Below are 72,089 nucleotides of genomic sequence, written 5' to 3'. Positions count from 1 at the left end.
AAAATATGATTATTCATATGGACTACTTGCTTATATTAAAAAATAAGTAATAGAAAAATAACCTCCAAAGTAATAATATGGTCACTTTTAGGGGAAGAAAAAAACCAGAATGGATGGAACAGGGGTGGAAGTAAAACCTCTGTTAGTCCATATTATCATAGAACTGTGTAACTGTTTAACATGATTGCAATACAAATTTAAATGTAAAAATTCCTGAAAAGATTAAAAATGACTACAACAAGTAAACCTAACTTTATATCATCTGGAAGAATAATCAGAAAGAGAACATACCTTAAAACACTGTACTTTGACTGGATATCCATGGTATATTATATTCAAAGGATAAAAAGCAAATAAACTTTATGTAATATTATTAATTTTAATGGTAATATTCTTTTATTTATTTATTTTGAGACAGGATCTTGCCCTGTCACCCAGTCTTGAGTGAAGTGACGTGATCCTGGCTCACTGCAGCCTTGATATCTTGGGTTCAAGCAATCCTCCCACTTCAGCCTCCCAATTATCTGGGAATACAGGTTTGTGCCACCACCTCTGGTTAATTGTTGTGGTTTTTGTAGAGGTAGGGGTCCCACTATGTTGCCCAGGCTTGTCTTGAACTTCTGGTGTCAAGTGATTCTCTTGCTTCGGCCTCCCAAAGTGCTGAGATTACAGTTATATTTTAGTTTTGAACTTATAGGCATATTTTAAAATAAAGAAAAATAATTGTATTAATAACATTGCAAACTATATATATTTTTCATGTTAAAAAGATAAAATTATAAAACAGGGAAGTTAAGTAAATTTCTATAACTTTAAAACATTGGTATTAGTTAAAATTTATCTTTATTGTGTGTGTATGTATTTTTTCCCCCTGCTTTGTCACTAGAAAACAAGCTGTAAAAACTATAGCAATGAGCATTCCTAGCATCCAGATTGTGGTCTTTACATATAATTTGCCACTAAAAAGTGCCAAGGTTCAAGGTTGCTTGGAGAAATGACTGACTCTGGGGTTGAGCTAGGGGATGTCCAAACAAGGACTGAACATTTGTTATACCAGGAAGAAAGGAAGCCCTCAAAGATTATTAAACAAACATATGCCAAAAGGATAAGGAGCCAATTTGAAAGTGCTCCCGTTGGCCTAAAATCAAACCATTTGAATGCCAAAATAAATTATGATTAAAATTGATAGAAATAGACACATATGGAAATATATTTAAACTCCCCAATGCAATTATTATCAAAATCTCAGCTGACATTTTTTTGCAGAAACTTGCAAACTAATTCTAATATCTGACTTCATCAGAGATAAAAACCTTTTGTGCTTCAAATGACATCATCAAAAAAGTGAAAAGAAAAACTACCCCCAACTGGAAGAAAATACTTGAAAATCATGCATCTGATAAAGAATTATTATCTAGAATATACAAAGAACTTTTATAACAATAATACAGAGACAACCAAATTATGAAAATGGGAAAATATTTTAATAGACATTTCTCCATAGAAGGTTTATTAATTGGTAATAAGTGTTTAAAATGACCTTAAACACCATTAGTCATTTGGAAGGTAAATTAAAACCACAAAGAGATACCACTTCTACCCAGTGAAGTGCCTATAATAATAAGTCAGGCAATAATAAGTGTTAGCATGGATGCAGACAAATTGGGAACTTAACCAATTGCTGGTGGGAATGTAAAATGAGCAGCCACTTTGAAAAAAAGTCTTTGGTAGATCCTGAAAATATTAAACATAGAGTTGCTATATGACCCAGGAATATCACAACTAGTTATGTGCTCAAAATAAATGAAAATATATGTCAACACAATAACTTGTATGTGGATGGTGACAGTAGCATTATTTATAATAGCCACAAAGCAGAAACAGTCAAATTGACAATCAACAGAAGAATGAATGAAAAAATACTGTATATTTATATAATATAATATTATTTGTCAATAAAAAGGAATGAAGTACTAATACAAGCTATAATATAGTTAAACATCAAAAACATTATGCTAAGTGAAAAATGCAAGTTGCAAAAGACCATCCATTGCATAATATCATTTATATGAAATGTCCAGAATAGGCAAATCTATAGAGACAGAAAGTTAATTAGTCATAGCCTAGGCTGAGGGTAGGGGGAGGGAGAATGGGGAATGAGTGCTAATGAGTAAAGGTTTCTTTCTGAAATTATGAAAGTTCTAGAGTTAGATTACACAGTTGAACAACTCTGTAAATACACTGGAATATATTGAACTGTGTACTTTAAAATATGTATTTCCCATACCAGTCAGAATGGCTATTATTAAAAAGTCAAAAAACAACAGATGCTGGTGAAGTTGTTAAGAAAAAGGAAAACTTTTACACTGTTGGTAGGAGAGTAAATTAGTTCAACCATTGTGGAAGACAGTGTGGCAATTCCTCAAAGACATGGAGGTAGGAATACCATTCAACCCAGCAATCCCGTTTTTGGGTATATACCCCTAAATTATACATTGTTCTATTATAAAGACACATGCATGCGTATGTTCATTGCAGTGTTCTTCACAATAGCAAGTACATGGAGTCAGCCTAAATACCCATCAATGATAGACTCAATAAAGAAAATGTGGTACATGTGCACCATGGAATACTATGCATCCACAAAAAGGAATGAGATTATGTTCTTTGCAGCAACATGGATGGGGCTAGAGGCCATTATTCTTAGCAAACCAATGCAGGAACAGAAAACCAAATACCTCATGTTCTCACTTATAAGTGGGAGCTAAAGGATGAGAACATATAGACACATGGTGGCGAATAACACATACTGGGGCCCATTGGAGGGCAGGGATGAGAGGAAGGAGAGGATCAGGAAGAATAGCTGATTAATGGTTGGCTTAATAACTGGGTGATAGGATGATCTCTGCAGCAAACCACCATGGCACACGTCTTTCCCATGTGACAAACCTGTACATCCTGCACATGTACCCCTGAACTTAGAAGCTGGAAAAATATATCTATGAGCTGATAATAATTCCTAAAACACACCCCCAAACACACACACACAAAATTAGTTACCATCAGTAGTTGCTAAGGTGCCAGTTTACCATTCTGAAAATTTATAAAACAAATAATAAAAAATTACATTTGTGAAATTTTGTATTTAGTCTAAGCAATATTTACTGGCAATAGTATTTCAGTGAGCTGTAACTTGAAAATATTTTATACCAAGCCTAAAATATTTAAGAAGTTGTAGGTTATAAATTTGACAGTGTTCTTCACAGTACATACAGTTAAAAAACAAGTCAATAAAATTTGTTTTATTTATGATATGGATTCTAATATTGCAAATAATATTTATTTTGTTTTCTTCATAAGTTTCTTTCCTTCTCTGAACTTTCCTCTTTGGTTTATTCAGTTTATACTTCATGAATTCAATCACTCTTAGGAAATAGTAGACCTGCTGAAAAAAAAATTTCAGTGCTAACTAGAGACCAATTTATTTACACACACATGTGCACAAACAATTCATGGAACAGTTTATTTCCCTATAAATAGCATTAATTTTCAACCTGAAGTTTTCAGCAAGATGCTTTCTAATGGACATGAAAGTCAATCCACACCAACAACATGACATTATGTAATTAATATAGATATATATTAGATGGAAGCAAAAATAAATTTCAATCCAGAAAACTGAAAAAATGATAATCTTAATGAATGATGTTGAATAAAAATGAACAAGAATTAACCCTCTATAGACCTTCTTTTAAGTTTTGCTGAGAGATATTATAGCTTTAACAATATATGTTTTTGCAAGACAGTGTGTGTATGTGTATATGTAAATATGTATGTATGATGTATGTATATATTTGTCTGTGTCTCTGTGTGCGTGTGTGTGTGTGTGTGTGTACATGTTAAGCTGTATTTCAGGCCTCTATTTGACTTTCAGAACCAATCCTAAAATATGCACCCTGAAGCTGCAAAAACTCAGTTTCCATTTTGTTGCTACAGGAAAACAGCACAAGGGAAGTACTGGCAAGAAGTGAAACTGGTCAGTGCATCTGCCATCCGTGGGTGCTGTCTTGGTGAGTCTCGTCAGTCCTCTCCGCCTTGTGCACTGATGCTGAAGACTCCCCCTGACCAGATCCTAGTCATTTGCCAGGCTCTCTCTGTCATGAGGAGTTACACTGGCAACTGATCCTCATGCTCACCCTGCTGTCAAAGCATTCCAATTTTTAATCGCTACATGACTTGTCACATTGAATATGAACCACATGCTTACAATGCAGTCTCTCTAATAATGAGAATGCCAAAAAAAAAAAAAAAATGGAGAACTCTGGGCAGGTCTCCTGTCACTGTTGACATTCTAAAACTAAGTTTGAGAAAGCTCCTCAACTGAAAATTGTGTTTGCACCTTGAGAAATTAAATTATTAATTTACACAATAGCGCATTATGTTGTCAAAAGCATGTGTCTGCACTTATTGAATGTTTCTCTGGTTCTGGCTAAACCTCATAGACCATATTTCCACTATGGAAAAGAATCCATCTCCCATGATCAGGAAAGAAAGCAGCCAAACTTCAGTCCCAGATCTGTACACCACACCTGTCATTTCCTTACCTACTGGGAGATGGTCTCATCCTGGCTATATTTAGTTGGAAACGTTAAGGCATATTTTAAGAATTCTTCCTGAATTCTGAATGATGAATTTTATTTTTCAGAGAATGTTACCTGAATCACAGTGTCAGTTATTTCTTCCCTAGATTTTGAGATTTGGTAGTTCCACAGGATTGAGAGTTAAGATGAAAATGGAAGACAATTTTTTTGTTAATTAAAAATTGAAATGAGTTTACTTGCATTTATGTTTAGATATTGATCCTATGTTTTGAATGTGTTTAAAAGAGATGTGCCAAATACTATTATTTACTGGATTCTGACAAGGTTTTTCTGTACAGATGAAAGCCACATCAGCCAAAAGACACATTAGGTTCTGTGGACAGAATCTAATATGTATGTATTGTAATTATAGACAGTCAATTTTAATTCAACAGCATGTCCTAAGTATTATACTGAAATCAGGTAAAATAGTCTTGTAGACCCTATGTGGAGTGAATACCTTTGTAATAAGACATTTCTTTTTTTTTTTTTTTTTTTGAGTTTACTCATTATTTATTCAGTAGTCTGGTGGATTTCTTTCTTTTTTTATTATTATACTTTAAGTTCTGGGATACAGGTGCAGAATGTGGAGGTTTGTTACATAGGTATATATGTGCCATTATGGTTTGGTGCACCCATCAACCCGTCATTTACATTAGGTGTTTCTCCTAATGCTATCCCTCCCTTTGCCGCCCACCCCGACAGGCCCCAGTGTGTGATGTGCCCTTCCCTGTATCCATGTGTTCTTATTGTTCAACTCCCACTTATGAGAACATGCAGTGTTTGGTTTTCTGTTCCTGTGTTAGTTTGCTGAGAATGATGGTTTCCAGCTTCATCCATGTCCCTGCAAAGGACATGAACTCATCCTTTTTTATGGTTGCATACTATTCCATGGTGTATATGTGCCACATTTTCTTTAGCCAATCTATCATCGATGGGCATTTGGGTCAGTTCCAAGTCTTTACTATTGTGAATAGTTCTGCATTAAACATAGGTGTGCATATGTCTTTATAGTAGAATGATTTATAATCCTTGGGACATACACCTAGTAATGGGATTACTGGGTCAAATGGTATTTCTGGTTCTAGATCCTTGAGGAATTGCCACACTGTCTTCCACAACGGTTGAACTAATTTACACTCCCACCAACAGTGTAAAAGTGTAAAAGTGTTCCTATTTCTCCACATCCTCTCCAGCATCTGTTGTCTCCTTTTTTTTTTTTTTTTTTTTCCAGACCGAGTCTCACTCTGTCACCCAGGCTGGAGTGCAGTGGTGCAATCTTGGCTCACTGCAACCTCCTCTTCCATGGTTTAAGCGATTCTCCTGCCTCAGCCTCCTGAGTAGCTGGGATTACAGGCGCACACCACCACACTTGGCTATTTTTTTTTTTTTTTTCAATAGAGATGGGATTTCACCATGTTGGTCAGGCTGGTTTCGAACTCCTAACCTTGTGATCTGCATGCCTCAGCCTCCCAAAGTGTTGGGATTACAGGCATGAGCCACTGTGCCCAGACGTTTCTGACTTTAATGATCGCCATTCTATCTGGCATGAGATAGTACACAATTGTGGTTTTGATTTGCATTTCTCTAATGACCAGTGATGATGAGCTTTTTTTCATATGTTTGTTGGCCACGTAAGTGTCTTTTAAGAAGTGTCTGTTCATATCCTCTGTTCATATCCACTTTTTGATGGGGTTGTTTGTCTTTTTCCTGTAAATTTGTTTAAATTCCTTGTAGATTCTGGACATTAGCTATTTGTCAGATGGAGAGACTGCAAAAATTTTCTCCAACTCTGTAGGTTGCTGTTCACTTTGACGACAGATTTTTTTGCTGTGCAGAAGCTCTTTAGTTTAATTAGATCCCATTTGTCAATTTTGACTTTTGTTGCCATTGCTTTTGGTGTTTTAGTCGTGAAGTCTTTGCCCATGCTTGTGTCCTGAATGGTATTGCCTACGTTTTCTTCTAGGGATCTTATGGTTTTAGGCCTTACTTTTGAGTCCTTAATCCATCTTGAGTTAATTTTTGTATACGGTGTAAGGAAAGGGTTCAGTTTCAGTTTTCTGCATGTGGCTAGCCAGTTTTCCTGACACCATTTATTAAATTTCCGACACCATTTATTAAATATTAAACCTGACAAAAACACTATTGATTGTTTTTGTCAGGTTTGTCAAAGATGAGATATTTGTAGATGTGTAGTATTATTTCAGAGGTCTCTATTCTGTTCCATTGGTCTATATATCTGTTTTGGTACCAGAACCATGCTGTTTTGGATACTGTGTCCTTGTAGTATAGTTTGAAGTGAGGTAGTTTGATGCATCCAGCTTTGTTCTTTTTGCTTAAGAATGTCTTGGCTATACAGGCCCTTTTTTGGTTCCATATGAAATTTAAAGTAGTTTTTTCTAATTCTGTGAAGAAAGTCAGTGGTAGCTTGATGGGGATTATACTGAATCTATAAATTACTTTGGGCAGTATATCCATTTTCACGATATTGATTCTTCCTATCCATGAGCATGGAATGTGTTTCCATTTGTTTGTGTCCTCTCTTATTTCCTTGAACAGTGGTTGGTAGCTCTCCTTGAAGAGGTCCTTCACATCCCTTTCCTGGATTCCTAGGTATTTTATTCTCTTTGTAGCAATTGTGAATGGGAATTCACTCATGATTTGACTCTCTGTTTGTCTATCATTGGTGTATAGGATTGCTTGTAATTTTTGCACATTGATTTTTGTATCTTGAGACTTTGCTGAATTTGCTTATCAGTTTAAGGAGTTTTGGGACTGAGACCATGGGGTTTTCTAAATATACAATCATGTCATCTGCAAACAGAGACAATTTTAGTCCCTCTTTTTCTATTTGAATACCCTTTATTTATTTCTCTTGCCCGATTGCCTGGCCAGAACTTCCAATACTGTGTTGAATGGCTGTGGTGAGAGAGGGCATTTTTCTCTTTCGCCCGTTTTCAACGGGAATACTTCCATCTTTTGCCCATTCAGTATGATAATGGCTGTGGGTTTGTCAAAAATAGATCTTAATATTTTGAGATATGTTCCATCAGTACCTGGTTTACTGAGAGTTTTTAGCATGAAGGAGTGTTGAATTTTATCAAAGGTCTTTTCTACATGTATTGAGATACTCATGTGGTTTTTGTCATTGGTTGTTTACGTGATGGATTATGTTTATTGGTTTGCCTATGTTGAACCAGCCTTGCATCCCAGTGATGAAGCCAACTTGATTGTGGTGGATGAGCTTTTGATGTGCTGCTGGATTCAGTTTGCCAGTACTTTACTGAGGATTTTTACACTGATGTTCATCAGGGATTTTGGTCTGAAATTTTCTTTTTTTGTTGTGTCTTTGCCAGGTTTTGGTATTAGGATGATGTTGGTCTCATAAAATGAGTTAAAGAGGAGTCCCGCTTTTTCTATTGTTTAGAATAGTTTCACGAGGAATGGTACCAGCTCCTCTTTGTACCTCTGGTAGAATTCAGCTGTGAATCTTTCTGGTCCTGGGCATTTTTTGCTTGGTAGGCTATTAATTACTGCCTCAATGTCAGAACTTGTTTTTGGTCTACTCAGGGATTAGACTTCTTCCTGGTTTATCCTTGAGAAGGTGTATGTGTCCAGGAATTTATGCATTTCTTCTAGATTTTCTAGTTTATTTGCATAGAGGTGATTATAGTATTCTCTGATGGTAGTTTGTATTTCTGTGGGGTCAGTGGTGATATCCCCTTTATCATTTTTTTAATGTGTCTGTTTGATTCTTCTCTCTTTTCTCCTCTATTATTCTGGGTAGTGGTCTATAGATTTTGTTAATCATTTCAAAAAACTGGCTCCTGGATTCATTGATTTTTTGAAGAGTTTTTCGTGCCTCTATCTCCTTCAGTTGTACTCCGATCTTAGTTATTTTGTGTCTTCTGCTAGCTTTTGAATTTGTTTGCTCTTGCTTCTGTAGTTCTGTAATTATGATATTAGATCTTTCCCACTTTCTCATGTTGGCATTTAGTGCTATAAATTTCCCTCTAAACACTGCTTTAGCTATGTCCCAGAGATTCTGGTATATTGTACCTTTGTTGTCATTTGGGTTCAAAGAACATATTTATTTCCCCCTTAATTTTGTTGTTTACCCCGTAGTCATTCAGGAGCAGGTTGTTCAGTTTCCATGTAGTTGTGTGGTTTTGAGTGAGTTTCTTAATCCTGAGTTCTAACTTGATTGCACTGTGGTCTGAAAGACTGTTATGACTTCTGTTCTTTTGCATTTGCTGAGGAGTATTTTACTTCCAATTACGTGGTCAGTTTTAGAATAAGTGCCATGTGGTGCTGAGAATAATTTATATTCTGTTGATTTGGGATGGAGAGTTCTGTAAATCTCTATTATCAGGGGAACCCACTCCAATATTTCAATGTAGGTTCTTTCTATTTTCCATAAGTGTCAGTCACTGGAAAAATAAAGAGAAAGGGTACAAAGAGAGGAATTTTACAGCTGGGCCGCCGGGGGTGACATCACATATCAGGAGGACTGTGATGCCCACCTGAGTCTCAAAACCAGCAGGTTTTTATTAAGGATTTCAAAAGAGTGGGGGATTTACAAACAGGGAGTATATCACAAAGATCATGTGCTTCAAAGGACAAAAAGCAGAACAAAGATCACATGCTTCTGAGGAAACAGGACAAAGGGCAAAAAGGCAGACCTCCTGATAAGGATCTGTATTCAGCGGTGCACGTATTGTTTTGATAAACATCTTAACAGAAAACAGGGAGAGCAGAGAACCAGTCTGACCAAAAATTTACCAGGATGGAGTTTCCCAATCCTAGTAAGCCTGAGGGTATTGCAGGAGAACAGGGTGTATCTCAGTTCAACTGCATAGGAGAGACATTCCCAGAGCAGCCATTTACAGACTTCCCCCTAGGAATGAATTCCTTTCCCAGAGTATTAATACCAATATTCCTTGCTAGAAAAATAATTTAGTGATATCTTCCCTACTTGCACATCCATTTACAGGCTCTATGCAAGAAGAAAAATATGGCTCTTTTTGCCTGACCCTACAGGCAGTCAGACCTTATGGTTGTCTTCCCTTGTGGCTAAAAATCACAGTTATTCTGTTCTTTTTCAAGGTGCACTGATTTCATATTGTTCAAACGCACATGTTGTACTTCAATTTGTACAGTTAACACAATTATCACAGTGATCCTGAGGTAACATACATACTCAGCTTACAAAGATAACAGGATTAAGAGATTAAAGACAGGTATAAGAAATTATAAAAGTATTAGTTGGGAACTGATAAATGTCCATGAAATTTTCACAATTCATGTTCCTCTGCTGGGGCTCCAGCCAGTCACTCTGTTCAGGGTCCCTGACTTCCCACAACAGTCTGTTAGGTCTGCATGTGGGAAGTCATGCAGGGCTGAGTTCAAGTCCTGACTGTCCTTGTGAATTTTCTATCTCGTGGATCTATCTAATGTTGATGGTGGGGTGTTAAAGTCTCCCACTATTATTGTGTGGGATTCTAAGTCTCTTTGTAGGTCTTTAGGAACTTGCTTTATTAATCTGGGTGCTCCTGTATTGGGTGAGTATATATTTAGGATAGTTAGCTCTTCTTGTTGCATTGATCCCTTTACCATTATGTAATGCCCTTATCTGTCTTTTATGATCTTTGTTGGTTTAAAGTGTGTTTTATGAGAGATTAAGATTGTAACCCCTGCTTTTTTTTTGGCTTTCCATTTGCTTAGTAAATATTCCTCCATCCTTTTATTTTGAGCCTATGTGTGTCTTTGCATGTGATATGGGTCTTCTGAATATAGCACACCAATGAGTCTTAACTCTTTATCCAATTTGCCAGTCTGTGTCTTTAAATTGGGGCATTTACCCCATTTACATTTAAGGTTAATATTGTATGTGTGAGTCTGATCCTGTCATTATGATGCTAGCTGGTTATTTTGCCCATTAGTTGATGCAGTTTCTTCATAGTGTCGATGGTCTTTACAATTTGGTATGTTTTCACAGTGGCTGGCACCCATTTTTCCTTTCCATATTTAGTGCTTCCTTCAAGAGTTCTTGTATGGCAGACCTGGTGGTGACAAAATCCCTTAGCATTTGCTTGCCTGTGAAGGATTTTATTTCTCCTTCACTTATGAAGCTTAGTCTGGCTGGATATGAAATTCTGGGTTGAAAATTCTTTTCTTTAAGAATAATGAATATTGGCCCCCACTCTTCCGGCTTGTAAGGTTTTTGTAGAGGGCTCTGATGTTAGTCTGATGGGCTTCCCTTTGTGAGAAATCGGACCTTTTTCTCTGGCTGCCCTTAATATTTTTTCCTTCATTTCAACCTTGGTGAATCTGGTGATTATGTGCCTTGGGGTTGATCTTCTGGAGGAGTATCTTAGTAGTGTTCTCTGTATTTCCTGAATTTGAATGTTGGCCTGTCTTGCTGGGTTGGGGAAGTTCTCCTGCATAAAACCCTGGAGTGTGTTTTCCAACTTGGTTCCATTCTCCCCATCACTTTAAAGTACACTAATCAAACATAGGTTTAGTCTTTTCACATAGTCTAATTCTTTTTTTGCTAATCTTGTCTTCATGCTTTATTTCATTAAGTTGATTTTCAGTCTCTGATATCCTTTCCTCCACTTGATTGATTTGGCTATTGATAATTGTGTATGCTTCAAGAAGTTCTTGTGCTGTGCTTTTCAGCTCCATCAGGTCGTTTATGTTCTTCTCTAAACTGATTATTCTGGTTAGCATTTCCTGTAAGCTTTTATAAAGGTTCTTAGCTTCTTTGCACTGGGTTAGAACATGCTCCTTTAGCTTAGAGGAGTTTGTTATTTACTCACCTTCTGAATCCTACTTCTGTCAATTCATCAAACTCATTCTCCATCAAGTTTTTTTTCCCTTGCTGGCGAGGAGTTGTGACCCTTTGGAATGGAAGAAGCATTTTGATTTTTGGAATTTTCAGTCTTTTCATGCTGGCTTTTCCTCATCTTCATGGATTTAACTATTTTTGATCTTTGATGTTGATGACCTTTGGCTGGGGTTTTGCATGGAAGTCTTTTATGTTGATGCTGATATTATTCCTTTCTGTTTGTTAGTTTTCCTTCTAACAGTCAGGCTTCTCTTCCACAGGTCTGCTGGAGTTTGCAGGAGGTCCGCTCCAGACCCCATTTGCCTGGGTATCACCAGCAGAGGTTTCAGAACAGCAAAGATTGCTACCTGTTTTTTCCTCTGGAAGCTTCGTCCCTGAAGGGCACCCACCAGATGGCAGCCAGAGCTCTCCTGTGTAAGGGGAAGTGTCTACCAGTCAGGAGGCATGGAGGTCAGGGACCCACTTGGGGAAGCAGTTTGTCCCTTAGCAGAGCTTGAGCACTGTGTTGGAAGATCCACTGCTCTCTTCAGAGCCAAGAGACAGGAACGTTTAAGTCTGCTGAAGCTGTGCCCACAGCTGCCCTTTCCCCCAGGTGCTCTGTCCCAGGGAGATGGGAGTTTTATCTGTTAGCTCCTGACTGGGGCTGCTGCATTTCTTTCAGAGATGCTCTACCCAGAGAGGAGGAATCTAGAGAGGCAGGCTGGCTACAGCAGCTTTGCTGAGCTGCAGTGGTTTAAACCCAGTTTGAACTTCCTGGCAGTTCTGTTTACACTGTGAGGGGAAAACCGCCTACTCAAGCCTCAGTAATGGTGGACGCCGCTCCCACCATCAAGCTCAAGCATCCCAGGTCTACCACAGACTGCTCTGCTGGCAGTGAGAATTTCAAGCCAGTGGATCTTAGCTTGCTGGGTTCTGTAGAAGTGGGATCCGCTAAGCAAGACCACTTGGCTGCCTGGCTTTAGCCCCCTTTCCAGGGGAAGGAGCAGTTCTATCTCACTGGCTTTCCAGGTGCCACTGGAGTATGGGAAAAAAAAAAAAAAAAAAACTCCTGCAGCTACCTAGGTGTCTACCCAAATGGCCGCCCAGTTTTGTGCTTGAAACCCAGGGCCCTGGTGTTGTAGGCACCCGAGGGAGTATCCTGGTCTGTGGGTTGTGAAAACCTTGGGAAAAACGTAGTATCTGGGCCGGATAGCACAATCGCTCATGGCATAGTACTTCACAGCTTTTGTTGACTAGGGAAGGAAATTCCCCAACCCCTTGTGCTTCCCAGGTGAGGTGACACCCCATCCTGCTTCTGCATGACCTCTGTGGGCTGTGCCCACTGTCTAACCAGTTCCAGTGAGATGAGCTGGGTACCTCAGTTGGAAGTGCAGAAATCAACCACCTTCTGCATTGGTCTGGCTGGGAGCTGCAGACCAGAGTTGTTCCTATTCAGCCGTCTTGCCCTGGACCTGTCTAGTGGATTTCTACTGCTTGTGTTGTGGGACGTTTGTTCATTCACAGAGGTAAACAGCACTCCACCTTTCCTTGATGAAGCCTCTGCTCTGTCGGTGTGTATAAGGTAGGCCTGGTAATAAGACATATCTGTATTTGGCTTAATTAATAAAAAACAATCAATTTCCATCCTAGTTTCTCAGAATATTTTTTTTTCAGAATATTCATTTGGCTGTTTTCTTAGGTCTTCGTTTTCTGAGTACCAACATTCAGGAAAAAGTTGTGATGAGTTAATTTATGGTTCTGTTCTTAAAACAGCAACCCATCAAGAACTCTATTATGGGAAGTGCAGGCTAAATAGTCAAGTCCTGGAGAAAGCACAAAATGCATAATATTTCTTATTGCCAGATCTTCTGCATTGTTGCTAAGTGTCACTGTCCCTTAAACTAAAAAATGTTTTAATGATTTATGGAATCCAGACTTCCATTAATCTCCTTTGGAACTGCCAAGCATGTCTCATCTGAATACAAAAGCTCAGCTCTTCATTTATCTTTTGTAAAGAAAACCAAGAACAAATTCTACTTACTACTTCCTTTCTACTTGCTGTAAGCCAGTCCTGAACCAAGAAATGTCTTGAAAGGAAAATGAAAGCACATTTTAAAAAACACTAAAATCCATTTACAACCTAAAAGTTTACTGAATAGAAGTATTTACAAGATCTTTATCTTGTTTACGGATGCAGGACTACAGCTACTCTCCTAGACCTGGGCTGCGTGGAGGTATCATTATGTGTTATTAGTCTTTATGTTCACAGTAAGAGTACAATTCTTAGTCATAAATAAAGTAGACACAATCTACATGTTTTATACTTCTTACAAAGTTAAAAACTAGTTTCTTTTAAGAAAATGGAGAGTCCTCCTCCCTAAAAATTATTATCCATAGCTTTCTAATTACATATATTGAAAGAATCATATCCCTTGAGTTTTTATTATTTAATTTTTCTATTATTTTTTATCTATTATTTATTAATTCTGTTATTTTTATTCTTTGTTGAAAACACTGGAATTGAATACTACATAACATTCTGACCCTTAAATTTCCTACCCATTACGTTAGTACAAATCTTACAAATTTATAAGACCTAGTCAGCTTATCAAGAGAGAGTGGAAATATCCCATGCCTAGTGAACCAAGAACCTAGAATACTTCTCGTTTAAACTGAACTCTGCAATTGATACCCTTGAAGTTGCATTTTTTTTCTTTTTAATTCAATTCAAAGTACACACCAATAAAAAATAGAGTTTGGTAGGATTACACTGACCATCCCAATTTTGGTTAAGTATGACCATTAAAATCTTATTTGCATTTGAATTAATTACCCATTTTTCTCCACTTTGGTAATAAAACAAATAAACTAATTGAAGTATCACACAATTGATCTACACTACCTACCTCAACCATTTTTATGTTTACTACAAAAATTCAAATACTAGATTTGGTAGTGATATATTGAAGGATCTAAATTATATCCATTGTAGTTTCCATTTTTTTGACTTTCAGCATGATTTTCCCATTTACCTTGAAGAGTTTCCTGTTCTGTACAAACCTTTCTATGTACTTTGGAGGCAAAGTTCTTCCCTGAGACAGTGCCGATTTTTTGCATTGATGATCACTTAAGAGGATCCTGCATGAATTGCCTTGCATCGTCTGCAGATCTTATTTTCTTTACATCACGTGGAACAACTCATTTAACTCATCCTTGAAAATGATGAGCATAGCTATAACCATGTTTAAATGTATTTGAATGTAGTTGTAAAACTCTTTAAAATTTCAACTAAATTTTAAGTGAGAGGTGTATCCACAAAATGTCCAAAGTATGCTAGCTAGAAATATAAGGTCTTTTTTTCCTCATTCTTTTATATAATGACATTTGACATACTTTCAATGCAATTTTACTTTTAGTTCTAGATAACATGAGGGTGCCATAACCATTTCATAGGTTATATGCTATTGAAGAGAAATGTTTATAATATATTGATAGGGCTGCTAGATTTAGCAATAAAAAAATAGGACATTACTCAAATTTGAATTTCAGGTGAATAATGAAATTTTAAAACTTAGTTGAGAGGTACTTTCCTAAACATTATTCATTGTGTAGCTTAAATTCACATTTGACTTAGTGTCCTGTACTTTATCTGGCAATCCTATTTGTTGATCTTGATGAAGAATCTGTTAAAAATTTATAATAAAAATACTTCTAGAAATAAGAAGTTACCACAATAGGAACATTTGCTTACATGATAAACTATTATGTATGTCAGATATACTGAAGGTGAAATAATATCTGTCAAAAGTAGATTATGCACAGAGTAAAAGCACAATTTGGGGTACATTTAATCTCTATTTCATTGTCATAAAAGCGTTCATTTATTGACTACCTATGATATTTCAGGAACTAGCTATACTAATTCTAAGTGTAACCAAGGCAGCCAAAGTCACTATGAAGTTGGCGAGGAAGCTCTGACACTTAAAAAAAAGATACAACCATAAAAGGGATGACCTTATTTAGAAATTGTATATAAAGATCCCTGCATATAAAGGCTACCAGAAGAAGACAAGTCTATAAAGAGGCTGAACATTCCCCACCCAAATAAACCAGAGTCCCTTGGAAAAATGGCTGACTTCAAGGCAAGGGCAGATGGAAGATGAGCCTGAAGTATCTGTGATACCAGAAAGAAGTACTGAAAAATTAATGTGGAAATGTCACAAGGATACAGGAGACAACTTGAAGGAAATATCTCATAACACATTAAATACAACTAGATTTCATGAGTTCCTATTGTTAATAACAAACAAATAGATAGGGAGAGAAGAGAAATTTGTTCCTTGCAGTGAAGTTCTGAGTAATAAATATAGAAAGAATGATGGAGTTTGAAATCGCATTTGCAACCATCATTGTAAAAATGGTTAAGGAAAGAAATGGATGGTAAATGAAGGATGGGCAGGGAGGTTAAATGAGGTTGAGAATACTCACATAATATTAAAAATCTCCCACAAATTACTTATTACAGTTGATCTTTATTATTCACAGATTCTATACTTGCAAATTCACCTTCCTGTTAAAAGTTATCTGTGGTTGGGTGCAGTGGCTCACGCCTGTAATCTCAGCACTTTGGGAGGCCGAGGTGGGTGGATCATTTGAGGTCAAGATTGCTTGATCAGCCTGGCCAACATGGTGAAACCCTGTCTCTACTAAAAATGCAAAATAGTAATAATAATAACAATAACAACAATAAGCTGGGCATGGTGGTGTGGACCTGTAATCCCAGCTGTTGGGGAGGCTGAGGCACGAAAATTGCTTGAACTGAGGAGGCAGAGGTTCCAGTGAGCCAAGATTGTGCCACTGACCTTTAGCCTGGGTGACAGAGTGAGACTCTGCCTCCCCCAAAAAAGTTATTTGTAACCCCTAAAACAATATTCATGGCTGTTGGAATTCCTTATGATATGCAAAAGCAGTGAAAAATTTGAATTGCCTAATGTACATATTTTCATTTGAGGTGGAACCGAGGTGGTTCTGTCTTATTTCAGCTCTCTTACTGTAAATAAACACTCTGTGGTTTAGTTATTGTCAGGTGTTTTGCATTTTTCTGCTTTTAGGGAGTTATTTTGCTGTTCAAAATGTCCCCAAAATGTAGTGATGAAGTCTGTTTGTTGTGTTCCTAAGTGTGAGGCGGTCATGATGTGCCTTACGGTCAAAATACAAGTGTTAGATAAACGTTCAGGCATGAGTTACAAAGCTATTGGTTGTGAGTTTAATGTTAATTAATAGTCTATATTAAACAAGGTATCTTTAAACAAAAACACATACAGAACAAAGTTATGTATTGATTGGCTGATGGAAATATTGTGATTAGAGGCTTGCAATAAACTGACCTTGATTTCCTCTGGGAGCAGTGCTTCAGTATTTGCTAGTTCAGTATTCACAGCAACTATATAGAACATAACTACCATGAATTATGACACTTGAGTGTAATTACAAAAGGATAAATAATAAATACACTTTGGAGAAGTTGGACACAGCTTTAACTAAGTGATCTAAATTAATGTCATTAATAAGAGAAAAGTGAACATTATGATCCACCAGATTTGACACCCTGAAAAGCATATAACCTTCTTTATGTAGGAATCCAGCCTCCAAAAATTAAAAGTTGAATTTAATAGTGAGGGAATACCAGAGAACACAAATTAAAGGACATTATGTAAAGCATTTATCTTATTCTTTAAAAATGTCAATGGAATGAAAACCAAAGGAAGACTGAGGAACTGGTCCAGATTAATAGACTAAAAGAGATGTACAATGAAATGTATTGGGCAATACTGTACCAGGAGATCCTTTCCTAGAAAAATATGCTATAAAAGATATTAGGAAAATGTACTGTATTAGATTGCAATCTAATATAAATATTAATTATCATGAATGGGTAATTGTACTGTGAATATGGAAGAGAACATTCTTGTTCTTAAGAAATACACATGGAAGTGTCATGGGGTAAAGAGGAACAATGTACATAACCTAGGCTCAAAATTTCAGAAAAAAGTTAGCAAGTCTATATATACATCTATAGCTATATCTGCCTGTCTGATTTATCTGTCTGTTGGTCTATCTGGAAAGAGAGAAAAAGACAAATGTGCATGCAAAATGAGCAAAACATAGTAAATATGTGAATCCGGGCAAACGGAAGTATTGGTATTATTCTTGTGACTTTCGTGTGTTTGAAATTATTTCAAAATATAAAGTTTTATTTAAAAAACAGGAGGAGGAAGTTGAGGAGGATATGCAATCAAAAGTGGCCATAGAAGTTGTCAGCCGTGTCAAATGCCACAGAGGTAAGTAAGGTTTTGGATTTAGATTAGACTTTGCAACAAGTTACTGGTGATGCCAGTTTTTTGTTTGTTTGTTTGTTTGTTTTTATATATATATATACTTTAAGTTCTAGGGTACATGTGCATAACGTGCAGGTTTGTTACATATGCACACTTGTGCCATGTTGGTGTGCTGCACCCATCAACTCGTCAGCACCCATCAACTCATCATTTACATCAGGTATAACTCCCAATGCAATCCCTCTTCCCTCCCCACTCCCCATGATAGGCCCCAGTGTGTGATGTTCCCCTACCCGGGTCCAAGTGATCTCATTGTTCAGTTCCCACCTATGAGTGAGAACATGCGGTGTTTGGTTTTCTGTTCTTGTGATAGCTGCATCCATGTCCCTACAAAGGACACAAACTCATTCTTTTTTATGGCTGCATAGTATTCCATGGTGTATATGTGCCACATTTTCTTAATCCAGACTGTCACTGATGGACATTTGGGTTGACTCCAAGTCTTTGCTATTGTGAATAGTGCCGCAATAAACATACATGTTCATGTGTCTTTATAGAAGCATGATTTATAATCCTTTGGGTATATACCCAGTAATGGGATGGCTGGGTCATATGGTACTTCTATATCTAGATCCTTGAGGAATCGCCATACTGTTTTCCATAATGGTTGAACTAGTTTACAATCTCACCAAAGTGTAAAAGTGCTCCTATTTCTCCACATCCTCTCCAGCACCTGTTGTATCCTGACTTTTTAATGATTGCCATTCTAACTGGTGTGAGATGATATCTCATTGTGGTTTTGATTTGCATTCCTCTGATGACCAGTGATGATGAGCATTTTTTCATGTGTCTGTTAGCTGTATACATGCCTTCTTTTGAGAAATGTCTGTTCATATCCTTTGCCCACTTTTTGATGGGGTTGTTTGTTTTTTTTCTTGTAAATTTGTTTGAGTTCTTTGTAGGTTCTGGATATTAGCCCTTTGTCAGATGAGTAGATTGCAAAAATTTTCTCCCATTCTGTAGGTTGCCTGTTCACTCTGATGGTAATTTCTTTTGCGGTGCAGAAGCTCTTTAGTTTAATTAGATCCCATTTGTCAATTTTGGCTTTTGTTGCCAGTGATACCAATTTTAATGGCTTTGTAAGGATGGAAGCCTGATTGTCATGGGTGTGAATGAAGTGGTATGTGGAAATATAGATACCAAATTCCATAATTTTAACCTTAAAGGAAAGGAGAAAAATATGGTACAAAATGAAATAAGAAAGGGAGTTGTGCTATTTTTGTTTGTTTGTTTTTGTTTTTGTTTTTGTTTTTGAGACAGACTCTCACTCTGTTGCCCAGGCTGAATCGCAGTAGCTAAGTCTTGGCTCATTGGCAACCTCAGCCTCCTGGGTTTAGGCAATTCTCCTGACTCAGCCTCCAGAGTAACTGGGACGACAGGAGTGTGCCACTACACCTGGCTAATTTTTGTATTTTTAGTAGAGATGTGGTTTTGCCATGTTGGCCAGGCTGGTCTCAAACTCCTGGCCTCAGGTGATCCACCCGCCTTGGCCTCCCAAAGTATTGGGAATACAGGCATGAGCCACCACATCCAGCCTATTTATTTGTTTTTAAATTGGAGAGATGTGAGCATTTTAAATTTTTAAAAGCTCACATGCTGATGGCGACCCGTCTTTGTCTGGTGAGAGAGAGAAGGAAGAATTGAAGACAAATGGCAAGGAAGTAATGATTGAGAAAAGGAGAGATCAAATAGAAAGGAGAGAAGGAATAGAAAGCACAGGTAACATAAAGAGGACAATTTTGAATTCAACTTATTTAACTGGAAAATGGATCTTTTAAAAAATATTGAAATGGTATTATTGACATCTTTTGGATTTTCTTAAGAAAAGTTCTGTCAAGTTAAGAAATCTTTTGCATTACATTAAAGGAAGTATATTTGAGTAGAGAACATGTTTAAAGCTAAAGGTGCTATAGGATGTTTCCAAATCTGGCAAAAGCAGTGATTTATCTTTAATATTGGGATATCTCAAAAATAAAGGAATATTAATTATAATCTGTGACGTTTAATACTGAGAGTCAATTCGATTGGATTGAGGGATATACATTATTAATCCTGGGTGTGTCTGTGAAGGTGTTGCCAAAAGAGATTAACATTTGAGTCAGTGGAATGGGGAAGGCAGATCCACCCTTAATCTGGTGGGCACAATCTAATCAGCTTCCAGTGAATACAAAGCAGGCAGAAAAACGTGAAAAAGAGAGATGGACCTAACTTCCCAGCTTACATCTTCCTCCCAAGTTGGATCCTTCCTGCCTTCGAACATAAGACTTCAAGTTCTTCAGTTATGGGACTCAGACTGACTCTCCTTGCTCCTCAGCTTGCAGACAGCCTATTGTGGGAGCTTGCTGATTGTGTAAGTTAATAATAAATTCATATATATATATATATGTATGTGTATATATTTGAGTATATATGGAATATATATGTGTATATGTATGTATATATATTTGAGTATATATGGAATATATATGTATATATGTATGTATATATGAGTATATATGGATATATACACATATATATTCATTTGTGTGTGTATGTATATATACATATACATATATATATACACACACACACATATATACACACACACACACACTTATATATATATTCTATTAGTTCTGTCCCTCTAGAGAACTTTGACTGATACAGATTTTGGCAACAGGAATGGAGTCTGGAGGAACATAACATTAAGGATGGAGTTATTTTGTTGGTTTTGGGGTTTCTGGAGTCACCTGCTTAATATGATTAAACCCCAAAATGGTAAGGACTCTACTTCTAATAGTATGGAGAACACTGATCATCCTTGGTGGAGACTGTTTAGAGAATTATACAAAATTAATGCATTTGACACTCTTGATTCACCACTCATGAGAGGCAGGGGCTTTAGTGACTCTATACATAATACCTTTGACCATATGTGGAAAACCAAGGAACATAATGAAGCTGATTGGTTGCTCTTAAGTTCAGTGGACAAAGTGATGAAAGAAAATAATGAAATCAGGGATTCTGTCTCTCCTGGTTTCAGCAGCAGATACTGAACCTCAAATCTGCTAGGATTTTCTTGAGGATTTCTACAATCTGTAGGATTTCTACAGTCTTATCTCCTGTAGAGAAAGAGCTGAAATTGTGGAAAAGCAGACACAAGCTTTTATCATGCAAGTGGTTGACCTGCAATGAAAAGTGCATGCACAGCTTTGGCAGGTGTCTACTGTTAAAGTGAGGGCATTGATTAGAAAAGAATGGGACCCTGCAACTTGGAATGGGAATGTGTGTGGGGGGGGAGGACCCCGATGAAGATGGGGATACTGAGGTTTTAAACTCAGATGAAACTTTTTTTTTTTTTTTTTTTTTTTTTTTGGTCAGAATGAACAGCTTCCCCATCCCCAGTAGTGGCCACATCCCCTACTTGACCCATGCTGCCATCACCCTTTCCATCTCTGTCTGAGGAGATAAACGCTGCACTGCCTGGGATTATCAACAGTGATGGCCTCCCCTGAGGCAGTTGCCAGGCAAGATAATATTGATTCTCCTCTACCCCAAACACCTCTGTTGCTTCTAGACCTATAACAAGACTAAAGTCCCAGCAGGTCCCTAGAGGTGAGGTTGAGACTGTGACCCATGATGAGGTGCACTACACTCAAAAAGAACTGTCTGAGTTCTCTAATATATAAACAGCAATCTGGAGAACAGGCATGGGAATGGATATTAAGGGTATAGGATAGTGGTAGAAGGAACATGGAGTTGAATCAGGCTGAATTTATTGATTTGGACCCACTAAGTAGGGACTTGGACTCTGCATTTAATGTTGCAGCTTGGAGAGATAAAAAAGGTTCTAATAGTTAATTTGCTTGGTGAGCCAAAATATGGATTAAAAATGGCCCACCACGAGTGAGTTGGAAATGCCTCATCTCCATTGGTTTAGGTAGAGGAAGGGATCCAAAGACTTAGGGAGATTGGGCTGGTGGGGTGGATTAGTAACTTTAGACCTATTCATCCCAGCTGGGAGGGTCCAGAAGATATACCCTTGACCAATGCCTTGCAAAATAGATTTGTGAGGGCAGCACCTGTATCTTGGAAGAGCCCTGTAATGGTTCTTTTCTGTATGTCAGATTTAACAGTGGGAACTGCAGTCACTCAGCTACAAAATTTAAATACAACAGGAACAATTGGATCCCGAAGTGGCAGGGTCCAAGTGGCAGCACTCAACCATCAAAGACAAGGTGGGCATAGTGACCATAATGGACAGCAGAGGCAAAGTGGCAATCAGAATAGTCGGACTCATGTAGAGCTCTGGCACTGACTTATTAATCACAGTGTTCCTAGAAGTGAAATTGATAGGAAGCCTACTGCATTCCCACTTAAATTATACAAAGAGAAAACTTCTAGATTGAATGGACAAAAGACTAATTTGAATTATAAAAACAGAGAATCACAGCCTCTCAATCAATTTCCAGACTTGACCCAGTTTACAGACGCAGAACCCCTTGAATGAAGGGGAAGCCAGGTCCCCTTGAGGAAGGACCTCATTACATTACTGACAGTTTATGCAATGAATCTTTCTCCCATCCATCCCCAGGGAAACCTCTGGCCTTTTACCAGGGTAACTGTGCACTGGGAAAAGGGAAATGACCAAACATTTTGGGGACTACTGGACACTAGTTCTGTGCTGACATTGATTCCAGGGGACCCAAAATGTCATTCTTATCCTCCAGTTAAAGTAAGGGTTTATGGCGGCAGGCAATTAATGGCGTTTTAGTTCAGATCTGACTTACAGTGGGTCCAGTGGGTCTCCGGACTCATCCTGTGGTCAAAATGCATAATTGGCGTGGCATGCTTAGCAGCTGGCAGAACCCCCACATTGGCTCCCTGACTGGTAGGGTGAAGGCTATTATGGTGGGAAAGGCCAAATGAAAGCTATTAGAGCTGCCTCTACCTAGAAAAGCAGTAAATCAAAAACAATATCTCATCCCTGAAGGGATTGCAGAGATTAGTATTACCATCAAGGACTTGAAAGACACAGGGGTGGTGATCCCCATCACATTCTCTTTCAACTCTCTCATTTGCCTGTGCAGAAGACAGATGGATCTTGGAGAATGACAGTGGATTATTATAAGCTTAACACAGTGGTGACTCCAATTTCAGCTTCTGTATCATATGTGGTTTCATTGCTTGAACAAATTGGCACATGGTAATTTGTTCTGGTATTACCAGAACATACCATACTGGTACTGGTATGCAGCCACTGACTTGGCAAATGCCTTTTTCTCCATTCCTGTCCATAAGGCCAGCCTGAAGCAATTGTCTTGCAGTTGGCAAGGATAGCAATATACATTTACTGTCTTACTTCAGGGGTATATCAACTCTCCAGCTTTGTGTCATAATCTTATTCACTAAGACCTTGATTGCTTTTTGCTTCTGCAAGATATCACACTGGTCCATTACATTGATGACATTATGCTGATTGGATCCAGAAAGCAAGAAGTACCAAACAAACTGAACTTATTGGTTAGACATTTGCGCTCCAGTGAATGGGAAATAAATCCAACTAAATTTCAGGGTACTTCTACCTCAGTGAAATGCCTAGGGGTCTGTGGTATGGGGCCTCTCAAGATATTCCTTCTAAGGTGAAGAATAAGTTGCTGCATTTGACCCTTCCTACAACCAAGAAAGAGGCACACCTAGTGGGCCTATTTAGATTTTGGAGGCAGCACATTCTCATTTGGGTGTGTTACTTCAGCCCATTTATCGAGTGACCTGAAAGGCTGCCAGTTTTGAATGGGGTCCAGAACAGGAGAAAACTCTGCAACAGGTCCAGCATGCTGTGCAAGCTGCTCTGCCACTTGGGCCATATGATCCAGCAGGTCCAATGGTGCTTGAGGTGTCAGTGTCAGATAAGGTTGCTGTCTGGAGCCTTTCACAGGGTGAATTACAGTGGAGGCCTCTAGGATTTTGGAGCAATGCCCTGTCATCTTCTGCAGATAACTCCTCTCCTTTTGAGAGACAACTTTTGGTCTGTTACTGGGCTTTGGTGGAAACTGAATGTTTGACTATGGGTCATCAAGTCACCATGTGACCTGAACTGCCTCTCATGAACTGGGTGCTTTCTGGCCCAGCTAATCATGACAGCACCATTCCATCATCAAATGGAAGTGGTATATATGTAAGCAGGCTCAAGCAGGTCCTGAAGGCACAAGTAAGTTACATGAGGAAGTGGCTCAAATGCCCATGGTCTCCACTCTTCCCACCCTGCCTTCTCTTTCCCAGCCTGCACCAATGGTTTCATGGGGAGTTCCCTATGATCAGTTTACAAAGGGAGAGAATACTAGGCCCTGCTTTCACGGATGGTTCTGCACGACATTCAGGCACCACTTGAAAATGGACAACTGTAGTGCTACAGCCCCTTTCTAAGATATCCCTGAAGGACGGTGGTGAAAGTAAATCTTCCCAGTGGGCAGAACTTCGAGAACTTCCCAGGCAGAATCTTCCCTGCTTGTGCACTTTGCATGGAAGGAAAAATGGCCAGATGTGCAATTATATCCTGATTCATGGGCTGTAGCCAATAGTTTGGCTGGATGACCCCCCGTGATTGGAAAATTGGTGACAAAGAAGTTTGGGGAAGAGTTATGTGGGTGGGCTTCTCTGAGTGGTCAAAAACTAAGAAGATATTTGTATCCCATGTGAGTGCTCCCCAACAGCTGACCTCAGCAGAGGAGTTTAATCAAGTGGATAGGATGACCTGTTCTGTGGGCACCAGTCTTTTTTCCCAGCCACCCCTGTCATTGCCCAGTGGGCCCATGAACAAAATGGCCAGGGTGGCAGGGATGGAGATTACTCATGGACTCAGCAACATGGACTTCCACTCACCAAGGCTGACCTGGCTACAGCCACTACTGAGTGCCCAATTTGCCAGAAGCAGAGACCAAAAATGAGCCTTTGATATGGCACAATTCTTTGGGGTGATAAGCCAGTTACCTGGTGGCAGGTTGATAATATTGGACCTCTCCATCACGGAAAGGGCAGAGGTTTGTCCTCACTGGAATAGACATTCTGGGTATGGGTTTGCCTATTGTGCACACAATGCTTCTGCCAAGACTGCCATCCATGGACTTATAGAATGCCTTATCCACCATCATGGTATTCCACACAGCATTGCCTCCAACCAAGGCACTCACTTTACTGCTGAAGAAGTGCAGCAGTGGGCTCATGCTCATGGAATTCACTGGTCTTACCATGTTCCCCATCATCCTGAAGCAGCTGGATTGATAGAACGGTGGAATGGCCTTTTGAAGTTACAATTACAATGCCAACTAGGTGACAATACTTTGCAGGGCTAGGGTAAAGCTCTCCAGAAGGCCGTGCATGCTCTGAATCAGTGTCCAATATATGGTACTGTTTCTCCCATAGCCAGAATTCACAGGTACAGGAATCAAGGGGTGAAAGTGGAAGTGGCACCACTCACCATCACACCTAGTGATCCACCAGCAACATTTTTGCTTCCTGTTCCTGCAACATTATGTTCTTCTGGCCTAGAGGTCTTAGTTCCAGAGGGAGGAATGCTGCCACCAGGAGACACAATAATGATCCCATTAAAGTGGAATTAAGATTGTCACCTGGACACTTTGTGCTCCTCCTACCTTTAAGTCAACAGGCTAAGAAGGGAGTTACACTGTTGGCTGGGTTGATTGACCCTGACTATCAAGATGAAATCAGTCTACCACTCCACAATGGAGGTAAGGAAGAGTATGCATGGAATACAGGAGATACATTAGGGTGTCTCTTAGTATTACTGTGTCCTGTGACTAAGGTCAATGGGTAACTACAACAGCCCAGTCCAGGTAGGACTACAAATGGCTCAGATCCTTTAGGAATGAGGGTTTGGGACACACTCCACCATGAAAAAAAAAAAAAAAAAAAAAAAAAAACTACGATCTGCTGAGGTACTTGCTGAAGGCAAAGAGAATACAGAACAAATAGTAGAAGAAGGTAGCCATGAATACCAGCTATAACCACATGACCAGCTACAGAAACAAAGACCATAATTATCGTGAGTATTTTCTCCTTCTTTTGTTAAAAACATGTTTGTGCATCTATACACTTGTACTAAAAAGAAACTTCATTTTATTTCCTTTCTTCTTTATCATGTGATAGAAAATAATATTATTGACAATATCAGCATTTAAGTATTGTTAACTTTATGTAACAGTATTTGGGTTGGAGATTGGTGCGTTTCTGGTTGTATGAAGGATAGTTGTATTATGTTAACTGTAATTATGACCTCGTTATTGTCTTTATTTGAAGATTATGTATGATCTCAGGAGACATGTATGGGTTCTGGTTGACAAGGGGTTGACTTGTGATGGTTAATACTGAGTGTCAACTTGATTGGATTCAGGCATACAAAGTATTAATCCTGAGTATGTCTGTGAAGGTATTGCCAAAAGAGATTAACATTTGAGTCAGTGGGATGGGGAAGGCAGATCCACCTTTAATCTGGTGGACACAATCTAATCAGATTCCAGTGAATATAAAGCAGGCAGAAAAATGTGAAAAAAAGAGATGAACCTAGATTCCCAGCCTACTAAAAGAACTCTTAGACATCTTTTCTTTCTTCTCCAATATATCTCCCTTGCAAACGTCCTTTCTCCTAACTTCAGCTCTCATTTTTGGAAGGATAACTGCCTATATTTCTCTAGTTCAAGGCTTTCATTTCAAATCGTTCTCAGGAGTTGTTCTACATTTGGATATTTCACCCTGAAGTCCACAATCCTCTCACCTAAATATGCTTTTTTACATTTTCTTTTATATTTCATTGAGGTGAAAGATAACATGGCATATTTTAAAATATTTTGATAGGCATTGTTTGTTTTCCGTGAATGAGAAACTGCATAATTCAGTCTTCTACTCTTCCAGGAGGCTGAGGCAAGCAGCCATGAGTCCCAAGGAGAAGAAAAATATCACATTTAATTTATTTTTTGACTTTATAACGAATTAAAGAAGTAGTGACTTAACAATTATGGAGTAGTCTAAAAAACAAAACAACACTATTGTAATTACAATTCAACCACATAAAACACTATTGTAGAGTAGTTAAAATTCAGCCATGTAATTAAAATATTCAACTTTGGTGCTTTTGTTTGAACTTGAGCTGAAATCAAACAAATAAAAATGTCTTGGCTGCATGTGACACAAGATTTTCCAGTCCTAGCACCATAATAACCCTATGTAATATTTTTAGAAGTTTAAAGGGATTATGGGATGTGACTACTAATCAAGAAGACTACCTGAAAAACAGGGTAAAATTGAGTTCAATATTTTTGTGTCTGTGAAAACAGGAGGAAGTGGTAGAGGAAAATGGGAAAATGAGAGGGAGGCAGGGACAAGCACTTCTCTAGGAAAAATAAAAATTCTGGATTTTTTTTCTGGTGTTATGTACCAGAATGTTAGTTGACTATTAACTCTCTGTATTTTCTTTGAAGTTTTAGAACCAAAGCCGTGTGACATTTGCTGCACAGCTTCTTTGCATGTCATGTTTTTTATTTTCTTTGGACAAAAGTCCATGGTAACTTACTTGGGTCAATAAATACACAAGCTTTTAGAATCCCAGAAACTATCAAATGTAAATGGACTGGATCATTTTAGCATTAAATTAGAATAATGTGTGTTTTCAGAAGAAGCACTATTTAAATTTTTTTACTGTAAGCTTATGTTTGGTTAGATAGTTCTACGAAAAAGTATTATAATATTTTTGTTATTGTTATTTCTCCAAGATTGTGAAAACACATATGGATAATGTTCATCTTGTTCTTCCAGAGCCGTGGCATCCCTTCTTAACATCCTTTCATGATCTGTGACCACTAACATTTGTGAAATCACTTCAAAAAGACGTTAACTGTAGGGGACAAAACAAATATGATTTAAAATATCTAAACAGATCCACACACACACAAAAAAAATCCCATTCACACACAAAAAATTAATAATGGCCCCTTGAAAGTTATGCTCATTTGGCTATGGAAATTTTAGAAATATGTTATTGCTTGGGTCGTTTTAAAAACCATTATTAAAAAAAATATGGCGTGAGTTGTAATTCTAATTAAAAACCAGGCAAGCCCTTAGGTGGGAGTCACAGTGAGCTGCCCTGAGTTTTTCCCAAGCCTAACAAAAGAGAGAAGGACTTGCCACTGCTTGTGTCTGCCAACTGTGTATTGTTAAAGGAATCAAAATAAAGAGGCAAAGAGGTCAAGGGTTAGGAGCTCATATTTCCACTCTTCATGACCCTGTCTCGGGGCTCGGGTGCTCTTGTCATCTGTTTCTGAAGGTCTCTCAACACAAGACTTTCCTCTACTCCTTTCAGGAGACTCCCGTGTAGACTACACTGGTGATTAATGAAAAGGGCTCACAGGAGACCTTCTTAAAATGCTTTGGACAAAAGGGTCCACAGCACGAAGGCTTCAGAAGAATACCTGCAGACAGTACTGTCTTGAGAATGTAGTGGAAATAGCTATGTTTTCCACCAATTCCACCTTTTTATGACATATCAGATAACTTGATTAATGGTATGCCACTTCCTATTTTTGTTGCAAGCTGTCACCAGAATACTTACTTAAACTTTCACACTCTATGAGTTGTAGTATAGCTGGTTGATTTTTTTAATGTTATTTTCATTATTTCAAAGTAGAATAAGGTGACTGTTGGATTGAATCCTGAAATTTCATTTAGTTTACAAATAGTATAAAATAATAATTATGTTCTAGCAAATAAAATTAAGATGTATAAAATAATTTTTATCAAAATTTGACAAACTAGAGCATAAATTATTATTTTCCTTGTGACATTGCAGATGTCTGAATAAAAAGCATACAAAAATATACTTCTACAAAATTGAGTTTGCAATCATCACATTTTCATTCGCTGCCTTGCTAGAGATTTCTCAAGAGATTATTAAACATATTAATTAAAATCTAAAAGTGATTTAAAAAGATTTTTTTCTCAGCACTTATATCTCAGTGAAATTAAATATGCTGTGGCTGTTATATTTTTCAGTGGTTTAGGACAGTGAAATAAGACATAGGCTCTAGCTCTAAGAGCTATCAGGGGTCCAATTTCTGGAAACCCTAATGCCTAATGCCTACCCTACAACTGTGCTGATTAGGACGGTGGCTCACCAATTCCACACTGTTTGCGCTAATGAGCCTACAGAAAACTAGGAATTATCAGTTAAAGCTGCTGTTAAGCTGCTCCCATTGCAGTATATCAGCTACATGACTTTTCTTACTATCCTACAATTCAATATAGCATCTCTCAAAATAGTTGGCTTCCAGTCAACATAGAATTTTGTGGTGGAGGAAGAAAGGAAAGGAAAGGAGGCCATATATGCCTATAACTGAGTTTAAAATGTCCCGAATCCAAAGTCATAATTTAAAATAATGTGTTCTATCAAAAATCATCCCTTTACTCTGTCTACATGGAATTTTCTAGAAATATGCGTTAACAAATATATCCTCGCCTCTCACTTTCTGTGCTTACCAGCTTTCCAAAGCAAAAGAAGTTCAGACTTCTCTAACCACTGAAGTGCAAATCAAAACTATGAGACCGTGAGGCAATTCTGACCAAACTGAAGACAAGAATAAAAAAGGAAACCTTTTTAAAATTAAATTTCCCCAAATAACTAGGAACAAAGCAGTTTCCTCCATTTTAGCAAAGCATTTAACTAACATCCAAAATAATTATTGCTACGTAGAATTAGTGTATGTATTTTGGGGAATACAATAACATTTTCCAGATAAAATGAATTGTAATTACAGATTACGCTTAGTTGTACAGAGATGTGGTGTGAATTTCGGGTTGCAGAAAAACTCATGCAAAGGCAAGGGTTAACACACACATATATACAAGTAAAGGAAAATAAATGAAAGAAAATTTTCCAAATTGCCTAGAAGGTTTCCTAAATTATTTCTAGGGATCATTACTCTAATTTAAAGTTCCAGCTCACTTTCTCCTTTTTCTCTGAAATGGTTCTTTGAATGTATCTGGCTAAATACATTTTCTGCCTTCTCTTCCACTTATTCCCATTATTCCTGCCTTCTTCCTTCCCAACTGCATCTCTTTCTCTCCTGTCTTCCTACTGTAGAATAATTGAGTGTGGTATGATAGGAAAGAACCTGGATGCTGAAGCCAAACTTCCTAAGTTTGGGTTTGAAACTTGACTCTCTTATCAGTTGTTTGAACTCAGACAAGTTACTTAACTTCTCTATGCTCCATTTCTTCATATGTAAAATGGAGAACGTAATAGTATTTACACTATAGGATTGATAAAAGCATTGTTAATTTATGTAAAGCACTAAAAACAATGCATAGAACATAGTAAACACATATTATTATTAGAGTCATTTGCTTGCAAGTGTTTGCCATACAAGTTCCTTGAATGCAGGGACCAGGTTTTCTTTTTCCTTAAAAGAAAAAAAAAAATTCTGAATAATCTTGTTCAGTATCCAGAAATATTAGGCCTTAAGTGAATACTGAATGAAGGAATCAAATTGAATATACTGCTCTGGTTAGAAGTTTTGTCATTTGACAACCTGTGTTAGTTGGTCTGCTCTTTTTTTTTTTTTTTTTTCTTTTTTTTGGTTTAGTTTTTTCATGGCTTCCACCTAGAATGAGGTCAGCAATCTGTCTGCAGCCAAAACCTGAAGCTGGGATACAAGTTTTGAATTGATAGGTCCTTCACCGGAGAAAAAAAGAGTAAGAAGACGTTCACCTCAGCAATATATGTCCCAGTACATTTCAGTATGAATTGCAATATGAAAACCTATATGTTTTCACGATCTTCGAACTGATACCCTGTGAAAAGCCTGTCACTTTAAAACTTTAAATTTGGAAACTAAATCACTTGTTTCTTAAGGAGAAGATGCTAAAGATTTGCAGGGAGAGAGGACCAACTGCTTCTGACCTCTAGAGATGATCTCTAATTATGCCAGGGCAACAACAATTCTACAAATATTCTACAAATATATTTTAACTACATATTTTCTATGAATATGTATTTATTCTACAAATATATTTAAACATTTTACAAATATATTTAAACATATTCTACAAATATGTTTAAATTTTAATACAACTATATTATCAGGCCTAGATATTCTTTGGTGGATGCCTCCGTTGGCAGTCACTCACATTGTCTTTATTAGTGAATGCTGTCATATTTATGTGTTATAATCACTGCCTTGACAGAATCAGATAAGCACCTGTACAGACTTTTAAAAGAAATTTACTTCCTCTATCTACAAACTGTCAGCACCTTTTCTTTTAAACACTCTCGCTTTGCACAATATAGGTTATTAGTTTGAAGATTTCAATTAATGGGATGTTAAAAAATGTGGGGGTAGAGAACTAGATGCCAGTAACTAAAGTGAAAAAAAAAAAGGAATAATTTTTTCTGTACAAGAGGGAGCTGTCACCAGCTCGTCATAGGAGTTAATAAATGAATATGTTCCTAGAGATTGTCTTCCCACTTAAAATGTTGACCCAGCAAAATTCCTAATTTTATGTATTAATGACAACTGATACCAACAATTAAGGAAGACCATGCTAATTATTTGACCAGCTACTCGGCTTATGTGCGGTATGAACAAAATACCTTTCAGGAACTCTGGATTGACTTTCTGCTTTGTCAACATTAGCTTCTGTTTACTTGTTAACCATTAAGACATAAACATTGCTATATCACACTATATAAAGAAGCTTCCCACTCAGGAAACCCAAGGTAATATCATCTAGCATTTTGGCATTTTCATGAAGAATTAGTGCCTGGGGGAGGCAAAACAGAACATTAGTGAGGATTAATAGAATTTTTGAGTAAGCCATCTTTTTTCTCTTCTCTCTGTCCCAGCTTTTTATGTATTAACCTTCAAATTACTTTAGCATGCTTTTTTTTTTTGGTGCTGAATTATTAAAAGTGGTATATTTTTCAATATCTAGCTAGTAGATTGTTTATGATGGTTTTACATTTTTTCCCAAAATGCACATCTTATTTAAATTTCTACATTTTAATATTTTTGTGGTTCAAATTGCAAGCAGATAACAGATAACAGAATTCTAAATTTGTATTTTCTTTTTTTTTTTTTTTTTTTTTTGAGGCGGAGTGTAGCTCTGTCGCCCAGGCTGGAGTGCAGTGGCCGGATCTCAGCTCACTGCAAGCTCCGCCTCCCGGGTTCACGCCATTCTCCGGCCTCAGCCTCCCGAGTAGCTGGGACTACAGGCGCCCGCCACCTCGCCCGGCTGGTTTTTTGTATTTTTTAGTAGAGACGGGGTTTCACCGTGTGAACCAGGATGGTCTCGATCTCCTGACCTCGTGATCCGCCCGTCTCGGCCTCCCAAAGTGCTGGGATTACAGGCTTGAGCCACCGCGCCCGGCCTAAATTTGTATTTTCTATAGGTGCATTGATTTAGTAGCTTTGCTAGCCATGTCAGAGGGCTCTGAAACCATTCTCAAACATTTCTTGGAGTTGATAACAGATAAATTAAGAAATTTATAAAGATTTCTGTCGCTCACAAACTATGTGATGTTTTGCGAGTCACTTAGTCTCTGGGCTTCCATGTCTGCATCTAAAAATCTATCAGCTTGAACCAAATGATTTTGCCAGTTGTTTCCACATTGGAGTCATGTTAAACACTGTTGATGGACAGGAAATTTAAGGTCCCAGCTCTTGTGGTTTGACTGGAAATCCAAAATTGAAATAGAAGGAAAGATGGGCTTGAGAATGAAGCACTTGGTAAGACATAAGCAATTTGCCCAAAGGGCATCAGGTATAAAATAAATCCTGTAAACCACAGTCTGCAATGGAGTTATATCTCCAACAATATGTCTATTTTTAAAACGGCAATCTGTAGCCTCAAGCACTCCAATTCAATAAGAATGCACACAAAGTGGCCATAAAATGGACTGAATACACATGCTTCCGTAATCTTTTTTGTTTGTTTGTTTTTTTGAGACGGAGTCTTGCTCTGTCACCCAGGTGGGTGCAGTGGCGTGATCTCGACTCACTGCAACCTCCATATTTGCCAGGCTGATCTCAAACTCCTGATCTCGTGATCTGCCTGCCTCGGCCTCCCAAAGTGCTGGGATTACAGACGTGAGCCATTGCGCCTGGCCTCTGGACTCGTTTTTAAGGATTAGGTAGGATGAAATAATTGTCATAACCTGTACTTTTATTAAAATAAAAATATACTTTTTTTTTGCTGTTAATATGGTCAGATTCTGAAGGTACTCTCTTTGGTTGCAAATTGCTTAGAAAACGAGCAATCTTACAAAATAATAATTAAGAAAGTCTATCTAAATATGTCATTGATTACCCCTAGTTACCAGTTCTATCAGTTTCATCACTATTTTCTCTCACACCAATACACTAGTGAAATCTTTTTTCCTAACTTAGTTCAACCAAGTCACGCAATGCAACTGTCTGATTCCCAAGTCTTTCAGTTAGCTACAGAACTAAAGTTCTTGGTTAAGTCAGAGCTATTATACACATAAGTTGTCATAAATAACAATTCGTTGAGAAAGATGTGGGTCATAAACATAAAGAATATAATATCAAAGACAGTTTTGAACATATGTTGCTTCATTTCTGTTCAAATAGTCTGGATAGCCTGTTAAGATGCTCCAACTTCCTGTAATAGAGAGTGAAATGAACATTTTTCTTAAAAATGTGTCCCTCTTGGTTATTTAATGTAGCAGAACAATAGCAAAATAAAATACCAGCAGAATATCTGATAATTTTTTATTGAGGAAACAGGGAAGTTAGGATGAAATGTAGTACTCTTCAAGTTAACAGGAAAATACACTTATAGCTTTCAGGCCCACCTAAAGATCCTCTACCATTTATCAAAAAATCTCTTCAATTTTCAAAAGCCCTCTAAAGACCTCCTGGGACTATAAACAAAGGCCATATTGTTTCCTTTGCTGACGCTTGTTAAGTGGCTCATGAATAATACTAAATGCATCCTCTCCATAAATCTCCTTGATGTGGGACTACTGTTATCCAGCCACAAACTTCACTGACATCCATCATAAAGTCGGAGATGGGAGATTTGCAACATGCATCCAAATAACTGCTTCCATTGTCCCATCGATGTGATTCTCTGGAACACTTGAAGTCAGAAAAAAGAGAAAATCTAGCACTTTTATTTATTTTTAGTTTTTTGGTGGAGTATGTTGAAAACACTTTTAATATTCTTCGGACTGATCTTTCAGAACAATAATTTAAGGTTATGAGTTACTGGAACTTACGTTTGCAATAACATTTCATACAGAGTAACTGGAAGAAACTGAGTGTCGTGTAGACTTATTTCAGAGATTCTGGGCGTTTAGTTTCTTAACCTTCTTCTTTTTCCTTTTTTGTTAAGACAAAACCAGAAATAGTATCTTTAGGTACCTACATAACGTTGGCAACAGCTTGGAAGTGTTCCTTCTAATGAACAACCTATTTTGATGTTCTATTTGTGGCAAAAAGAACAAAGGGATGGCAAATAGGACCTGGTGTAAGCCAATGATGTTTCCTGTAAAGAGAAAAGGGAAGTTTAAGGAGAAATTACACATTTAGAGTCCCTCTGTGATTAGCCGAATTTAGAGGCATTTTCAGTGTCACTTGAAGAAAGCATTACACATCTTTTTTTTTTCTTTAAAGTATATTTATCACTTAAAACTGTACAATGTCAACAGGGAAAAGATTTATTTAACATCTCACAATGGACTCTTGACTTTCAAAATAAGCAACGTAGGACACTTTCATAGGTCAAAGAAGTAAAAGGCCACGTAAAATGTTCGTCATTCACTGTCCTGTGATTTAGATCTACTAGGAAAATATTTTAATACCTACAGTAATAATTCAGTTGCATCGTTGTTCTTACCAGGAACTATGGTTAAAGTTAAATTTGCTTTTCAGTTTGTTAATGCTTGCATAGAGAATGTGATTTAATGAATGCCCCAGTCTTAGTACCTCTTTGGAGAGAATATAAATCAAGCTATGGCTATTTATTTAGACAGGTGCATATCAGGCTCTAGTTATAAATATGAATATAAATTTTGTTTAATTCTTCTAGTAGTAGAACAATATAGCTTGTCTGCTTGCAAATATGCTATAGGCCAACTATAATATTTTGGAGTAAAACAAAGAGGAGTTCAAATTTAGCATGTTCTTCTTGTAGTAACTTAAAATGACAAAGTATTTGCTAGTATAGATTAAAAATATCAGATTAACTAGGGGTTACTTTGTCGCTGGTGTTTTTAGATATGGGGTTGGGAGGGTTCAGTGGAATTATTTAAGAACACATTTGAAAACGGGAATGCTATTTTTATGACATTTACTTAATGAGACAACTTATGAATGCTAAAATCTAATAGTGTTTATTTGAATAAATGGTCATGTAGAGGAAAGTTCTTAATTCAACAGGAAATAATCCTCCAGCATTTTTTCACATATTGACCATGGATACTTTAGTAATAATTCAAATTACAAATCTTTAGGCTTGCATTAATCTATATAAGAAAAAACATTTTAGAAGATTGAACACTCTTGTGTTCAAACATCAAATACTTTATAGAATCATAAATAAAAGAAGTATAATTATACCCTTCAGCCTACTTCCTTTCCCCCAGAAAAATTGTGTTCAGGGGAAGTTTTCTAAGCTTATGCTCATAGGCAATGGAGGTCGTATTTTGCATCATTGGCCAAGTATGTCAAACTTGACATGCGATGTCAGCTGCATTCCAAAAGAAAAGAATATTCTGTTGATACAGCTGTAGCAGGATATGCTTGTCTTTGTACAGAGGCCATTATTTCTTTATCGAAAATAACCAAACTGGGGGGGTTAATCTCCTCCAACAAAGTTAAGGCATATCCAGCATATATTTAAATATTAATAAGACAAAAAATTAACTATTTGCTTACTGTATTTTAAACAATATGCTGTATGAATGCATGTACATCCATGAGTATGTGTATGTGTGTGTCTGTCTTCATTATAACCTCTAGTAAGTTATTTGCCTGAATGTGCTAATGATGTCATTAGAGTTCTATGATAGGACAGTGTTAATTTTCCCTACTAGCAGATGATAATTGACACAGAAAGTTTTCCTTGCCCTACAGTAGGAGATTGAAATTTTTTTCTGTCAAAGTCCACATAGTAAATAGTAGACTTTGAGGCTTTGAGGGCCTGTTGAAACTCTACCTCTATTGTTGTAGCACAAAGGCAGTGACAGACAATACATAAAAGAATGAACAGGACTCTGTTCCAATAAAACTTTACTTATGGACACTATAACTTAAATTTCATACAACCTTCACATGTCACAGAATATTATTCTTATTTCAATTGCTTTCAATCATTTGAAAATGTAAAAATTATTCTTAGCTTATGTGCCTTACAAAACAGGTGCTGGGCTGGATTTGGCCAGTGGGTCATAGTTTGCCAAACTTTGTCTTACAATAATGTTTGCACAGATATTTATTCCATAATTTGGTTCATTATGTATGTTCATTTTGGTGTAATATTTTGTTTCTCTTAAAGAATCAGATTAGGACATGTCTGGAAATGTGTACACACATTATGTAATTTCACATATATCCCTTGGAGTCTTTTTTTTTTTTTTTTTTTTTTCTTGAAAGGTCAATAAGATTAGCTCAGCTTCCCTTTTTAGTCTTATTGAGGCAGATTAGTTTACTGAGATACTGATTTGTGCTGGCTCTCATTGCAGTGGGTATTCCCCTACCCATATCCCTTCACCTAAAGAAGACAGCCAACAGTTCAACATTGTAGGTTAATTTGACACAAAGTTATTAATAGCATCAGACAACATTTTTCCTAATGAGATATTTGAGTTTGATTGTCTAGTAAAGGGAGACTCTGGGGTTAGAAAGAGCACAGATGGACTCATCAGATTTATCTCAAGAAAAATGCTGAGGAATTACCAAACTTGGAGCAGATCAGGCAAGGAAAATTTGTCAGGACATTCAGGCGCTTTGACCAAGGATTGCTAGAGGCTGGAAGTGGCACTCTGGCCTTCACCCTCTGTAGTCTGTAGTTACTCAGGTAAACCACTGCAGGCTGTCTGAGTCAGCCCAGACAAGAGTGCTCAAATCTGGGTAGCAGAAAGAGCAATGTTGTGATGGTCATCACTGTGTACTTGAGCCCAGGATCCCCTCACTGGTTTTTGAGAGCACCAAGATGAGCCCCATTTTATAATTCTGGCCTGATTCTAAAAAGGAGGTAAGTTCCTTTCAAGTATAATCATTACTTAATTTTCTTCCATCCATGCACTGGAAAATATTTAACTGATTTAGAGAATAAAAAGATATATTTGTTTGATTCAAATTGCATAGACAATTTTATAACAGCTACTAAAGGTTTACATGATATAATTATTGTATGTTAAATAAGTAAATATGTACTGTATTTAGAGGTTTCTTTTTTTGTAATACTTAAATTTTTTTCTTCAGAAGGATTGGTTTATCAAAGTGGTTAAGAGTATGGGATTCGAAGGTGGATATATCCATTCCTTACCAGTTCTGTGGCCTTAGGAAAGTTACTCAGCTTCATTAAGCCTCAGTTTTCTCCAGTGGAAAATGAATATAGTTTTACCTCCTCATAGGGTTTTATGAATATTTAATCAGATAGTGAAGTTTAAAAGTTTAGTACAGTATTAACATAAAATAATACTCAGCAAATGTCAGTAATTATTATGAATACAAATGTTATTACTTTTTTATTATTTAGCACTGCATTTGAAAAATAGTTAATGAACATAATTAAACACAGTATTATATTTGACCACCCTTCTCCACACCATCTTAGTTTGCAGATAAAGCCAATTATAATAATAATAACCATTTTTTACTGATTCTTTTATCCTAACTATATTTCATTGATTTGTTAATTTTATATATGTTAATTTCATATTAAAATAATAATTTAGCTCATTTAAACCACTCTTCCACTGCTTCTCTTCCTGATTTTGATATAGATATACATAAAACTACTTGATCTTTTTTCTATTTGTTACTTTCATAACCTTAAGTACTTCTGTTACATTTTATTTCTTGTTCAATCAATTTTAGACACTATCTCTTACTCTTCACTTTGTGAACTCTTACAAAGAATTCCTCATCTGTTCTAGAGCTGTCATTTAAACCTTTGTTCTGTTTTTATTGTTTTACCTATCAGTCTAGACCCTCACAAGTACAAAATATTTGATTCCTATTCCCCACCCTTATATATTTCAGGAGCATGAGCTTCATTTGTGGTTTAAAAAGGCAATTGACTCAAAATGAATTGCTGATCCTACACCCCTAGAACAAAGGATGTACAAATAATTATACACACTCACACATATACACATACATATGAGACAAATATATAAAAGTAAAATCTGTTGTGTCTTAAAAAGAGCATCATGTAATTAAAGACTTTTAAAAATAATTTGAAATTTTTATTTATTTTACAACATTATTAATAATAATTGCTTATTGTGGACTCTCTGAATTTAATTTTACTTTTTATTTACCAGAACTTTTGCACTACAGCTTCTCAGTCTTGAGTTTTAATTTTTATTCATCTATTTATTATCTGGAATAGCATCTCTGAGTTCTCTTAAGAAGAATAGATGTGTATATATTAAAATCTAGCATATTTAAATCTAAAAAATTTCTGTTTTAAATAATAAAACTAACTTACTGTTTTAAATAAGAGAAATTGAAATATACTGACATATATATGGATAGATACATAAAATTCCTGACCCCTTTTAACTACAGGCATGGTAGACACTACTTTGCTGTCTTGTGGCACTTACTGTTTAAGTATATTTATATTGAAGAATAATGTAAGTACAGAAAAATACACAAATTATGAGCATATAACTTGATAAATTTTCACAAACATTTTGTTTTTTACTATTTAAAAATGGAATTATACAGTACTTATTCTTTTGTATTTGTTTTCTTTTAACTTAATAGCCTATTTTTGAGATTATTCCATGCTGTTATGGTAGCTAGTTCATTATTCTTGTTACTGTGTGACATTCCATTGTATGAATGAAATGTATCGTCATTTATGTAAGCATTTTATTGTTAGTGAACATGAGCTGTTTACAGTTACACACACAACGCTGCTTTGAAATTTTTGAACACCTTTGGTGCTCAAATGCAAATATTTCTGTTGTATAACACACTAAAGAGTAGAATTTCTGTGTCATAGGATATATGTGCATTCAGTTCTAATAAATGCTGCCTAGTCATTTTACCAATTTATATTCCCATTAGCAGTGTATAGGAGTTCCAGTTCTTCCACATCTGATCCATACTTGGTATTGACAGTCTTTTTAATTTTAGCTATTTAGGTAGGTATGTGGTGGCATCTCACTGATTTTTGTGTAAAGATAGCTTTGTATTTTTATTTTTCTTTTAGAGCAATCTTTCTTATTTTTTCTACCCAAATATTTTTTCTTTCTTAAGGATATTTTAATCTGGAGAATATACATCTTTTCTCTATTCTTAAGTTTTACTTCTTGCTTGCTTTTTCTGCTTCTTTTCCTCTTCCTCCTCCGTGTTACTTAGAAAGTGGGTATACACTTATTCCTTTACGTAAAAAGTATACTTAGAAGAATCTTTCTCAATCTATAAATGTTCATCAGAATCACTTGTGAAAAAATTTAAAAATGCAGTTATCAAGGTACCATTCCATTCTCAATAAGTCAGAATTTTCAGGGATTTGCAGTCAGGTATGTGTACATTTTTTTTAAGTTACATAGTTGATTATACACCATTTTTTTAAACTTACTTATTACTTTTAATATGTAGGGTGATATATTTGTGTAGCTCAGAAAAGTTTTCTTTTATTACATCATAAATTATTTTACCTGTTTCCATATTTTTTTCACTCTGGAATGCCAATAATTTTAAGATTGGTCTTCCATTCTCTGCAAAATTCATGTCTTCTTCCTCAGTGTTCTAATCTCTGTACTTTTTCTTTGTTTTAGCAATGTTAATGTACTAAATTCTCTACCTTTTAAAGTGAAAATGATGATCCAAATAGGATTATCTTCTTATTATGAAAAGATAGTTTAAAATTCCCAGTACATAATCAACATCAAATTGTACCTGAGATTTGTTATGTCACTGTAGCTGCCATATAACAATCCTATATTTGGTTGAGACTCTATGAATGAAACTTGTAGTATCTGAAACTTTTTTTGTACATGAATGGTTAAAGGTGCTGTGATGATGTCTTATTTCTTAACTTGAGCTAATATGTACAAAAGTAACTGGGGAGACTTAAGGGCAGGACTTTCAAGTGGTTAAACTTTGAGAAATTTTTGAAGCCCCTTTAGAAGGAATTCATCCTGTAAGAAGAAAGAGATCAAGCACACAACGGATTAGTCATTTCCTGACACAGAAGGCAGTGAAAAAATGATGCTATTTAGCTTATCACATCTTTCTTTATTGACAATCCCAAATAGTTTCTTCATTTGTTTTCTTCTGCTCCAATATGCACACCATTCACCACTAAGGCACATGAGCCAGATCTATAACAAATGGAGGTTGTAACTGAAAAGTCAAGATTTTGAGGGCAAAAATCTCAAAACTGAAAGCATTCAGAACAGTAAAGTGCAAAAGGTGGAGAGTGATACATATCACTTTGGAATGTAACACATCAGTGTTCTAGAACAAGGACGGTTACGGAATACATAAAGTGACTTGCCAAATGCATGACTTATTAGCAGATTCTATGCATGTGGGAGGCAGTGTTTAAGGCTCTCTGTGGTGAAAATCAGTGCCCATACCATAGCTATTTTAGCTTTTGCAGAAACAGAACTCTTGGCAATACATATTAGCAGTGTTGATGTAGACCTTGGTGAGCATCACCAACTTCTGGAGCAGCTTTGCTACCTTCAGCATCCTTGGCAACAGATTATGAAACAACATCTAAGTTTAAGCAAGAATGGATCACAAAGCCAGCTGGGACCTAGCAGATACCCCTTGGAGAACTCCACAAATAAGTCAATGGAGATTTTTAGGGGAGCTGAGAAATTCATTAAAAGGTAAAATGCATAGTCAGAGCTATAGATTACAGAGCTGTCAAAAGTTATTTAATGTAAAAAAATAACATTAAATGTTTATTATTTTTTAATTTAATAAATTAAATTATTATTATTTAAATTTTTATTAAAATTGTGTTAGTATAATCTATATATTTGTAACCCTTGGCTGGTAGAGCCTCAAGAAACACAAATCATACTTTGTAAAGACCCCATTTCTTTGTATTTAGGATTGACCCTACCCAATGTAAGTAGAAGATGTCATATTTGCAACACTTCTGTTTTAAGTTCTTTTCACTGTTTTAAAAATGTATCTGTATTCCGTCTGGGGGTCTCTTCACTTCTGTGGACTAGGTCAAGCTGCATACATATGAAGTTGTGTGTGACAACTACAGTAGATTCAAGTTTCATAACCACACAGACCATTGGCCATTTCATTAACATGGTTCAAATGTTTAAGATTAGATAATGCAGAACATTGACCAAAGACTATTCCTTATTTCATATGACACCATTACATCAAAAATGTCACGTAAATCCAGATTGAGTTTTTATTTCATCATGAAACACAGCAAATTTTCAGAAATAAAATAATGGTTTACTATAAGTGAAAACTTACTAGCTGTAGCTGATACACAGAACTATTTAATCACCGACTTTTTTAATGTAAAAGAATCTTTGTGTATTGTACTTTTTATATATAGTGTTTTAAAATGGATTAAGGACATTAAAGATGAAATAAAGCACAAACATGAAATTCATGAGACTTTCTAGGAAAATAGTCATCAATAATTAATATGTCAATTTTCCAGAAATAAACATAGTGCTAACCACATCTTACGAAAACAACCACACATTTCCACAGTTCAGACTTCAGAGCATAATTCTGTGTATACCAGAGAAAGACAGAGAAATGCTCCAGGAAGCCTGGGGACTGGTGGTCCATCAAGGTTTTTTTTCTGGTTTTGATGAAAATTAGTGTGATATGATGCACAGATAAAGAGCAAATGGATTTTCTTGATGAAAGCAGTGAATTCTGAAATTATGCACAGCAGGTACAGATGGGGAAGATACTGAACAGATTTCAAAAGATATCTCACATAGTTTTAATGCTGAAACATTTACTTTATCCTTTCACCTCATAGCCTCTTTGTGGGTGGAGGGAGAGCAAAAAGTGAGCATATTTGTCTAAATAAGGAAATCTTCTTTTATAGGGAATGGTAAATCATGAAAAGACAATCATAAATCATGCTGTTTCCTCTTCATTTATTGATTCATTAAACAAATATTTATTGAGTCTCTACTATGTGCTGGGCACTGTGTCACAGAAATTTCTAGTGTTTTTCGCTTGACTCAAATGTAGTTGTATAATCAGTCATTTATAGGCAATATTGTGAAGCAAGCAAATTTTCTATAGATCTTGCTGTGCCCTCTTGAGATTCTGCCTCTTCCATTTCCAGATTTATAATTCATTGATTCTTCCTGCTAGCATGTTGCTCTCTATCGCAGCTTATAAAGGCTTAAGTGGTCTGAACTCAATGTTAATGTAAAGCAATGAGACAAGTGTAGTTTGAACATGTGTGCATGTGTGCTTTGTGTGTGTGAGTCTGTGTGTGTGTGTCTAGAGAGGCATTTTAAAGTGAGAATTATACTTTGAGGCTTGCAAATCACATTATAGTGACACTATCTTATTTACCTCCAAAATCAAATCTGTGGACCCTTCCTTGAAATTCTTAGGACAAAAATCACATATTTCTTTGGACTCTTCATGGAAGATTTTCTACCATGAGTTAGAAATGTTATTCATTCATTCACTCAGTGTCCCAGTGCTGGCTCTATGTTGTTCTAGGGATTTGGGGTACAGGAATGAACAAACTAGACAAAAAAAAAAATCCCTGTCCTCATAGAGAACACATTTTTGTGACTGTAAGGTAACAATAGAATAAATATCATAAACAACTAAATTATACAATCTGTAAGAATGTGATAACTTCCAAGAGAAAAAAAAAAAAAAATAGAGCAGCCCAGCAAAAGGGAATTTGGGAGTGTTGAAAAGTAGGGAAATTGTAATTTAAGGTAGGATGGCCAGGGCAGACCTCACTGAAAAGGTAATATTTGAGCAAATACTTGAGGGAGGTGAAGATAACTAGCTGCTTGACTATTTGGGAAAAAAGAGTATTGCAAAGTCTGTGCAATGTCCCTGAGCTGGTGACTGTATGGTGTGTTTCAGTAAGAGCAAAGAGGCTGGTAGAACTGGGGCACGGTAAGCAAGGGAAGAGAAGTAGGTGACAGGTCAGAGGGACCATGTTTTGTGGGACCTTGTAAGATTTTGTAAAAATTTCAGGTTTACTCCAGTTAAAATGGAGAGTTATTGCTGGACTTTGAGCAAAGGAAGGTCATGATCTGATATGGCTGCTGTGTGGTGTGTGGAGATGGCAGGAGTGAAAGCAAAGAGACCTGTGTGAAGACAAATTCAGTAACAGTAGAGAATGTAGGTTTCTTTGTTTTGTTCACTTTAAATGAATAATTCTGATTCTCTCAAAAGAATCTCTTCATCTCAGCTAGCCTCCACAAGCAGAAAGTTTTTACTTATTTGTAAATAATTATACTGGCATAAACTTGATAAATCTTGGTCTTGAAGACAGTGTAGCTTTCATCTCAGGGAAAAGGATAAACAAGGAAGGGCAATTCAGGTTGTAAACACTCCCCGCATTGGACTCTGTCAGAGTTCTCACCTTAGAAACACTGCAGAATCTGCAACAACAACACAGTAATGATAAATCCTGGGACCCAAACCAAACCAATTATATCAGAATCTTGCGGTTGATGCTTAGCTGTTAGTATATTTTAGAAACTCAGTGAGTGATTCTAATGTGTAGTGATGGATGCAAGTCAACAGGCTACCCTTTTTCTTTTAACTTTTATTTTAGGTTCAAGGGTACATGTGAAGGTTTTTGTTGCATAGGTAATAAACTAATGTCACAGGGGTTTGTTGTACAGATTATTTCATCACCCAGGTGTTAAACCCAGTACGCAATAGTTATCTTTTCTGCTCCTCTCCCTCCTCCCACGCTCCATCCTACACCAGTGTTTGTTGTTTCCTTCTCAGTGTTCATAAGTTCTCATCATTTAGATCCCACTTATAATGAGAATGTATGGTATTTAGTTTTCTGTTCCTGCATTAGTTTGCTAAGGATAATAGTCTCCAGTTCTGTCCATGCTCCCACAAAAGACACAATCTCATTCTTTTTAATGGCTGCATAGTATTTCATGTCAATTTTTTGCCACTGTTGTGATTGCTTTTGGTATCTTTGTCATGAAATCTTTGCCCATTCCAGTGTCTGGTATGGTATGGCCTAGGTTATTTTCCAGGATTTTTATAGATTTGGGTATTGTATTTAAGTATTTAACCCATTTTGAGTTGATTTTTGCATATTGCATAAAGAAGGGATTCAGCTTCAATCTTCTGCATATGGCTAGCATTTATGACAGCATCATTTATTGAATAGGGAGTCTTTTCCCCATTGCTTGTTTTTGTCAGCTTGGTCAAAGATTAGGTGGTCATAGGTGTGTGACCTTATTTCTGGGCACTGTATTCTGTTCCATTTGTTTACAGGCCTATTTTTGTACCAGTACCATGCTGTTTTGGTTACTGTAACCCTATAGTTTGAAGTCAGGTAGTATGATACCTCTAGCTTTGTTCTTTTTGCTTAGGGTTGCCTTGGCTCTTCAGTCTCTTTTTTGATTCCATAGAATTTTAAAATGGCTTTGTTTCTAGTTCTGTGAACACTGTGATTGTAGTTTGATAAGAGTAGGGTTGAATCTGTAAATTGCTTTGGATGGTGTGGCCATTTTAATGATATTGATTCTTCCTATCCATGAGCATAGGATATTTTTCCATTTGTTTATGTCTTTGATTTTTTTGAGAAGTGTTTTGTAATTCTCATTGTAGAGCTATTTTACTTCCATAGTTAGCTGTATCCCTAGGTATTTTATTCTTTTTGTGGCAATTGTGAATGGGTGTTTGTCTCTGATTTGGCTCTTGGCTTGGCTATTGGTGGTGTACAGAAATGCTAGCAATTTTTGTACCTTGATTTTGTATCCTGAAACTTTGTTGAAGTTGTTCATCAGCTGAAGGAGCTTTTGAGCAAGACTATGGGGTTTTTTAGATACAGAATCATGTCTTCTGCAAACACAGGTAGTTTGACTTCTTCTCTTCCTATTTGGATGCCCTTTTTTTCTCATGCCTAATTGCTGTGGCTAAGACTTCCAATACTATGTTGAATAGGAGTGGTGAGAGAGGGTATCCTTGTCTTGTGCCGTTTTTTTAGGGAAAATCAGCTATTCCCATTCAGTATAATGTTGGCTGTGGGTTTATCATAGACGAACCTTATTATTTTGAGGTATTTTCCTTCAATACCTAGTTTATTGAAAGTTTTTAACATGAAGGTGTGTTGAATTTTAAGGAAAGCATTTTCTGCATCTATTGAGATAATCGTGTGGTTTTTATCTTTAGTTCTGCTTATGTAATAAATCACATTTATTGATTTGCATATGTTGAATCAACCTTGCATCCCAGGAATGAAGTCTACTTGATCATGATGGATTAGCTTTTTGCTGTGCTCGTGGATTGGGTTTGCAATAATTTTCTTGAGGATTTTTACATCCATGTTCATCAAGGATATTGGCCTGAAGTGTGTGTGTGTGTGGGGGTGTGTGCGTGTGTGTGCGTGTGTGCGTGTGTGTGCCAGATTTTGGTATCAGGATAATGCTGGCCTCATAGAATGAATTGGGGAGGTGCCCCTCCTCTTCAATATTTTGGAATAGTTTTAGTATGAATGGTACCGGTTCTTCTTTGTACATCTAGTAGAATTCAGCTGTGAATAGATCAGATCCTGGACTTTTTTGATTGGCATGCTATTTATTACTGATTCAATTTTGGTGCTTGTTTTTGTTCTGTTTGGAGAATCAATTTCTTCCTGGTTCAGTGTTGGGAGGATGAATGTGTCAAAAAATTATCCATCTCTTCTAGGTTTTCTAGTTTGTGTGCATAGAGGTGTTCATAGTAATTTCTGTTGGTCATTTTTATTTCTGTTGGGTCATTGGTAACATTTTCTCTATCAGTTCTAATTGGATCTTCTCTCTTTTCTATTTGGATCTTCTATTTGGATCTTCTCTCTTTTCTTCTTTATTAGTCTACAAGCTACACTTTTGAAGCTCTAGGAATCTGTTTTCTACATATGATTTCCAGGACTACCCAAGCCATTTCCATTTATTTTTTAACCAAATGGGAAGACTAAGAGAACAGTATGACCATGGCTAATGTCTTTTAAATAAACGGCAGAAGTTGCACACTTCACTGATGAGATAGTCACTGATGAGAAGTAAACTTTTTGTCCATAACTACTAACAGAGGGACTGGGAAATAAGCTGAGCAGGATATCCATGTGGAGACTGTGTGTTATGGGAAGGGAAGGGCAAACAGAAGTGTTTTCCGTATTTTCTCAAAATTGCAAAGGGGAAGATAAATTGGGGGATGACTTAGTACTAGGTCAGTTTTGCTTTTTATTTTTATTTTTTGGTAAGGGCAAAACTATAATTCAGTCACTTATAGTTGAAAACTGAAGTCTGAAAAAGCTTAGAAATGGAAGAACTCTAATTATGAAAGGCTTTACTTTCTCATGTGCCCTGTGTCAAAATTACGTTTGAAGGGAACTGCGTTTACTGTGACCATAAGGATAACATCATAAAATTTGCCTCAATTGTTTGTTTCCATAGCTTCTCTCCTGACACCGACACAGAAAACCTGGGGTACAAGATGGAATACGGAAGGCATCTGTGTTAGTCTGTTCTCATGTTGCTGATAAAAACATACCCAAGACTGGACAATTTACAAAAGAAAGAAATTTAATGGACTTGGAGTTCCAGGTGGCTGGAGAGGCCTCACAATCATGGTGGAAGGCAAGCTGGAGCAAGTAGACACGTCTTACACAGATGGCAGCAGGCAAAAAGAGAGAGTTTGTGCGGGGAAACTCTCATTTTTAAAACCATCAGATCTCATGAGACTCATTCACTATCATGAAAACAGCATAGGAAAGAGTTGCCCACATGAATCAATTACTTCCCACCAGGTTCCTCCCACAACACGGGGAACTCAAGATGATGTTTGGGTGAGGACATAACCAAACCATATCAGCATCACAAGCTATTGTCCCATTATAGTGATAACTTGGCTTCTTAAATATATAGCCTGGGTAGTTGCCATTTTTCTGGACTAGAGAACCACAATTGTAGATGTTCCGAAATGTTGTGAGTTGAAAATAGAGCATGAGGGTCTGAATCTGCTCTCTGGATTGTCTATTACAAACAGTAATTGTTATTCAAGAGGGCTGGAAATTTCCTACATGATCATTGGGTACCCTGGCAGTCAGTGGTATCAAGAGGGTTGGATGCTGGCACAGGGAAATGCCATGCTGAATGAATAATGGCATGCTCTTTGTTTGTCCTGCACATATCAAGCACAAAGTAACACTCTGTCAAATGAGTGAAGGAGGAGAAAAAGAGAAAAATACATTTTCATCTTAAGATAGTTAACTGGAGATGCCACGATATGAAAAAGCCCACTCATATCAGCTCAGGCTTATTATATAGTTAAGAGCAAACAAATCCCCAAATCCAAAATTCGCAGCTGCTTTTGAACCTATCATTATAACAATTGTTCTCTTAATCAGAGAGATTAATTAACTTTTTCAGGGTCACAGAGATTCATATCCAAGTCTGGCAACTTCATCAGATTTTGGCTTTTAATCTTGTCTGATTGGTTTTACTTTTTTTTATCTAACTTTCCACAGATTGCTAAGGTCTCTTTCCACTAGACAGTAAGTTATTTGACTGTAAGGACTCTGAGCATTACTGCTCAAAGGTCTTTCCATATAATCTGCTTAAAGAATGTTTATTAAATAAATGCATGCAAATGAAATATATAAAGAAGTTTCACTCATCTACATACCAACCAGAATATATACTCTTTTAAAACTCTCACTGTTTTACAGACTAGCATATCGAATTGTGGGAACTTCTAAGAACTATTTCTCCCAGGAGTGGTCAGGTTATCTCTCTTGGGTTCATTGCTTAAGCAAGTATTTTCCCATTGATTCAGAACCCTCTAAAAGTGACATATCTTCAGCTGGTGAAAAATTGGCTTGATTAGAACTAAAGGGGTGCAATTCTCTTAATGTAACTGTGTGTAACATCTGCTATCATTTATTTTTCTTATTAAATTGTAACAGGTGAGCCAGGCTGGCAGCTTGGTGATAGCATTACTGCAAACAGGCAGGCATTTCCCAGTCTAAATGCCAAACTACATACAGTGGAAAAGTTAAGTTAGACTTTAAGATCTTTAATGGGTATTACGGTAGCCTATGACACCAATCATCTCAAGTAAGAATGATTCATAGCTGTGGTGTTTTGGAATATTTTCTGAATTCAAGTAATAGACTTTTATGGGAAGCTGTTCTCAAAGGGAATAAGAGTATATTAAAAGGAAAGAGTAGATAATGAGAGGGAAAGAAGGGCTTTGTCTATTCTTTTTTCACTGATATACCTTTAATAGTATAGTGCTTGTAACACAATAGGTGCCCAATAAATATCTATTGTCTTAATAACCAAATTATGTGGATCACTTCTGTTTCCATGGGAGGGCCTCAGAAGGTGAAGGTAGAAATGAGCAGCAAGGTTATCGGCAGTTTAGCTTGGGATCTGAAATTTAATCAGGCCCAGGGCATACCATCTATCTGAAATTAATGTCCTCTTTTAACACATACCCTCTTCTAATCCCAGTGACACCTATCCATCCTTCTAGGTCCCACATTTCTACTGGAGCCCTGCCTAATTTCTTCACCAGAATGAATCTTTGTTCTTTCTTATTTCCTTCAGGAGTTATGCTCTACGGGAAGCATAGCATTTAGCACCTTTTATTCTTGGCTTCATTTTCTTTTAGTCTTATCTCTCCAACTTGACGCAATGTCCATACTCGTTAAATTTGTTTCTTCATTTGGGGGCAGGAGAATATATGTAACAGAATAATGAAAATACTGGGGGTTTTAAAACTCAATAATATTGTTTTAATAAAAAAGACAAACTAATCTATCACGTAAAAGAAATTTCTCAGAGAAAAGAGACTATAGTTTCAAGAAGAAAATATTGGGAAAGAAAACATTATCTTATATCTGATATTCAGTATTCTGATTGGGAAAACCAGTGATGGGAAGATAAGAAGAAAGAGTGAAAAACCTGAAGAAGAAACAGAAGGAAAGAGGGATGGGGAGAAGGTAAAGCTACTGTGGTATTTTTGGAATAAGGAGGGAAGCTGCTCTAATAACATATAAATTTTGTAAAATTTTCCTATTTTAAATAATAGAGCAAAGAGGTTTGTGAATTTTATCAAGACAGTTGATATGTTTTTAAAGGAGAAACACAATATCATCTTGTAACAGCAGAGCATTTCAATAATTTCATCTTCCAGTCTCTTTGAAGGTGAAAAGGAAATCACCTTTTACTCACAAATCTAGCTGGATAACATGTTTGTTTATTTATTTATTTATTTATTTATTTATTTATTTATTTATTTATTTTTTGAGATGGAGTCTTGCTCTGTTGCCCAGGCTGGAGTGCAGTGGCCAGATCTCAGCTCACTGCAAGCTCCGCCTCCCGGGTTCACGCCATTCTCCTGCCTCAGCCTCCGGAGTAGCTGGGACTACAGGCGCCCGCCACCTCGCCTGGCTAGTTTTTTTGTATTTTTTAGTAGAGACAGGGTTTCACCGTGTTAGCCAGGATGGTCTCGATCTCCTGACCTCGTGATCCGCCCGTCTCGGCCTCCCAAAGTGCTGGGATTACAGGATTGAGCCACCGCGCCCGGCCACATGTTTATTTAAAAATAACCTTTAACATTCTGTTTATATCAAAATTCATATGTAAATTTGGAGCAATACAATATGATTTCTTGAAGATGCAAAGATAAAATGTTAAATGAGGCTTACGAAGTCCCAGTGCTTCTGGATTAGGGGAGGCCTTTCTCATTGACATACTTACTCTACATTTAACACCTTTTGTTGATATATAACAGGATGAGGGGGTATTCAATCAGAAAGTTATTAGTCATATTTGGATATATTTGAATGTAAAATTATTAGTTAACAGTCATATATATAAGCCAGTTTTCTACAGCAAAGCTTTCATGTAATTTCAGAGATAAGGTACTTTGAACAAAAAACCAAACACCTCAGGTTCTCACTCATAAGTGGCAGTTGAACAATGAGAACACGTAGACACAAGGAGGGGAACATCACACAGCAGGGCCTGTAGGGGAGGTAGGAGGTAAGGGGAGGGAGAGTCTTAGGACAAATACCTAATGCATGCAGTGCTTAAAATCTAGATGACAGGTTGACAGGTGCAGCAAACCACCATGGCACATGTATGCCTATGTAACAAACTTGTACGTTTAGCACATGTATCCTAGAACTTAAAGTAAAATTAGAAAAAAAAAAAAAACTGGAGAGAAAAAAAGAAATAAAATACTGCATTAAAATAATAGGGCATCTGTCAATTTTTTTTTAATGTCCATTAGAATAGTTTTAGTTTCTTAGTGATGTTATGCTGAACCCCTGACAAAAGTGTTCATAGTTGATGCCAATATTTTTCACACTGGCAAACTAAATATATCTATTCTGTAATAATGTTAAACTATATCTGATATTTGGCTATTTAAAAAAGTATAACAAACGTATCAAGCTTTGCATATATCTGGGCTAGTGATTTATAAGTATTTTCATTTGTGCATCCTTTCCATTATAAACATTTAAGTATACATTACCAAAATATCTATTTTTAAAAAATTAAAAACATGTATTTTATATGTAATATATCATACATTTATGAAGCATAAGCTAAGAAAATTGACTTGAACAGATGCTAAGTTGCATGTACTCTGCCTTGGAAACCACTGATCTGAAGAATATGTCATAGTCCTAAAAGTAAATATATGTAAGCAACAAAAGATACAGATGAGTAACTATAGTAAAAAAAAAAAAAGCAGGAGAGGGAGTGGTTCTTTGCAATATCAATAAAGAAAACATTAAATACTTTAATGAGGAATGCTGGCAGAAATAGTTCCAGACGAATGGAAATATAATGGTGGTGTGATCATTAACGTTTCATGAGACTAAGAAGTACTATCAAGATTTCTTATAGTGCCTCATCAAAATGATAACTTATTTATATGGGTGGTGTCTGTTTACCCCATACATCTCATTATATGGGGTGTATGAACATAAGTGTTCATGTATGTTTTCATAATTGTAGAGTAAATAAAAGGCCATTATGTAATGAATTTTTAAAGGTCACCTAATGTGAAATTTTATTTCAAAAACAGTGGCCATATTCTCATAGTAAAGAATGATTCTCTTCCAATACAATGAGAAGCACAATGAGTTAAGGCCTGTCAGCTCCATTTTGCATTTTGTGAATTTCTAGTGCTTTGTGCTGTATCACACCACCATAATTTAAGTACAGCCTTAGCTGAGAATTTCCTCATTTATTTTTCAAAAGTAAGCTGTAAAAACACTTCAAGGAACATTATAAATCACATATTACTATACTGAGATACTTAACTAAATCCAGAGGCATTCTTGCTTTTCAAGTAAATATGAATTCTTTCTTGTTTCAGTATGTACCCAGAATTAGTACAATAAATTATTTTTGCATTTTATCACTGAATACACACACACACTCTCTCTCTCTCACACACACACACACACACAAATATTTCCATATAAGTGTTGTATTAGAAATTGATTATAACTAATTACTTAGGCACCTTAAAAGGAGATTTAAAAAAAAAAAGAATTTACTTGAATTTGTTTCAAGCAATTAAAGTTTACACTATCAATACAGTGCCAAGTGAGAAATTGAGGCCCAACAGCAGATGTAAGTGACTATTTGGATATCTCATATTTAATTATCTTCAGGGGTAGCACATTATTGCTCCTGAGCAGAGAGTTCTGAAACAGGTCAATCCCCAGCAGGCACCTGGACATTATGGGGGTACCCGAGTGTCAGTCCATCACTGAAAAATGTCCTAGGAATATCTGAACACCAGGGGAGAGAGATTTTTTAATGTGACTTAAAAAAATTCCTCTTCTTAAGCTTCCTGATCCTCCTATATCATCATCCCAATGATATGACCAGTTGTCATTTTACTTTCTGTCTACGTAACCTCATGCACAGCTAGGAAATAATGATTTAGGACTTGAAATTCAAAACATAATGGTGTTCCCTTTTTTCATTTCTCATTTTACTCAACACCCCTGCAGAGTTGATGCAAGTACTGAGCTGCCTTTGAAGTCAGCTTGCATCATCTTTGATGGAGTATAAAGCAATAGGAGATACTGACTGCAGTTTTGAGCATCTATTCTCATCTCAGATGATGCCGATATATTTGTCATTAAACACGTGGCGTGAGTAAATTCTTGGGAAAATTGCCAAACAGTTAAAATTGGCAGGTATAGTGTATGTATTTCCACCATAAAAGAATAGAAAAGAAAAATATTAACCCGTTTGTAAAGCAATTTAGCCTATATTTCACTTAGGCTATTCTTATTTGTGAGTAATTTTGTAGCATATTCTTGTTACATGGGATCCTTTTTCCTAATACTTTGGATGCTTTGTGAAAGGTTACATTAAACAGATACATATGGTCTCTAAAAACATTTGACGCCTTGAAAAATGATATTCTTTGTTTATATAACAGCAATATAAATTAGTGCCTTTGTTCATTTTCCATTGCTATAGCAGAATATCACAGACTGGATAGTTTAAAAATCACAGGTTCATTTTTCTGGTGACTGGGAAGTCTTAGATCATGCCGCAGGCCTCTGGCAAGGAGTATCCCACCGTGGAAAGCATCACATGGTAAGTGAGCAAGCAAGAATGAAAATGGCAGCTAAAATCTTTTTATCAAGAACTCACTCTGACAACAATAGCACTAATTAATATATGAGGGTGGAGTCTACATGATCTCATCACCTTTTAAAGGGCCCATCCCTTAATACCACTAAAATGGCAATTAAATTTCAACATGAGCTTTGGCAGGGACATTCACACCATAGCAATCAGTATGTGTGGATTAACTCCAGTTGAGTTGGCTTTTTAATACATTTTGCTCTTAACAATAATGATATGGCCCCTAGTAAATAGGAGCATGATTGGAGATAAAAGAATAAATGAAACTAATTTGATTGTAAAATTCTATCTGCATTCATTGGTAGGCATTACTGCTGATCACTAATCTCTTGACCTTATCTTCTGTGAGGTCCATGGGAAAACTGCACTTTTCTGCCACACTGATGTTGCGTTTTAACCATGTGGCAAGTTTGGGCCAATGAAATATGAGCAAAGGGGCTATGTGAAGCCTTTAATTATGTGAACTCTCTTCTTGCTCTTCTTCTACAGAGGTGACCATGGAAGCATGTGTGTTGAAAGATAAAAGCAAGCTGGAATGCAGAGTGAACACATGGAGTACAGCTGCTATAAAGAGTGACTGGGGAGACTGCAGTAGACTTGCCTGATCGAAAATTTAACTTTTTTTGTGTTAAATCATTGAAATTTTAGGGTTGCTTGTTACCACAGCACAACCTAGCCTATCATGACTGGTGTGTGTATGTGTATATGTATGTGTGCATGTGTGTATAATGTATGTGTGTATGTGTGTGTATATATATAATATATGAGTTTTTAAAGAAAAATAAATTTAGTAATTAAAATAGGACAAAATGAAAGATACCAAATATCTGTTTGTGCAATATCACACAACATTTCTGTGATCTGCATTGACCTCAGTAGAATATATCATAGACAACTCTGTAGTAAGTATCTCTAAGCCTTCTCTAAATGCTCACATTCTGCTGTTATTAGGATAATCACATTAATTTCTATTGCCTTATATCCCTCTAAAATTAGTCTTCAATATCACATTTTTATAACTATTTAGAATAAATGTTAATGGTTGGGGAAAGGAATGTCAAAGGAGAGATGTTCTTTTGAGATAAGCACTTTAAAAATCACAGAAGTTTATTGGGTTCGTTTTTCATAGGAGTTTTAAAGAACATGGTTCATTTTAGAGAATGTCTAGTTGCTCTGGATGGCTGTATGATAAGGTCACAAGGAGGCCTGGAGTTGAGAGGAGAATTGTGACAAAAAATGTATGTGGATAATTCTTTCCTGTGTTGCCTTACATCTATATATCACAACAAGTGATTACATTCCATGAAGTTCTACAACATTTTCATTAAAAATATAATCTGAATCCTAAGAGGAAAATACTAGCTACCAGAGACACAGGATTCTCAGAGAGCTTAGTGTGCTGCATGTTAAGTTGCAGACAGACGTGCTGGTTTTCTTTGAATCAGTAACTTAAATCTATCCCCTTATTTTTTCCATCTAATTTTCAGCAGGTCACTCTCAAGTCAAAATTTAATTTTATGTGGTTGAAGTTGCAGAGCCAAAATGAAATTGCATGCTGTAGGGGGAAAAATTTTAACCTACTTTTAATAGCCCCTTTGAAAGATACTTTGAAGACATGACTTACTCTCATAGTATGTTGACTATCTGAAGAATGAATTATTATATCCTTGTCAAATTTTAAATATCATGCTGTTAAAAATATTAGTCACACAGGGGGCTGCTTGACAGTAATGTCACAGAAAAGCTCTGGTCTATATGAACAGGCAGAGTCTGAAACTTAATACCATGGTTCCATGGAGCTCTGTCTTCCATGGGCAACCGCTGAGGGGTGGGGATGGGGGTGGGAAACTGCTTCAAGTTTCCTTGGAACATTGGCAGGACTCTGTCAACTGCATTCTACTTACTGTTCCAGTCAGCTGAGGGAGACTTGTGTCTTTCTCCTGCCGTCCTCTCCCAGCAGAGCTTTAGAGGAGAGTCTAAAAGAAATAAAAAAGCCATCATTTCAAGTGAGGAAGATTTAAAAAAAAAAAAAAATACATCCAAGAAATGTGAATTGAGATCCAGACTAGAGATTGTAAAGAAAATGATCCAAAGAATTTCTTTTAAAAGGCAGGGCATTTTTTTTTTTTTTAAACCTGAAAAATAAGATTAGAAACTGGCTTGGATGAGCCCAACTGTGATTAAAAAAATAAACCTTTTATAGTTAAGTCAAGATTTTTTTTCCTCTTTTTGTTCTTTGACTTTTCCTTGCAGGGAAAGGGGCAATCTTTACCTAATCAGAGCGAAGCAAGAATCACTGAGGCAGCGGAAGCATCCTGTAGGTGAAGGTCAGGCCAATTTTCACCCAAGTAATGCTGTTTTATCAGTCATCGAACAAAGATTGGGGCCTTCCTTTTCTTGATCCTTTTGTGCTTTCCCCTATTACTTTAACAGATCTGAACAAACCGGGGATTCTTCATCCAAAAGTTCCATTTAGCTGCATTTATTTCAAATCCTCCAAATTTCACATCTCAGTGTTACAGCAACTTAAGAATGATACAAAACCTACACATTTTTAGGCAGGATGACAAAGTTAACTAAAAACAGAATTAACACAGAGCACAGTGGTTGTTTTCAGGGGAACTTGGCCATTAATTTAGTGCTGAATCTCATGTCAGCTCTATTAATGCAGACACTTTTTAGTTTCAAGAGTTTCTATTTTCTGTATGTCTACAAAACATGAACACTGTTGATGAAACATTGAGTTACAAATTGGATGATTTTATACTTGGCAACTTGGATAAGAGTCAGGCTGAGAAGCCAAGACTATAAAACAAATACCCTAGTGATGTGTGGTATCCAAAATAAACGTATTATGCAGTTGCCTCTGAATAACTGCTCCAATGCTGTAGTATTCTAGGTCACATTATGTTAGGCCCATTTATTCTCATATATACATTTGGTGTTTTCCAAATAGGAGATATCAACATGAAAAAATTGGGAAAATGTCATTTTACAAATATTTAAAATAAGATTATTTTAAAACACAGCATTTTGATTTATAAGCTGCAGCATGGAACCACTTCATAGTCCTGACAGCTTTGACTCAATTTTCCTATATCTGAATAACTATAAACTATATTTGCTTGTTTACCCTTGTCCTGTCTTCTACCTTTCTCTTGTTTATTGATCTTTTTTTACATCTTTACTTGCCAATTATTTCTGTCTCCTTTTATCCACCCTTCCTTCCCCAGAGCCCATAATATAAGTTGGCTGCCTTTAGATGCAGGGATTCATTTAGATACTATTTTCCTCTTTAAGTGGCTTGGATTTTTTTATGTTAAAAATTGCATAGCTTTGTGGACATCCAGAAAATGTTAACTTTGAGAATATTGTAATGAATCTGTAAATACTAGTGATTTGATTTATTCAGAGATAAGTAGATTAGGGATTCTACGTTTTTTATTCCTGAAAATGTGCCCAAACTTGACCTATTTTCTGTTACTAAAATACGGAAGGGAAGACACCGTATCATTCAATCACTTTTATGCTTTGAACTATGGAAAAAAATATAAAAGGCTACCCCTGCTCCCCATTTGTCTTTTCATTTTGATTAATAAATACATGATATTCTAACATAATGAGGAAGAAAGTGGAGTGAAGATAGGGCATGCGCACAGCTGTAGACAGGAGAAAACTACACTGCCCTTGCTGAGGAGCTTTATATAATCCATCAACCAGCTCTGCAAATCCTTGTCACAGAGCATCTCTCAGCACCACATTTTCCTGTTCCTTGGACCAGCAACCCTCACTAAGGCCCAAACCACCTAATACTCTGTTATCCACCAAAGCCTCCTTATTGTTCTCCCTGCCTTCATACTCTCCCCTCACCACTTCTTACACTTGAAAGAGAATGAAGTCTCAACTACCATCCTTAAATTCATTGTGGGACACTCCCAAGACCAGAATTTCACATTTACTTACTGAACTGTCAGGGTTGGAAGAATTAGCAGAACTAGTTGAAGGATTATAGAACAGTATCTTCTTTCTGTTGTCCACAGCTGTGTAAATGGTTTATCGTTTACTTGTTTTCATTCTTCAGACCCTTGTGACACTGCATATTCATCCTGCTGAAGTGAAACAATGAATTGGGGTGGGAGTTGGCTGGAGTTGTTTGGGATGTGGGGCAAGGCCAAAGAGTAATGTAAACAAAAGCAGTAAAGCAGTAGAGAAAAGAGGTTTACCATATAAGAAAAAAAAAAATTCTGTTAAAGTTTTTTTTCTGGGAATGATAAGCGCCGAGAAGATCACTCATATTTATTTATAAAGGCGTCATATTCATCACAAAAGACTCATAATTATTTGGCAGTATTTTATTAGTAAGTCATTCATATTACTCTCTATCTTGGAAGAAAAATAATTTAAAATATAATGAGTTTTTCCTTTATTTTGGAGTATACTTTCTAGTACTCACTTTAAATCAGTGAACTTTCACTCCAAGTGTGCTTCCCATTCTCTAGAGTGCCATTAATCTTCAAATGGAGCAATTTCAAATGACAATTTTATTATTATTATTAAAAGAATTCAGTAACTTCCAATTCTATTACAAATAAGACTAAAATGAAAATGCTTACTTGGTAGTTTTTGTTTGATTCTCAACACAGTTTTCAGAAACTGGTACTGCAGAATTCCCTATCTGGTACAGTGAGCAACAGTTTTTATCTGCGTAGCTGGTGTTTGTATGCTCAGTTAACCAGCCCTTGTATGTTCTGTCTCTTCTAAGGGCTGTGGAAATTTAAATATGGTAAATGCTCTATGACAGTGCTGCTGTTGTTTAGTCATTTCATTTCCTCGAGTAGAAGATCAGTTCACAATTACTTCAGGGCAGTCCATACAGGCCATCTTAGTTGGCCATTAATTAAGCAATAAGACATGACAGGCAATATATTTCTGGGCCATTTAACATATCTCTTGAGGGATTTTTAAAGCCAGAGGCTAAAGGTCAAGTGACTTTAGACTTTAACCACTTGAGAAGTTCATTGCCAGGAATTTTCCATTACTACAGGGGAAATCTGAATATGAATTATCGAAACTAAGGCAAACACAAGACTTTGTTAGTGTATAATTGGGAAATCAAGCCAAAATTTTTAAAAATACATCTATGGAGTGCCATATATTGTACCATAATCTGCCATGTATTATTTAATATTTCCAACAATCTTGTGAGGTGTTCATTATCCCCATTATACAGTAAAAGCACATGAAGCTCAGAGAAATTTTATAGCTAAAATCCTTTGCACTATGGTTTAGAATTCTGAAATTAAATAATTATTAAATTACAAGCTCTTGAGTTAGCCAGAGTTAAAGCATTGTTCTCTCCCACCCAACCTCTAGCTTCTTTTAATAACAGCAAAGACTATTTTAGAAAACATGGCTGTCCCATGGGCTACTGCAAGACCACTTCTTTAGACTTTATGGCTCCTTTTAGTGAGTCTTACAAAAATTAACAATAACATTGTTTATTAGTAATTGACTGCTTAAATAAAAGAATAAATGTAACAGAAACTTTTGGGCTGTACTGGAAAACATTTAAGATTTGTCAAGAAACTGCCCCACCACTCAGAGATTCTTTCTTGACAACATTGTCTTTTTTTTTTTTTTTTTTTTTTTTTTTTTGAGATGGAGTCTCGCTCTGTCGTCCAGGCTGGAGTGCAGTGGCGCGATCTCAGCTCACTGCAAGCTCCGCCTCCCGGGTTCATGCCATTCTCCTGCCTCAGCCTCCCAAGTGGCTGGGACTACAGGTGCCCGCCACCATGCCTGGCTAATTTTTTGTATTTATTTTATTTTATTTTATTTTAGTAAAGACGGGATTTCACCGTGTTAGCCAGGATGGTCTCGATGTCCTGACCCAGTGACCCACCCACTTTGGCCTCCCAAAGTGATGGGATTACCAGCGTGAGCCACCACGCAGGGCCCCAACATTGTCATGTTTATGTACCTTATTTCATCTCTCTTGGCCCAGGTACTCATTGTCTATATTTGCCTCCTAAATGCTCACTTTTGCTTTATATATAGGCATACTCTTTATTAATTTCTTACTGTGAAAAGAACATGGTGTGCTCTTGGCTAGGCACTGTGGCTCATGCCTGTAATCCCAGCACTTTGGGAGGATGAGGCGGGTGGATCACCTGAGGTCAGGAGTTTGAGACCAGCCTGACCAACACGGAGAAACCTCGTGTCTACTGAAAATACAAAATTACCCGGGAATGATGGCACATGCCTGTAATCCCAGCTACTCAGGAGGCTTAGGCAGGAGAATCACTTGAACCCGGGAGGCAGAGGTTCTGGTGAGCCGAGATCACACCATTGCACTCCTGCCTGGACAACAACAGTAAAACTCTGTCGCGAAAAAAAAGAAGAAAAAAAAAAAAAAAAAAAAAAGGACATGGTGTGCTCTCTAACTAATTGGACAATATTCTCTAAGTTATTTCTGTCCCCACACATAGTGCTCAGGATGCACCTAAATTCTACTTATCTTTTTTGAGTTTTTTTTTTTACTTTACTTATTCTTACCTCTCCCTGTTCATTGTTTTTCATAGAGATACCCTGACAAGCACACACCTAACTTTGTATTATATTCCATGTGCTTAGATACGTATGTAAATAATTATTTTATTAGCTAAATTGATATATAAATTTCTGAAATCCAAAACCAGCACAGAAAATTCTTTAATACTAAAGAATTTAACTTTTTTATCCAGCTTTGTTTTAGCTTCCCAAACTTAAAACTTCACTTCTAATATACTCAGAGTATTAACTAGATTTTATTTTTTTGTTTTTATTGAAGCAGTTTCTTGTTAGCTTCCATAATAAAATACTTATTTTTGTTCTGTCTAATGACTTCACTCATTGATTCATTCAATATTTATTGAAGATTGACTATTTTTCCTCTATCTTTTTCATATTATCAAAGTTAGAGCATTAGCAGAACTCAATCCAACTTTAGTGGCTTCATACTTAGTTAAAATTGTTCCCTGATTTTAATTCTACATCATGTCGGTTTAGTTTCCAAAACTGTAAGATTTTGGGGTGTGTGTGTGTCCACACATACACATGCATGTGGATATTCCTGAATATATTACAAATCAGAATTTGTTGACTCAGTTGTTATTATGCAGATGACGTTGTAAACCACAAACATGTCATTTGGTCATTCTTTCAGTCAAACTCATAGGAAATCAACATATATAATTTCTTGTCATTTCCATTGACTAAAATCAAAGAAAATCCCTGGAAATCTGATCATGTACACTTTGTCATTTAAATCTGGGCCAATTTAAATCTAGGTCAATTTAATTGAAACAATAATCGAGGCTCTCTTGAGCTTTTGGACAGAAATTTTGCTTTGAAATGTTGTGGAAAGGAGTAGCTCTTTCCACAAGACATTCATTTGTGAGGATGTGTGCCATGCCAGAACTACTGGAAGCTTTCTTGTAGGGCTAGCAGGGGTGCGGTGCCTGTCTGAGAGAAAAGCCAACCTACAGAGAAGAGGACCTGAGAGGCAGAGAGAAGGAGATGAACTTCTGAAGTCATCCTTTGCACTTTGAGATTCACTTTTGCCTCCACACCTGTTACTATCAGTCATGTGAACCAACAATGCCTCTGTCCACACCCTTTCTTTCAACAAGTTTGAGCTTTTAAATTTTATTTCATTGTTTTTTCGCTGAAACGAATATGATACTGAGAAGATGTCTGTAAAATTTTTGGTAGAGTGTGGATAAATTATAGGTCTCAAATATATTACTTTCTGTAAAATCTATTACTACCTAAAATATTGACCCAGTACTCAGATTTACTCTGCAAGAAACACATTTTACTTTTGAAAGTATTTTTATATGTTTGTATAATCCATGTTTTTGAATCTTGACCCATATTTGCAATCATTTAGCCTTTAGTTAGGTCCCAGAGAATTGTGTACGGTGAAGCTGGTGAAAAAGACATTTTCAACTTTAATATTATTCTATCTTCAATGATGCTCCCAGGGAGAGTGATAAAAATTACCACAAATATGTTGAACCTAGATCAACTGTAGCTCTCCAAATATAAATTTATTGCAGAAGGAGACTTCTAGAAGTTTCCTGAGGGTTCTTTTTTAAGGTGGGTTAGGTAGAATGTTTACCACATGTCTGTCACGGTTTCACTACTAAGGAAGACTTTCAGCAGTCAAATTAGAATGTCATATAATTACTCAGTAAAGTCTTCTTGTGGAAATCTCAGGCAAAAGTGTTCTTATGATGAACTATTTGAGTGCTGCTTCTTGCTTAAGTGAAGTTCCATGAAGACCATGCATTTTGAGGTCCAACATTGAGGCCATACTTTAAGGAATATTTTGTTAATCTTTTTCTAGGCATCTGGGGTCCGTACAAGAATTAAGCTTTTACCTTTAGAATGCTTTTTCAGACCATTGCCAGGAAGACTTGATCTGCTATATTACTGCAGATGGCTGTCTCTAATACACCAGTAGTTATTAAAGGCTCAAATAATGGGTTCTTAGATTTTTCCCCAATTTTTCCTTTTTTATTTGTAAAAGGCTTCTATAAGAATTACTGTACATGCACAAAAAGGCCCCATTTAGAAAATAGTGTGTGAATTCCCATTCTGTACAGTAATGGTCCATATAACTGTATTAAGTCAGTTCCTTTAATAGGGAGAGTGCCTTTTTAGTTTGTGAGAAATCTGCCCCTGCTGAGATTTGAACCAGGTACCCTTGGATCTAAAAGCATTTGCTTTACTCTTTAGATAAAGTGAAATCTTCTTAAGGTGGGGGTGGGGGAGTTCTCTTTGACTTTGGAGCCATATCTTTGACAATTTTATTTTTCTTTCTGAATTACTTTCTCAGTCTCTTTCCTCTACTCTTTGTTTTATCAGTTCTAGGGTGTTTTTTTGTTTTGTTTTGTTTTGTTTTTTTCGTTTGCTCCTTTGGCTAGCACTGGTCTTTAACAATATGAATAAAAACCTCTGTATCTAATATCAGCATTTAATACTTAATTATGGCAATATTGTTAAATAATCAATAAATGCCAGATTTCAGGATTGAACTGCAGAGTCTCTAATAATTCCCAGCTTTAAGTATGGATAAATCTAAGTTATTTGTGTCATTTTAAAAAATGATTTTTGTTTTGTTTTGTTTTGTTTTGTTTTGTTTTGTTTTTTGCTTGGAGGAAAAATACTTGAATTGGATGCTCTCTGTGTATTGTTTGATAATGAGCATTCTGCCAACAAGGTCTTGAATCTGCTTCTTAAAAATACATTGTGATAATTAAATAAAAGTTAATTTCTTATATACTCTTAGAGTCTCATTATATATCCACTAGCTAAATTCTAATGGTTGTGCAATTTGTGATGTAATATTCCATCATTCTTTGCAAACTTTATCATATTCTGTAAGATTTAGTAAGAGAATTATAAACACTTGTGAGCTTTTATAAGCTACACTTGCTCTATTCTCAAACGTAGATTGGCTTCCAAGTGTTTTCTAAACAAAACAGTGTGGTATGGGACAATAAGTTATAATATTACAATAACCAGGGTGATTTTTCCTCCTCCTTTGTCCATTCAGATTACAGTAACCACAGGAAACAAGGGTTTAGATCTTTAGTTCCCATTGTTTCATCATTAAGCACTTGTGAAATGCTCACAATATGCCAGGTGCTTTACTGAACATAAAAAGACTTATTCTTACATAGGATAAAAAAAGTTTATTCAAGGATAACATTAGACACATTGTAATTACTCCCACTGGAAACATAGTATAGCAAAAAAGGTTTTAGGCACACAAAAGGAAATTTAACAAGGCATGTTTTCTTTTTGTTGCAATTCCAGCCCCAGTTCTTCACTCATAGCTTTCTGAGGCCAAACATCACAATCTAGATCTGGATTTGGTAATTTATTCAAGATTAGAATGTAACAAAAATTTATTATGTAATAGGATCTTTGAAAAACATGGAAGCTTGTATGAGTTCTTTCTTAGACAGTCAATTGTAATTCAGCCCTAAATTCCTGAAGTCACCTTGTATTTGCCCTTGAATTGAGTCTTCAGTAATAGCTACAACTTTGAAGTTATCAAAGGTGACCTGAAATCAGGCTGAGCACACTGGAGAATCTTTGTGTCATAGAGTAATGTCAGTTCTGTACTAGATCAGGAGATAAAACCAGAAAACGAATGCTGTTTATTTACCAACAATCTGTTTAGTGCCAGACCTAGTTAACTACCCAACACATATATGAAAGTTTGGCAAAATGTTTGCAACAGAGCTATTATTCAATAAATATTTGTGGAACAAAGAAAGTTTCAAGATCTCTGATGAGAAAAGATAAATCATAATCTCTGACCACAAGAAAATGAAATTATCATTTGAAAATCAATTAGATAGATTTATAACTTGGAAGTGCAGGGTCTGAATTTCTGTTTCCCTGACCTGGCCAAAGTGTTAAAAATAGTTTTTTTTTTTTTTTTTTTTTTTTTTTGGAAGACTAACATCAGGCATTTTTAAGTTTCAAGAGCAGTAAGAAAGTTCTACTGAACCCTCCCCCAGATGATTTCTCCCTTCTCAACTGTTTTCTGGAAAAAAAAAATTAAGAAAGAGTTCACAATTTTAGTGGTAAAGATAAAGGACTTAAATGTTTTGTTCCACTAATTGGAATAGTCAAGATGAAAAAGCTTACTAGACCCTTTCTTGTTTGTCTGGGACATGGATATTAGAAAGCAGGAAGTCATCAGGTGCATGAAGAAGTTAAAGTAAATATCACTGAAATGATGCTGGAATGCAGAAAAAGATCATTAGATTTTAAACTTCTTTCTTCTGCTTTAAAAAGAAATGTAAATGCTGTATACAACAATTTCAAAAATTCTGGTTGTTTTTATATAATTTTCCTGGTAGTATGTAGCATGAACATTAGGAGAACAATTGTCTCCTGGCAATGATTATTGTTTCCCCAAACATGATTCTATATACTTAACACCTTTTCTTTAGACTAAAATTCTTTATTAAAAGAATAATTATTTGGAAATTAATTATTTAATAATTATTTGGAAACATGAATTATAATTTAAAATCACATAGATGATTGCCTCCACTGTATTTTCCTCTAATTAATTGTACTGTCATCTCCAGCAAAATAACTAGCACCTTGAAAGAAGGAGAATCAGTAGGGTAAAACTCAAATGCAGGTACAGACTGTATCTCCTTTCTCCCTGTTACCTCTGCTCTCTGCCATCCTAACCTCCATCATTCAAATCTGTTCTCTGGGGTTCTCCACTCCTTGAATTGATATTAATATAAGTTAAGTACTGTAATATTTTTCCTAGCCATTTTTAGATAGTGAGTTTTACAATTAATTTGGCAAAAACAAGTTTTCATAACTGTTATGAAAATGTCATGCAAAGCATAATGTTTAAAAATACTCTGAACTTCACATAAAGTCAAAGCTTCTCCCCCTTTCCAGCTTGGCAACTGCTTTAGGCACAGGACAGAGGAGAGGTTTTGTTTGCCTTCATCTTTGCTCCTTATTTTTGACTCTCCTAACCTGTACTCCTCTTGCTAGATGAGGTTTCTAACCTTTCCACAGATGGAGTGAAGAAAAGAAGTTAGAAAAACTAAAGATCTTATTTGATGACATAAATTTGATTCAATGGCTGTTCTTCTTAGGAAGGGACACCCGAGATTCCTAATTCTGATTCTGCCTGAGAGTAATTTTATGGATTTATTGAAGACGACCTTGTTGACATCCTCCAACAGAGTGATCTCACATGGTAAGGTTTTCTATTTAGCTAGTTACTTACAACTTCAATTCTCAGGGCATGGGCAGCCCAGGCCACATACCCTCTTACTGATGAGGCTTCATTATCACTTCAGGAATCTCTCTTGTGAAAGTCCTTTCCAGATGGCTTGAGTTCAGTTTCCTTCCACATGGTCCACATTTGTCCATGGACACCTCACATCTTTACATCTTTGCTTCTACCAAATAAAGGTTATTCTCAATGTCATTTTCTCTCTCTATCTTCCTGTTATTCGGGGACCTCTGGTCATAGTTTTAGCCTTTTAATTTTTATAGTACAGGTCAAAAGCCACCTGATTCTGAAAGACACATATAAAGCTTTCTCCAAGTGGCCCTGTCACATTGCCTCTATCCCCACTCTTTCCCCATGGCAAGGGAAAATTCAATAATTTTATTTAAAGAAATTCTTTCTCCATAAACAGTCATTTTTCTTTGCTCCTCTAACCTTTACATATCCTCAAGGAAAGTGTTAAGGTAAAAACTAGGAAACTAGTTTTTAACTACTGACATAGTTTGGGTATTTGTTCCCTGCCCAAATCTCATGTTGAGTTGTAATCCCCAATGCAGGGCCTGGTGGGAGGTGTTTGGATCATGGGGGTTGATACCTCATGACTTGGTGCTGTCTTCATGATAGTAAGTTCTCATGATATCTGTTCATCTAAAAGTATGTGACACCCCCATCACCACTCTCTCCTGATTGCTGCTGCTTTTGCCTTTAAACATTTATAAATGCAAATGTCCCTTTGCCTTCTGTCATCACTGCAAGCTTCCTGAGACCTCCCATAGAAGCCAAGGAGATGACTGCACCATGCTTCCTATAAAACCTGCAGAACTGTGAGCCAATTAAGCCTCCTTTTTTTTTAATCACTTACTCAGTCTCAGGTATTTCTTTATAGCAATGCAAGCAACCACCTTTTTTTTTTTTTTTTTCAAGTCTTTCATAAGTAGTCTTGTTTCTTATTTTGGAGTTCCTTGGCATTTTTAATACTCATTCTCTATATTTGGGACTTGGCTAAAACAAAGAAGCAAAACCTTACTTTAACATCCTCTATGACAGTTGATTATTAACTTACCCAACCTTCTTTTAACTTACTAACTAAAGAAGGTTAACTTACTTACCTTTTTTTCCTGTTGGAGACATCTATCACAAAACCAAAGCTCTTGCCTCTCTGAGTTCGAAAGCTTCTAAGGGAAATAATGAGACCAATTAGGTAAAGGAATATAACCATACATAGTGTATTTATATGTATTTATATTTCTAAATAAAGACTCTCCTCAGTTAAGACAATATTACTCCATTATTTGTTCTCCTCTTAATTTTACATGAATTCAGAGACAAAGACCATGCTATTCTCCAGCCCTGTGTTTCTGTGCCTGGACTTTGCCCAGTCAGAGGGCCTATCTTGTGTATGGCCCACATGCGGGTATACAATATGCAACATCTCTTCCACATATTCTTAATTTCTGACTAAGCCATTTTCTGTGAGACAAAGCAATTCCTCATCTCTGTTTTTGGTCAGTTCTTATCAATTTAACTCACTTTACATGTTATTTTGAGTTGTTTGGTTATCCTTTCTACTTCTACAAGGGAATACTACTTATAAAATAATTCATTACTATAAATTTATACTTTAATTAATCCAGTCAGCAATTTTTTAGTTTTATTTCTGAGGAATGTTGGGGACTTCAAGGTGAATAAGGAGAAATAAAACATGCACAAAAATGTAATGCAATATGTAATCTGCTGAGTGTGATTAAGACAATTAAGAAAAATGCCATGAATATTGAGAAGAAAGATTTATTTTTGACTAAGAGGGGTGAGACACCAGGAAAGACTTCTGAGAAGGAGTTCTACCTCATGTGGACCTTGAAAATATGGTAGAAGATTTCCATGGTAGAGATATTATACCAGATTGAGAAAACAGCATGGACACAGTGAAAAAATATTGGGCCACTTTTTGGCCAAAACTTTTTATTGTATATTATATATCAATCAGAAAACAAAAAACTGAAAAGGAAGACTTCAGCCAGACTTAGGCAGGCCATTAATGCCAATATTAAAGAGATTGGACATTATTCAATAAAGAAAGAATGAGAGGATGGTATTGAAATTTCTGAGGAAGAAAATTAACTGATTGGAACAGTTACTTGGAAACATTAAATTGGTGGCAGAAAAAGTGAAACATTTATAAATGCAATGATCAAAAACAGAAAATTAAAAGTAAACATGAATTTAAGACAATGATCTAATCAAGAAGCAATAAATTCCTGAGTGAATGAGTATAGTGGGAGAAAACAGAGAGGAATAAGTATGAGAGGGAGCTATTTCTATGGTAGAATGGAAGACTTGAATTGGACATGGAGATTAGAATTGAAGAGTGGTCACTATGGCTTCAAAGTTTGTACCCTGAAGGCACAATTAAGCAAAATAGGGAAAAAGAAGTTGCAGTATGAAAAATACCTGATGATGTAAAAGCAAGTGTTATTTGATGTTCAGAGAGGAGAGCAATCAGAGGTTGGAGTAGTTAAGAAAAGGCTTCATTTGAAGCTTTGAAAGTTAAATAAAAATTCTCAGTAAAAATGCAAGATAGAAAAGAAAGGTAATGGGCAAATAAAAGACCCTAACTCTTTTCAATTTGAGTCTAGATTTTCTAATAAAAAATGTTATTATAGATTATTCTGTCCTTTAGATAGCACCTGAGATGATCAAGAATACTAAGAACCGAGGTTTAGATTTACTTAGGATGTTACTTAAGATAGCTCAGTTTTACTAGAGACTTTTTTGAATTTCATTTTTTTCTTTTTTTTCCACTTATTTTTAAATTATCAGGCAGTAAAACTGTTTTTTTAATGTATAGTTCTAGTATTGACAAGTGCATAAAGTCCTGTAGCGCCACCAAAATCAAGTTATGGAACGTTTCTATCACTGGAAGAAATTCTCTCTTATTGTCCCTTTGTAGTTAGCCCTTCCTCTTACATCTAATTATTGGTAACCACAGATCCATTCTCCTTCCCTATATTTTTGCCTTTTTCAGAAAGTTATTTTGGTAGGCACAGTAAGATGTCATGCGTCCCTTGTTATAATAACTCTTGTCATTATGCTACATTATATATGTGGGCCTGATATAATCACACAAACTCCTTAAGAATATAGAGTGTGTGACAGCTGGTCACAGAAAAGGAAGTGAGAGATTTGAAGCAGATTCAATGTACCATTGCTGGCTTGTAGATAAGGAGGGACATGTGGAAAAGACCTGAAAGTGGCCTCTGGGAGCTGAGCGACAACAAGACAATGAGCACCTGAGTCCTACAATCATTAGGAACTGCCTTCTGCCAAGAACCTGGATGAGGGTGAAAGTTGCCTCTTCTCCTAGAAGCCTGAGATAAAAGCCCAGCCCAGTGACATATTGACTTTGACCTTGTAAGAATCTAAGCAGAGAACCCAGCTCAGCCTACCCCAGACTTTTGACATATAGAAATGTGAGCTAATATATGAATGCTGTTTTAAGCTGTGGAGTTTGTGGTAATTTGTTCTGAAGCAATAGAAAATACAAACAGTAATATAAATGGAATCATAGAGTGTACAGCCTTTTAAGACTGACTACTTTGATTCAACATAACACATTTGAGATTCATCTGAATTGTTATGTGGACCACTGAGTACTATTCCACTGGATGAATGTACCACAATTTGTTTATCCATTCACCACTTGAAAGAAATTTGGGTTATTGCAAGCTTTTGGAGATTAGAAAAAAAAGGGTTCTCTCATCATTAGTGTACCAATTTTGTGTGAAAATAAGTTTTCTCTTGTATAGCTACCTAGGAGTGGTATTTCTGCATTATATAAATATATGTTAAAATGTGTAAGAAACGCCAAACTTCTCTGACGTAGCAGTATCATTTTGCATTTACATCAGCAAACTATGAGAATCCCAGTAGGTATTGTCAGTCTCTTTTACTATTTTAACCATTCTAATAGGTATATAGTAGTATAGCATTGTCAAATTTGATTTTAAATACATTTATCAGAAACTTTAAAGAATCTTCAAAAATCATAATTTTTATGAAATTGTACCACAAACGTTAACATGTTTTAGCTGTTTCACTGAAAATATGCCTTTCACCATTTATATGACTGCATTTATTTTTTACTGTTTTATAACAAATTTTTGCAAGCTCAGCAGCTTAAAACAACATTCATTTATTGGCTCAAATTCTATATGTCAAAAGCCCATGGCAGGCTCTGTTGGGTTCTCTGCTTAGGTTCTTTAAAGGTAAAAGTCAAGGAATCAGTGTATTCTTGTGAGATACTAAGAAAACATATTTAGGCCAAGGTTTATTCATGTATTCAGCATTTACTGATATCAGCTATCAGCTATGGACTAGAAACGATGCTAGGTACTAGGGATAAAAGATGATACATATATGACCCTGTCCTCAACAAGTTCAGGTTCTCTGAAGAGTCAGATCACATAATGTGTATTTGTAATATAGTCTGGTAGTTGTCATGAGGGAGGTATGTGAACAGTGCTATTAGGTCACAGTTGAGGAAGCAAAGGATTCTGCTTGAGGGAGCCAGTTAGTGAAGTGATGAGATATGACTACAGATATACAATTATTGAGACTGAAGACTTAAATTAACACTGAAGATTTATGTAAAGTTGACAAGGGATGTCCAACTGGAATCACTTTGTGTAATCTAATGACTAAGATATTTTCTCTCAGCTTCTTTAAAATTTTTGGAATCCTCCCTAAATAACTGTATTGGCTATATTGTTAAGGATAATATATGACATGATTTTGTAGATCGCCAATAGGAAATATACTTATTCTTACAGATGTGGCTTTTTTGGTAAAAACACAAAATGGGCATAACAAAGATGTCTTGGAATTTTATTTTTTTGAGAAGCACCAATAAATACTGTTAAACAGCGTTTCTTGGCAGAGTTTTGTTAGTTTGATGTTTTCTTTCTCTGGAAATTAGTCAATGATTTATGCAGTACATATATTTGTGAGTATGTGTATGTGTATGTTACAACTAATTAGCATGTAAGTGACTACCTCTGGTAGAGCTATGATCTTGGAATCACATACTCAAGAATGATTTGCCCATATTCTATTGTGAATAATGCACTGTGTTTTAAATGTAGTAAAAGAGACATTTGCAGTTCTGTTTTTCAAGTACATCCAGTATTTCCCATATCCAGGGCCAGAGTATATGTGGCAGGACTGCATGTGTGAAGAGCAAATGAGAATAAATAAAATTGTGCCAAAAAAATTAGAGATTGTACATAATTGAATAAATGTAGGGTTAATCATCCAATAATTGAAAAAGCATTTTTTTTAAAAAAAAAAAACAAAAACAAAAACATTCTCACACACTATGCCTGAGTTCTTAAGAAAACATTTGGACATTTTGAGTTTTATTTGATTTTAAATTTCAGAAGAGTTTTCATTGAGGTAACATTTACTTTTGAGGTGTGTAATCTGGGCTCAGCAGGTTGTAATGCTATAGCCTTTGATGTTCACCAAGTTTGTTTATGAACTGTACTAGAGATGGCAATGCAATATCTTCAACAACAAAAATTCAGAGACAAACACAGGACATCTTTTTCTGTGCTGTTCATAACAACGTCTTTACTGCCAGAATGTAACCAAGGATCTGTTAGAAATGTAAACAAGATTGCCTTTGTACACCAAAGAGAATGTGATCGGTGTACCAATTTCAAAAGCTAGTGCATTTTAGGTGATGTGAAATGTATTACAATGTGTGCAGTATTCTAAAGCATTTCTAAAGTTGCCTGAAGTAGAACATAAGCACTGAGTCTACAGAATTTTGAGTGATTTGTACATACTAACGTGTTTCCAAAATATTAAGTATGTTTTCTTTTGTCTCTTTTTGGCTTTTGGCAGCCCATCAGCTTAAACTAGGTTTGCAAGAGCCAGTGAAACACCATATTGCAATTTTTGAGAGCTCTGCTTTTGATGGCTTGCAATAAACCACATAGGATATTCCCACTGGGGGAAAACAAGTTATAAACTGTCATGAATATTACAGTTTACATGATTTGGAGCTTGGGGATCTCTTGTTTAGACTTTTAACTCCAGCTAATCACAGATTTTCTGTTTTGAAAAAATGATTTGAATATAAACCACTCAAAGAGGCACAACAATGAGGCAATTTCGACAAGCTAACTAATTTCTATAAAAGAGAGGAAGAAATTTCACATGTTCTGAATTTGCCTCTGAGAATGGCTCAGAACATACGCTTCATTTGCAGAATCAGTCAAAACCAGTTTTACTGATAAACAGAGTAGAACTCAACTGTCTGGGTCTAAACATGACACCTAGCCAGGTAGCACTGTGAAAATACATTAACGTTCATCCAAAAGAAGTAATTAGAAAGTGTCAGATAAAAACACTTTTAAAAAATTAAAAAGAAAACTCTACTACAGACAAGAAAAGGATTTTCATTTTTATAAAACTGCTAGTTTAGAATTTTAAGTGATAGACTTATCATCTCCATTGTTTTCAAAGAGGTCAGAATGATGGCAGATCTCAAGCTCTTTTTATTTGTTTTCCCCCAAAACATAGCTATTCTTAAATTTTCTACAAATGCTACCATCTTATCAAAATTACTTTCAAGAGAAATATAGGTCTCAAGAATAAATAAATCAAATGAATAACCCATTTGAGCATCTTGTAAAAATAAATATAACCCATCTATCATAAATGTTTTATGAATTTTATTAAGAAACCAGTTTTTGACTTTTAAATAATTTAGTTACTGATCTAATTTCAAAAATCATTGTATATATCTTTTGTTCAGTTTATAAATAGGCTACATTATATGTTTAAATAAAACATAAACCATCACTGTTCAGTAGGAAACCCCTTACTACTCATTAGCTTAACAAATATTTATCAAGGACCAGAAACCATTACTTCAGCTCAAGTCGATGCTACTATTCCAGTTGGAGCCACCAGAGTCTCTCACCTGAGTCATGGTGATAGCTCTTAATTGATCGCTTTGTTTGCTCTCTTTCTGTTTTTTTTTTTTTGGTTTTGTTTGTTTGTTTGTTTTTGTTTTTTTTTTTCTTATAGCCCATTCTGAAAAAGAAACTGGAATGTTGCTGTTCAAGTATAAGTCATTTTATGACTCTTCTCTATTCAAAATCTCCCAGTCACTTCTCATTTTATTAAGAGTAAAATCCAAAGCCTAAATCATTCTACTGGCCTCAAAGATCTTAAATGATCCTTTGTTGCCATCTTCTCCTTCTGACTGCATCCTTCACCT

This window comes from Chlorocebus sabaeus, chromosome 15 (genome assembly GCF_047675955.1).
Source record: "Chlorocebus sabaeus isolate Y175 chromosome 15, mChlSab1.0.hap1, whole genome shotgun sequence".
NCBI lineage: Eukaryota > Metazoa > Chordata > Mammalia > Primates > Cercopithecidae > Chlorocebus > Chlorocebus sabaeus.
Note: the sequence above shows the minus strand (reverse complement) of the source record.